Source organism: Aegilops tauschii, chromosome 5 (genome assembly GCF_002575655.3).
Source record: "Aegilops tauschii subsp. strangulata cultivar AL8/78 chromosome 5, Aet v6.0, whole genome shotgun sequence".
Lineage (NCBI taxonomy): Eukaryota > Viridiplantae > Streptophyta > Magnoliopsida > Poales > Poaceae > Aegilops > Aegilops tauschii.
The window spans coordinates 409,337,927-409,410,015 of record NC_053039.3 but is presented as its reverse complement, the minus strand read 5'-3'; the positions used below and the strand labels follow the sequence as shown (position 1 = coordinate 409,410,015).

The window sequence follows — 72,089 nt, the reverse complement described above, 5'->3', positions numbered from 1 at the left end:
AGTGCGTATAATCCATGGGCTCAACATTAGTCATAAAGAACTCACATACTTATTGCAAAAATCTATTAGTCATTGAAACAAAGTACTACGCGCATGCTCCTAGGGGGATAGATTGGTAGGAAAATACCATCGCTCGTCCCTGAACGCCACTCATAAGGAAGGCAAACAATAAATACCTCATGCTCCAACTTCGTTATATAATGGTTCACCATACGTGCATGCTACGGGAATCACAAACTTCAACACAAGTATTTCTACAATCCACAACTACCCACTAGCATGACTCTAATATCACCATCCTTATATCGCAAAACTATTGCAAGGAATCAAACATATCATATTCAGTGATCTACAAGTTTTATGTAGGATTTTATGACTAACCATGTGAATGACCAGTTCCTGTCATCTCTCTAAATAGATATAAGTGAAGCAAGAGAGTTTAATTCTTTCTACAAAAGATATGCCCCCGCTCTAACAAATATAAGTGAAGCAAAAGATCATTCTACAAATGGCGGTTTTCTATGTGAAGAGAAACAGGCAATCCAAACTTCAAATAATATAAGTGAAGCACATGAAGCATTCTATAAAGCTATACTCCAAAAATATAAGTGAAGTGCAATGAGCATTCTATAAATCAACCAAGGACTATCTCATACCAGCATGGTGCATAAAAGAAAAGTAAAAAACTAAATGCAAAATACACTCCAAGATTTGCACATATCGCATGATCGAAACGAATCCGAAAACATACCGATACTTGTTGAAGAAAGGTGGGATGCCTTCCGGGGCATCCCCAAGCTTAGACCCTTGAGTCTCCTTGAATATTTACTTGGGATGCCTTGGGCGTCCCCAAGCTTGAGCTCTTGCATCTCCTCCTTCTCCTCATATCGAGACCTCCTCGATCTTCGAACACTTCATCCACACAAAACTCAACAGAAAGCTCGGTAAGATCCGTTAGTATAATAAAGCAAATCACTACTCTAAGTACTGTTGCAAACCAATTCATATTTTGTTTTTGCATTGTAGCTACAGTAATATAACGTTTCCATGGCTTAATCCACTGATAGAAATTGATAGTTTCATCAAAACAAGCAAACTATGCATCAAAAATAGAATCTTTCTTAAACAGGACAGTCTGTAGTAATATGAACATTAACCATACCTATGGTACTCCAAAAATTCTGAAATAATTAGGAAAAATAAAAAATTGTATATAAAGACAGTGCAAAAAATTTCAGAACCGTTCGACGTTCCAGTAAAAAATGTAAAATCGCGCTCTACAGCCAAAGTTTCTGTTTTGCACCGCACAAACCAACAAGCAATGTAAACATCCTAAAGGCAAACCTTGGCACATTATTTTTATAATACAGTGGAATTGTACAAGGGGATAATTGTTTTTGTTGAAAAGTTTCTGTAATCAAGATTCACAAAGTTTCCGTGAGCATGAACAAAGTTCAAGGAGCTCCCCCACTTCAACAATGCTTGTCTCTCTCACTTTCACTTTCCTTTTTGAAAAGTTTTGGGTTCCCCTCTTTATTTTTTTGTTTTTAAACTATATAAAAGCACTCAACAGAAATAAATGACTCTCTAAAACTTCCGGTTTGTCTCCCTGGCAGCGCTTTCTTTAAAGCCATTAAGCTAGGCAAATAGTGCTCAAGTAATGAATCCACCCGGATCCCAAGGTATATCAAATCCAATTTTAATTAACAATGATTTGTGATTTAGCAGTGAGCACAAAGTAACATATATCATGCAACAACGAAGTCTAACTCTCTTCCTATGCATCGACATGTCATAAAAGAACAATTCATGCACACGTAGTAAAGGCCAATGCATAGTATAAACAGTTTCTTGCAATTTTATCATATTGGAAACATAGAGAGGTGGGGATATAGTTCCTCTCTCATAATAATTGCAAGTAGGAGCAGCAAGCACATGCATATTGTATCTATCAAAATCATCATGTGTAGTAGTAAAACGCAACCCATCAATATAATCCTTAATAAGGGCAAACTTCTCCGATATAGTGTAGTCGGGAGAATTCAAAAGGATAATAGGACTATCATGCGTGGGTGCAATAGCAACAATTTCATGTTTAACATAAGGAACTATAGCAAGTTCATCTCCATAAGCATAATTCATATTGGCATCTTGGCCACAAGCATAGCAAGCATCATCAAAAAGGGATATTTCAAAAGAATCAACGGGATCAAAACAATCATCGTAGCATTCATCCTTCGGTAAGCACGAGGGAAATTAAACAATGTATGAGTTGAAGAGTTACTCTCATTATAAGGTGGGAACGGGTGATCAATCCGCTCTTCCTCCTTTTGTTCTTCGCTCTCCTCCTCATCTTTTTCATCCAATGAGCTCACAATGTCATTAATTTCTTCTTCCATAGACTCCTGCAAAATATTAGTCTCTTCTTGGACAGCGGGGACTCTCTCAATAAAATCATCAATATCGGAATTGAATTCATAATTCTCATAGCAATATTTAAGTATAGCAAAATTTTCAAGCCTATAAACTGAATCATCAAAATCTTCAAACTCTTTAAACAAAGATTCAATTTCATAAGCACCCATAAAAGCAACGAACTCTTCTATTTGTTCCACATCATAGTAATCATACCATTAGCATAAGAAGCTAAGGTTTCATTATCATTAAATTCACATGAAAAGGGAAGGTGTGGAGCCTTCATCCTAGAGCAACAAGTAAAATCATATCTCAAGCATAGTTGCCGAGCATACCAATGTAACATATAAATTTGATCCCATAATAGTTTCCCTTTTTGAGTCAAGCGATAATCCCTAAAGTATTCACATTGATCCAACATGTCTCCCATAACATAATAGAATGGGGTTTTCTCAGGATTATTAAAGTAGTACATAATATCTTTCACATAATGAGCATCGAGGGTTTTACGAGGTTCCCCATCTCCATGAGTAGCAAGTAAACCTAATTTTTTTGGTATTTCGTGTTCCATATCCATAACTAAAGATAGATAACAACTTAGAACAGCAAATAAAAATTACTTAGTGACAACGCAAACAAGCACACACGAGAATATTCACACCACGCTATCTCTCCCCGGCAACGGCGCCAGAAAAAGGTCTTGATAACCCATAAGAAAGGGGATCAATTGTGGCCTCTTTCGATAAGTAAGAGTGTCGAACCCAACAAGGAGCTAAAGGTAGAACAAATATTCCCTCAAGTTCTATCGACTACCGATACAACTGTCACGACCGGTTTTTCAATAAAATAATTATTGAGAGACCAATCCCTTTTACGGACCAGCGAGGAAGAATTCCTTCTCACTGGTAGACAATATCTTGGTCACAGAAAAAAATACCAGGAGTACTAAATATAATACAAGGTTGAGCAGAGACTGCCCAACAATTTATTACATGTACGCCGCTAAAACAAGGCGGCGGATAGGGTGGCAAACTACTAACTCACGATAATAACGGTGGTGGAAATATCACCGCGAAGCGAGTGATATGATTCCAGAAGACTACAACTCTTCGAGCGTCGGAGTGAGGCTCGAAAAGACTTATTGCGGGTGGCGGAAGCGTATACAAAACAAGTGACCAATATCCGGGATCGCGCAGGACTGACTGGGACTCCTCTAGGCATCGGACGCGCTATCAAACTCTTCATCCAAGAGATCGCCTTCGTCAACATCTAGCCAAATCAACAAGCCAGGTGAGTACTATGAAAGTACTCGCAAGACAGTTCGGACATAAGGTATAACAAATGTAAACATGAAGCACATGAACAAGTTAACCAGTGCGATCAGACATAGAGATAATAAATACTGGGTGCCAAGCGAGGGTCTGAATGACGCCTCGAGCGGAAACTGCAGAATAGTAATACTGGTGCCAAACGAGTGTCTGAAAGACTCCTCGAGCGGAAAATGCGGAATAATAATACTGGTGCCAAACGAGTGTCTGAAAGACTCCTCGAGCGGAAAATGCGGAATAATAATACTGGTGCCAAACGAGTGTCTGAAAGACTCCTCGAGCGGAAAATGCGGAATGATAATGCCACAGTCGGGCGTCGGGGCGACACCACATAAAGGGCTTATAACAGAAAATAAAGACAGTGCATGCCCCAGTCGGACGTCTGAGCGACATCACATAAAGGGCTTATATCACAGCTCAATAATACAATCGTTCGGGAACATAAATTATCACAAGCATGCGACAAATATAAGGTTAGTCCATCCACAGAAATAACAATAAAACTGGATTTACCACTTGAGCTTGTTCACCGGGGACAAGTTTTTTTTTCACACGGATAGATATGGATATAATGTTCACACTACTTGATCATGGATACGATGATTTGGAGAGAATTGACTCTGCAGAGTTTGTACTTAACCACAGCCAACGGATTCCAGTAGTCACGGGGACTAGTTCCGTCTACGGTGTTTTGGAAGAAACACGTCTAACCAGTACACACCCAATTCAATCGTCCGAAGCCAGGGATCACCCTCGGCAACATTCAAGAAAAACCTTGAGACGGGGAGGCTACAACCTCGCGCAGCATGGGATCAAATTTTTATACGCGCGCTCTAAGGGGGTGCCCCCCCCCTCTCGGTCCCAACCGGAAACACCCATGCCCCCTGACCGGATGACTGGCTTTAATCCTGGGCCAAGGTACCATCATCCTGGCCTCTCTGTTTGGTGTGTACACGGAAAGAGGTTACCAACTTACTAAACCGCATACTGGCAATGAGACATGTGGTAGCACGGAAAGGGGAAAGAACGGTAACGTGGCTCCAACCACGTTAACTTCGGAGAAAGTCGGATGACGCAAGGCTGGTATGCTACAACAGTACCACCTTGCTGCCCTTCATGTCACCACATGATTAGGCCATCTCTCATCAGAGATCATCGCAACTTTGGAACATGCGGGAAAGGAACGATAACGTGGCTCCAACCACGTTAACTTCGGAGAAAGTCGGATGACGCAAGGCTGGTATGCTACAACAGTACCATCTTGCTGCCCTTCATGTCACCACATGATTAGGCCATCTCTCATCAGAGATCATCGCGACTTTGGAACAACCGGGTTGTTGCCTTACAAGCAACGAGGTATTTACCAATACTCATATGCCACGCACAAACTTTCACGCGAACATGCAAAACACCTGTCATATCAAATGTTCAAAACATGCTTGCCTGGTTCGGAGAAGTCGGAGTCTAGCTCGGCGAAGTTCGCGGCTCCTTCACCTCTTCCGGAACCTACGGCAATCACGAAACGGGTACTAACGTGAAAACCAACACTTGCACAGAAACTTTTCCAAATATTTTTCAAATAAATCCCATAAAAAACTAGGCAAAATTTGAAGATTGTCAGAAAAAGAATCACTCAAAAACACCTTTTTATTAAAAAGTTATAAAGGTTTCTGTCCAGGGACTTATTTGTAATGAAACAGAAAAGTTCCAGGGTTTTAACTAAGAAAACAGAAAACGCTTCGGTTGGGAATGCGCAAGCGCAAAGGAGAAAACGTATTTGCCCGAAGGCGCCAACAGAAAACGGTTCGAAGGAGAATAGGATAGAGGCTGACAGGCGGGGTCCACCTGTCAGGTTTAAAAAGCTCGCCGGCGCCCGAAGACTGCGGTGGACGCCGGCGTCGAACCACGGCGAGTTAGCAGAAACGGAGGGTACCAAGAGCTTGCGTCTTCTTCCGCGTCGGTGGGTGGTGGACTCGTCCAACGGGGAGCACCACGTCGACGGCGACACTATCTCCGGCGGACGGCGGCTCGGGTGAGGATGGGGAACTCCGGTGGAGGGCTGCAAGCTACAAATTGAGGCGCGGGTCAGAACGAGGGATGCAAGGTGAAGCTACTGGCAAGAGAATGGAGGCGGAGGAGCACACACGGGGGCGAATCGGGCTGGATCCCGTGGCGGGTCGCGGCGGCCGGAGTCGAGGAAGGAGACCTCCTCGGGGCTCTACCAGTGGCTAGGCTTGCTCTAGGGGGAGTGCAGGGATGGTGGGTGCTCGGGTTGAAGCTCGGGGCCTCTATTTATAGGCAGATCGACGGGGTGGCCGTGAACGGAGAATCTCCGGCGAGCGATTACGGCGGAGCAGTGGATTGGCAGGAGGTTTGAGTGGCCAGGCAGCATCAGTGGAGGTTACTGGAGTCGTTTCACAGCTAAACGGGGTCAGTCTTGGCGTAATGGCGTCGGTCCACGGTGAGGTGACCGCACGGGCTCAACGGCGGCAGAGAGCGCGCTCCGCGCCCTGCGGTTCACGACGAGAGCGGCAGCGCGTTCGGGGGAGTGGAAGGCCACGCGGCGAGCTCCGGTGGTTTGGGCGGCGCTGGGTGGCGTCGTCGGCGCCGTGTCTCCCGCTGGCGTCCGCAAAGCCGCCGCCGGCGTCGGTCACGGGGCGGCGCACCTTCTGCTGCTCGTCGCCGACGCCCGCAAGGCGCCAGGCGTTCGTGCGGTGCAGGAACAAGAGGGCGGGGACGAGGAGCAAGGCGACGCGGTGGCACTGGCGAGATCGACGTCCTTCTCTGAAGAAAACGACAGTAGGCCACTGCAGTGTTCTCTGAACTTTCTGAACTTGACATAGACAGTGCACTGCAGGTGTTCGACAGAAGGATTTTGCAATGAGATAAATTTTTCTGGAGCTGTAACTTGGTGAGATGACCACTCAATGCACCCAGAGGCTGCCTGATTTTACTTGGAATTTTTGGAGAAGGTTTTAAATGAATTTCACCAAATTTGGCAAATCTGGTCCAAACTTGCAGCAGATGTAGTTTGAAAATTTTGAACTGAAGACCAGTGGATCTTCATGGTTCTAGGTTGAGGGTTCAAAGGACTAGGAGGAGAAAAAGGTTTGGGGGCAAAAATCAAGACAGAAAATGGAGTTCCTTTGCAAATCTCCAAGTGCTAGAAGAGAAGGCAGAAATTTATTTGAATAGAATATAAATGGAAAATAATCACATGGGGAGGTTCAACTTGCTGGATTTGGTGCAATTCATGATCCAAAGGTGAGGGAGGAGTTAGGAGAGAGCATTTGCACTAAGGCCAAGGTAAGAGAGAAAAGTTGAAAGTGGCAAAGGAGTTTTCCAAAAGCCATTGTGCATTTCCAAAAAGATTTTCAAAAGTTATCTTCCCCAAATGAAAAACATTTTGTCTTGAGTCCAAATGAAAAGCAAGAACCTCCAAGACCAAAGACAGATCTTGGGTGGGTCCAAATAAAACTTTTGCCATAAAGAAAAATATTTTGAGAGGGAGAGTTCTCTTGAAGAAAAATTTAAATCACTCCCCTCAAGTCAAATAAAATCATTTGAAAAATCCAAATAAAAACTTGGGTGTCACAACACCTACCCCCTTAGAAAAAATCTCGTCCTCGAGATTTCTGCTGATCCTCAAATAGATATGGATACTCTGCCCGGAGGAAATCTTCCCTTTCCCATGTGGCTTCATCCTCAGTGTGGTTGCTCCACTGAACCCTGAAAAACTTTGTCGTTTTCTGACGGGTCCTCCGTTCAGACTCTTCTAAAATCTTTACTGGCCTTTCTCTGTAGGTGAGATCTGGTTGCATATCAACGTCCTCATGAGGTATGTGTTTTTCTGGGTTGCTCACACATTTTCTTAACTGTGAGACGTGGAACACGTCATGGACGTCTGACAGCTCCTTGGGGAGGTCTAGTTGGTAGGCTACCGTGCCTCTTCGTGCCTTTACACAAAATGGTCCAATGAATCTTGGGGCTAGCTTCCCCTTAATTTTGAACCGTTGTAGACCCCTCATAGGCGATACTCGGAGGTATACGGAATCACCGGGTTCAAAGCTGACCTCACGGTGCTTCTGATCATAGTAGCTCTTTTGGCGGCTTTGTGCTGTCTTGAGTCTGTCCCTGATCTGCTTAACTTTCTCCTCGGCCTCTTTAAGCATGTCTGGGCCGAAGATATGGCTGTCACCTATTTCTGACCAATTCAGTGGGGTACGACACCTCCGTCCGTACAATGCTTCAAAGGGTGCCATTTGCAAGCTGGCTTGGTAACTGTTGTTGTAAGCAAATTCGGCATACGTCAAACTCTCTTCCCAACTGGATCCATAGGTGAGCACACAGGCCCTTAGCATATCCTCTAGGATCTGGTTCACATGTTCCGTCTGTCCATCAGTCTGAGGGTGGTATGCTGTACTGAAAGCTAGTTGCGTGCCCAGAGCTTGTTGTAGGTGATCCCAAAATTTGGAGACAAATTGGGTGCCTCGGTCTGATATTATAGTCTTTGGGACTCCATGCAAGCAAACTATACGAGAGAGATAAAGCTTTGCCAGTCTTTGTGTGGAGTAGGTAGTCTTCACGGGAATGAAATGAGCAACCTTGGTTAGTCGGTCTGTGATAACCCATATGGCATCATTCCCTCGTTGTGATCGGGGTAATCCGACGATGAAATCCATTCCTATTTCATCCCACTTCCACTCAGGTATCCTGTTTGGCTGGATTAGCCCTGCTGGCTTTTGATGCTCGGCCTTGATGTGCTGACATGAATCGCAACAAGCAATGAATGTGGCTATATCTCTTTTCATATCGTGCCACCAAAATCTTTCCTGAATGTCCTTGTACATTTTGGTTCCTCCAGGATGGATCGAGTATGGAGCGGTGCCAGGTGCTAGTTCAATGCTGAATTCTATCTCTCGGTCTGGTGGCATGCCTGGCAGTTCTTCCGGAAACACATCAGGAAACTCGCATACCACTGGAACTTTTCTCAGTTCTGCAATGTCCATTTTGTTCAGTTTTGGTTGCTGTGATCGTGGCCTTTCTTGAGCGGAAACTCTTATAGTCTTGCCGTGATGGTGAGTGAGAATCACTGTCCGATTGAAACAGTCAATGAATCCTTTGTTGGTGGTCAACCAGTCCATCCCTAAAATGACATCCAGTCCTTTACTTTCCAACACGATGAGATTCGCGTGGAATTGTAGTCCTTCGAACTCAATGACCACTCCTTGGCAGTAACCTTGAGCGATTTGCTTATTTCCGGGGGACTTGATGATCATAGATTTCTCCAAGGGAAGTATCGGAAAACCATGTTGCGAAACAAAACTCTTCGAAACGAACGAATGGGAAGCTCCAGAATCAAACAAAACCGTGGCAGGTACTGTGTCAACAGGGAACGTACCGAGCACGATGTCTGGGGCATTCTACGCTTCTTCCCTGGTCACATGGTTCAGGTGACCCTTCCTGTGGTTGTTGCTGGGGTTGAAGTTGTTGCGCTTGGGGGCTGGATTGTTTCCACCATTGTTCGGCTTGGGTGCCGAGTCTCTTGGCTTCGGGCACTGTTTAGCATAATGCCCTTGCTGACCACAAGCATAGCAGGTGACCCCTGGACGGTATGTGAACTCCTTGTCCCTGGCATGAAACTGTCCGACGGGCCTTGGCTCAGTAGTCGTGGATCTCCTTGCGTCTGTCCTTGGGACCTCAGTCTTGCCTCGGTTGCTGCGGGCAAGAGTCGTCTTGTCCCTCGTCCGCTTACGGATATCTTCCAGACTACGGCGCTCATTCTCCAAGGTGATGGCCTTGTCCACCAGCGTCTTAAAATCCGGGAAGGTGTGCACAATCAGTTGGCATCTCAGTGCTGGTGCCAGGCCGTCCAGGAATTTTTCCATCTTCTTGCTTTCTGTCATGTGCTCGTCGTAGGCATAACGAGACAGCTGGGTGAACTGACCGTTGTATTCTGTGACGGACATGCCTCTCTGCTTCAGGTCATCGAACTCTCTCTTCTTGATCTTTTGGATGCTTCTGGGGATGTGTGCCCCACGGAAGCCTTCCTTGAACTCTTCCCAGGTGATGTTGTGTTCCCTGGGATGCATGTGTAGGAAGTTTTCCCACCATGCTGCGGCTGCTCCAGTAAGATAGTGTGGTGCATAAAGCACCTTCTCATGATCTGAGCACTAAGCAATAATCAGTTTCCTTTCAATCTCACGAAGCCAATCATCGGCTTCCAGCGGCCTATCGGTGTGAGCAAAAGTTGAGGGGCGAGTCTTCTGTAACTCGGATAACTTGGAATGTGGTTGATAGTGTTCACGGTGGTTTCCCATGTTGATGACATGATTCATCATCTCTTGGTGTTGTTGCTGACTTTGCTCGAAGAGACGGCATACTTGAGACAGTGCTGCTTCGCTGTCTTGTTGGCTGGACTGACCTTGAGTGAAATTGTTGCTGGTCTGTGTCCCGTAAACCTCTTCTGGCTGATTGGGCATGGAGCGAGTCCATGGGCGAGACATTTTTCCAGTCTGGGGTATTATTTGTAAAACCCATGAGAAAAACTGTGTAGCACAAGAAAAATCTCGCAAAGGCAATAATCAAAGGCTTCAAGGCTTTCAAAGAAACACAAATGATTTTTCATGGAGAAGAAGTGCTTAACATAAAACTTACATGCGAAAGGCAAACACATGATACAGCACTCAGGATGCGCGTACACATCCTGACATGTTATTTAAAACTAGCGTACTACTCCGGAAGGCAGCAAACACAACAATACAAACTAGCGTACAGATAAAACAACACATCATACAGGCAGACATAACACGCGGCTACTCGGTGCTCTCAGTCGGAGATGGTGAAGATCTCCTTCCCCTTGCCGATGGCAAGGCTCAGCGGTCCAGGAGAGTCAACCTCCACCTCCTCTCTAGCTGGCTCCTGGCGCGTAACGCTGCGCTGCGGTGATGGTGCGGGGGCGACTGGTGGTAGAGCGCGTGCGGCAGGCGGTGCGGCTCTGACTGGAGTAGGAGCGATGACTCGGTCGAACTCCTCAGTGGTAGGCAGACGGCGAGCAGTGGCCAAAACGGCCGGTGCATACGAGGCTGAAGACGAGACGAATGTCAGGGGCGGCGCCGTGTGGAGAAGCTCCTTCCTGCTGGCAGGACCGCCCCGGACTAAGTCCATGCGGGCAGCCACAAGATCATCTACGAGGTTGTCGAAAGACTCCTCCAGAGCCTTGAGATACTCCACAACCATATCGATGGCTTCATCTCTTTCTCCCCGATGACAGGCGAACGCATAGTGGCTGGTGTAAGGCACATGGCATGGGAGGTAGCGGTAGCGACGAGTCTTCATCGTAGGAAGGATGTCCCGAAGGCGAGCTATCGCCTCACGGGCAGCCATCTGCATGGCATGCCTCTCCGTAGGCATGGCCCTTCCCACAAAACAGAAGTGGCGAGCAGCAGAACGTCCTCCCTTGAACTGCACCACAGCTTGGTGCATAGACACGTCGTCACTGAGCTTGTGCTGGTAGAGTGTGAACTCCGGGCGAGCTGCTGGCCCGATCGCGAGCTTGGTGATGGAGACGAGGAGCTTGACAAACCCCTCGGGCACGTTGGTGAATACTCGGTTCTCACAGCTGCTGCCAGCCATCTACAAAAGTAGGCAAAAATTCTGAGTAGTCATGTCATAAGTTTATGATGACCAACAGAAAATAGCTACAATTGCAAAATGCTGAAAAAGCACAAAAGACGCTAATAACCGATTAGCGATCGCACCTAGTGGCTTCCTACAGTCAGCCTGGCTCTGATACCAAGCTTGTCATGACCGGTTTTTCAATAAAATAATTATTGAGAGACCAATCCCTTTTACGGACCAGCGAGGAAGAATTCCTTCTCACTGGTAGACAATATCTTGGTCACAGAAAAAATACCAGGAGTACTAAATATAATACAAGGTTGAGCAGAGACTGCCCAACAATTTATTACATGTACGCCGCTAAAACAAGGCGGCGGATAGGGTGGCAAACTACTAACTCACGATAATAACGGTGGTGGAAATATCACCGCGAAGCGAGTGATATGATTCCAGAAGACTACAACTCTTCGAGCGTCGGAGTGAGGCTCGAAAAGACTTATTGCGGGTGGCGGAAGCGTATACAAAACAAGTGACCAATATCCGGGATCGCGCAGGACTGACTGGGACTCCTCTAGGCATCGGACGCGCTATCAAACTCTTCATCCAAGAGATCGCCTTCGTCAACATCTGGCCAAATCAACAAGCCAGGTGAGTACTATGAAAGTACTCGCAAGACAGTTCGGACATAAGGTATAACAAATGTAAACATGAAGCACATGAACAAGTTAACCAGTGCGATCAGACATAGAGATAATAAATACTGGGTGCCAAGCGAGGGTCTGAATGACGCCTCGAGCGGAAACTGCAGAATAGTAATACTGGTGCCAAACGAGTGTCTGAAAGACTCCTCGAGCGGAAAATGCGGAATAATAATACTGGTGCCAAACGAGTGTCTGAAAGACTCCTCGAGCGGAAAATGCGGAATAATAATACTGGTGCCAAACGAGTGTCTGAAAGACTCCTCGAGCGGAAAATGCGGAATGATAATGCCACAGTCGGGCGTCGGGGCGACACCACATAAAGGGCTTATAACAGAAAATAAAGACAGTGCATGCCCCAGTCGGACGTCTGAGCGACATCACATAAAGGGCTTATATCACAGCTCAATAATACAATCGTTCGGGAACATAAATTATCACAAGCATGCGACAAATATAAGGTTAGTCCATCCACAGAAATAACAATAAAACTGGATTTACCACTTGAGCTTGTTCACCGGGGACAAGTTTTTTTTTCACACGGATAGATATGGATATAATGTTCACACTACTTGATCATGGATACGATGATTTGGAGAGAATTGACTCTGCAGAGTTTGTACTTAACCACAGCCAACGGATTCCAGTAGTCACGGGGACTAGTTCCGTCTACGGTGTTTTGGAAGAAACACGTCTAACCAGTACACACCCAATTCAACCGTCCGAAGCCAGGGATCACCCTCGGCAACATTCAAGAAAAACCTTGAGACGGGGAGGCTACAACCTCGCGTAGCATGGGATCAAATTTTTATACGCGCGCTCTAAGGGGGTGCCCCCCCCCCTCTCGGTCCCAACCGGAAACACCCATGCCCCCTGACCGGATGACTGGCTTTAATCCTGGGCCAAGGTACCATCGTCCCGGCCTCTCTGTTTGGTGTGTACAAGGAAAGAGGTTACCAACTTACTAAACCGCATCCTGGGAATGAGACATGTGGTAGCACGGAAAGGGGAAAGAACGGTAACGTGGCTCCAACCACGTTAATGTCGGAGAAAGTCGGATGACGCAAGGCTGGTATGCTACAACAGTACCACCTTGCTGCCCTTCATGTCACCACATGATTAGGCCATCTCTCATCAGAGATCATCGCAACTTTGGAACATGCGGGAAAGGAACGATAACGTGGCTCCAACCACGTTAACGTCGGAGAAAGTCGGATGATGCAAGGCTGGTATGCTACAACAGTACCATCTTGCTGCCCTTCATGTCACCACATGATTAGGCCATCTCTCATCAGAGATCATCGCGACTTTGGAACAACCGGGTTGTTGCCTTACAAGCAACGAGGTATTTACCAATACTCATATGCCACGCACAAACTTTCACGCGAACATGCAAAACACCTGTCATATCAAATGTTCAAAACATGCTTGCCTGGTTCGGAGAAGTCGGAGTCTAGCTCGGCGAAGTTCGCGGCTCCTTCACCTCTTCCGGAACCTACGGCAATCACGAAACGGGTACTAACGTGAAAACCAACACTTGCACAGAAACTTTTCCAAATATTTTTCAAATAAATCCCATAAAAAACTAGGCAAAATTTGAAGATTGTCAGAAAAAGAATCACTCAAAAACACCTTTTTATTAAAAAGTTATAAAGGTTTCTGTCCAGGGACTTATTTGTAATGAAACAGAAAAGTTCCAGGGTTTTAACTAAGAAAACAGAAAACGCTTCGGTTGGGAATGCGCAAGCGCAAAGGAGAAAACGTATTTGCCCGAAGGCGCCAACAGAAAACGGTTCGAAGGAGAATAGGATAGAGGCTGACAGGCGGGGTCCACCTGTCAGGTTTAAAAAGCTCGCCGGCGCCCGAAGACTGCGGTGGACGCCGGCGTCGAACCACGGCGAGTTAGCAGAAACGGAGGGTACCAAGAGCTTGCGTCTTCTTCCGCGTCGGTGGGTGGTGGACTCGTCCAACGGGGAGCACCACGTCGACGGCGACACTATCTCCGGCGGACGGCGGCTCGGGTGAGGATGGGGAACTCCGGTGGAGGGCTGCAAGCTACAAATTGAGGCGCGGGTCAGAACGAGGGATGCAAGGTGAAGCTACTGGCAAGAGAATGGAGGCGGAGGAGCACACACGGGGGCGAATCGGGCTGGATCCCGTGGCGGGTCGCGGCGGCCGGAGTCGAGGAAGGAGACCTCCTCGGGGCTCTACCAGTGGCTAGGCTTGCTCTAGGGGGAGTGCAGGGATGGTGGGTGCTCGGGTTGAAGCTCGGGGCCTCTATTTATAGGCAGATCGACGGGGTGGCCGTGAACGGAGAATCTCCGGCGAGCGATTACGGCGGAGCAGTGGATTGGCAGGAGGTTTGAGTGGCCAGGCAGCATCAGTGGAGGTTACTGGAGTCGTTTCACAGCTAAACGGGGTCAGTCTTGGCGTAATGGCGTCGGTCCACGGTGAGGTGACCGCACGGGCTCAACGGCGGCAGAGAGCGCGCTCCGCGCCCTGCGGTTCACGACGAGAGCGGCAGCGCGTTCGGGGGAGTGGAAGGCCACGCGGCGAGCTCCGGTGGTTTGGGCGGCGCTGGGTGGCGTCGTCGGCGCCGTGTCTCCCGCTGGCGTCCGCAAAGCCGCCGCCGGCGTCGGTCACGGGGCGGCGCACCTTCTGCTGCTCGTCGCCGACGCCCGCAAGGCGCCAGGCGTTCGTGCGGTGCAGGAACAAGAGGGCGGGGACGAGGAGCAAGGCGACGCGGTGGCACTGGCGAGATCGACGTCCTTCTCTGAAGAAAACGACAGTAGGCCACTGCAGTGTTCTCTGAACTTTCTGAACTTGACATAGACAGTGCACTGCAGGTGTTCGACAGAAGGATTTTGCAATGAGATAAATTTTTCTGGAGCTGTAACTTGGTGAGATGACCACTCAATGCACCCAGAGGCTGCCTGATTTTACTTGGAATTTTTGGAGAAGGTTTTAAATGAATTTCACCAAATTTGGCAAATCTGGTCCAAACTTGCAGCAGATGTAGTTTGAAAATTTTGAACTGAAGACCAGTGGATCTTCATGGTTCTAGGTTGAGGGTTCAAAGGACTAGGAGGAGAAAAAGGTTTGGGGGCAAAAATCAAGACAGAAAATGGAGTTCCTTTGCAAATCTCCAAGTGCTAGAAGAGAAGGCAGAAATTTATTTGAATAGAATATAAATGGAAAATAATCACATGGGGAGGTTCAACTTGCTGGATTTGGTGCAATTCATGATCCAAAGGTGAGGGAGGAGTTAGGAGAGAGCATTTGCACTAAGGCCAAGGTAAGAGAGAAAATTTGAAAGTGGCAAAGGAGTTTTCCAAAAGCCATTGTGCATTTCCAAAAAGATTTTCAAAAGTTATCTTCCCCAAATGAAAAACATTTTGTCTTGAGTCCAAATGAAAAGCAAGAACCTCCAAGACCAAAGACAGATCTTGGGTGGGTCCAAATAAAACTTTTGCCATAAAGAAAAATATTTTGAGAGGGAGAGTTCTCTTGAAGAAAAATTTAAATCACTCCCCTCAAGTCAAATAAAATCATTTGAAAAATCCAAATAAAAACTTGGGTGTCACAACACCTACCCCCTTAGAAAAAATCTCGTCCTCGAGATTTCTGCTGATCCTCAAATAGATATGGATACTCTGCCCGGAGGAAATCTTCCCTTTCCCATGTGGCTTCATCCTCAGTGTGGTTGCTCCACTGAACCCTGAAAAACTTTGTCGTTTTCTGACGGGTCCTCCGTTCAGACTCTTCTAAAATCTTTACTGGCCTTTCTCTGTAGGTGAGATCTGGTTGCATATCAATGTCCTCATGAGGTATGTGTTTTTCTGGGTTGCTCACACATTTTCTTAACTGTGAGACGTGGAACACGTCATGGACGTCTGACAGCTCCTTGGGGAGGTCTAGTTGGTAGGCTACCGTGCCTCTTCGTGCCTTTACACAAAATGGTCCAATGAATCTTGGGGCTAGCTTCCCCTTAATTTTGAACCGTTGTAGACCCCTCATAGGCGATACTCGGAGGTATACGGAATCACCGGGTTCAAAGCTGACCTCACGGTGCTTCTGATCATAGTAGCTCTTTTGGCGGCTTTGTGCTGTCTTGAGTCTGTCCCTGATCTGCTTAACTTTCTCCTCGGCCTCTTTAAGCATGTCTGGGCCGAAGATACGGCTGTCACCTGTTTCTGACCAATTCAGTGGGGTACGACACCTCCGTCCGTACAATGCTTCAAAGGGTGCCATTTGCAAGCTGGCTTGGTAACTGTTGTTGTAAGCAAATTCGGCATACGGCAAACTCTCTTCCCAACTGGATCCATAGGTGAGCACACAGGCCCTTACCATATCCTCTAGGATCTGGTTCACACTTTCCGTCTGTCCATCAGTCTGAGGGTGGTATGCTGTACTGAAAGCTAGTTGCGTGCCCAGAGCTTGTTGTAGGTGATCCCAAAATTTGGAGACAAATTGGGTGCCTCGGTCTGATATTATAGTCTTTGGGACTCCATGCAAGCAAACTATACGAGAGAGATAAAGCTTTGCCAGTCTTTGTGTGGAGTAGGTAGTCTTCACGGGAATGAAATGAGCAACCTTGGTTAGTCGATCTGTGATAACCCATATGGCGTCATTCCCTCGTTGTGATCGGGGTAATCCGACGATGAAATCCATTCCTATTTCATCCCACTTCCACTCCGGTATCCTATTTGGCTGGAGTAGCCCTGCTGGCTTTTGATGCTCGGCCTTGATGCGCTGACATGAATCGCAACAAGTAATGAATGTGGCTATATCTCTTTTCATATCGTGCCACCAAAATCTTTCCTGAATGTCCTTGTACATTTTGGTTCCTCCAGGATGGATCGAGTATGGAGCGGTGCCAGGTGCTAGTTCAATGCTGAATTCTATCTCTCGGTCTGGTGGCATGCCTGGCAGTTCTTCCGGAAACACATCAGGAAACTCGCATACCACTGGAACTTTTCTCAGTTCTGCAATGTCCATTTTGTTCAGTTTTGGTTGCTGTGATCGTGGCCTTTCTTGAGCGGAAACTCTTATAGTCTTGCCGTGATGGTGAGTGAGAATCACTGTCCAATTGAAACAGTCGATGAATCCTTTGTTGGTGGTCAACCAGTCCATCCCTAAAATGACATCCAGTCCTTTACTTTCCAACACGATGAGATTCACGTGGAATTGTAGTCCTTCGAACTCAATGACCACTCCTTGGCAGTAAGCTTGAGCGATTTGCTTATTTCCGGGGGACTTGATGATCATAGATTTTTCCAAGGGAAGTATCGGAAAACCATGTTGCGAAAAAAAACTCTTCGAAACGAACGAATGGGAAGCTCCAGAATCAAACAAAACCGTGGCAGGCACTGTGTCGACAGGGAACGTACCGAGCACGATGTCTGGGGCATTCTACGCTTCTTCCCTGGTCACATGGTTCAGGTGACCCTTCCTGTGGTTGTTGCTGGGGTTGAAGTTGTTGCGCTTGGGGGCTGGATTGTTTCCACCATTGTTCGGCTTGGGTGCCGAGTCTCTTGGCTTCGGGCACTGTTTAGCATAATGCCCTTGCTGACCACAAGCATAGCAGGTGACCCCTGGACGGTATGTGAACTCCTTGTCCCTGGCATGAAACTGTCCGACGGGCCTTGGCTCAGTAGTCGTGGATCTCCTTGCGTCTGTCCTTAGGACCTCAGTCTTGCCTCGGTTGCTGCGGGCAAGAGTCGTCTTGTCCCTCTTCCGCTTACGGATATCTTCCAGACTATGGCGCTCATTCTCCAAGGTGATGGCCTTGTCCACCAGCGTCTTAAAATCCGGGAAGGTGTGCACAATCAGTTGGCATCTCAGTGCTGGTGCCAGGCCGTCCAGGAATTTTTCCATCTTCTTGCTTTCTGTCATGTGCTCGTCGTAGGCATAACGAGACAGCTGGGTGAACTGACCGTTGTATTCTGTGACGGACATGCCTCTCTGCTTCAGGTCATCGAACTCTCTCTTCTTGATCTTTAGGATGCTTCTAGGGATGTGTGCCCCACGGAAGCCTTCCTTGAACTCTTCCCAGGTGATGTTGTGTTCCCTGGGATGCATGTGTAGGAAGTTTTCCCACCATGCTGCGGCTGCTCCAGTAAGATAGTGTGGTGCATAAAGCACCTTCTCATGATCTGAGCACTGAGCAATAATCAGTTTCCTTTCAATCTCACGAAGCCAATCATCGGCTTCCAGCGGCCTATCGGTGTGAGCAAAAGTTGAGGGGCGAGTCTTCTGTAACTCGGATAACTTGGAATGTGGTTGATAGTGTTCACGGTGGTTTCCCATGTTGATGACATGATTCATCATCTCTTGGTGCTGTTGCTGACTTTGCTCGAAGAGACGGCATACTTGAGACAGTGCTGCTTCGCTGTCTTGTTGGCTGGACTGACCTTGAGTGAAATTGTTGCTGGTCTGTGTCCCGTAAACCTGTTCTGGCTGATTGGGGATGGAGCGAGTCCATGGGCGAGACATTTTTCCAGTCTGGGGTATTATTTGTAAAACCCATGAGAAAAACTGTGTAGCACAAGAAAAATCTCGCAAAGGCAATAATCAAAGGCTTCAAGTCTTTCAAAGAAACACAAATGATTTTTCATGGAGAAGAAGTGCTTAACATAAAACTTACATGCGAAAGGCAAACACATGATACAGCACTCAGGATGCGCGTACACATCCTGACATGTTATTTAAAACTAGCGTACTACTCCGGAAGGCAGCAAACACAACAATACAAACTAGCGTACAGATAAAACAGCACATCATACAGGCAGACATAACACGCGGCTACTCGGTGCTCTCAGTCGGAGATGGTGAAGATCTCCTTCCCCTTGCCGATGGCAAGGCTCAGCGGTCCAGGAGAGTCAACCTCCACCTCCTCTCTAGCTGGCTCCTGGCGCGTAACGCTGCGCTGCGGTGATGGTGCAGGGGCGACTGGTGGTAGAGCGCGTGCGGCAGGCGGTGCGGCTCTGACTGGAGTAGGAGCGATGACTCGGTCGAACTCCTCAGTGGTAGGCAGACGGCGAGCAGTGGCCAAAACGGCCGGTGCATACGAGGCTGAAGATGAGACGAATGTCAGGGGCGGCGCCGTGTGGAGAAGCTCCTTCCTGCTGGCAGGACCGCCCCGGACTAAGTCCATGCGGGCAGCCACAAGATCATCTACGAGGTTGTCGAAAGACTCCTCCAGAGCCTTGAGATACTCCACAACCATCTCGATGGCTTCATCTCTTTCTCCCCGATGGCAGGCGAACGCATAGTGGCTGGTGTAAGGCACATGGCATGGGAGGTAGCGGTAGCGACGAGTCTTCATCGTAGGAAGGATGTCCCGAAGGCGAGCTATCGCCTCACGGGCAGCCATCTGCATGGCATGCCTCTCCGTAGGCATGGCCCTTCCCACAAAACGGAAGTGGCGAGCAGCAGAACGTCCTCCCTTGAACTGCACCACAGCTTGGTGCATAGACATGTCGTCACTGAGCTTGTGCTGGTAGAGTGTGAACTCCGGGCGAGCTGCTGGCCCGATCGCGAGCTTGGTGATGGAGACGAGGAGCTTGACAAACCCCTCGGGCACGTTGGTGAATACTCGGTTCTCACAGCTGCTGCCAGCCATCTACAAAAGTAGGCAAAAATTCTGAGTAGTCATGTCATAAGTTTATGATGACCAACAGAAAATAGCTACAATTGCAAAATGCTGAAAAAGCCAAAAGACGCTAATAACCGATTAGCGATCGCACCTAGTGGCTTCCTACAGTCAGCCTGGCTCTGATACCAAGCTTGTCACGACCGGTTTTTCAATAAAATAATTATTGAGAGACCAATCCCTTTTACGGACCAGCGAGGAAGAATTCCTTCTCACTGGTAGACAATATCTTGGTCACAGAAAAAAATACCAGGAGTACTAAATATAATACAAGGTTGAGCAGAGACTGCCCAACAATTTATTACATGTACGCCGCTAAAACAAGGCGGCGGATAGGGTGGCAAACTACTAACTCACGATAATAACGGTGGTGGAAATATCACCGCGAAGCGAGTGATATGATTCCAGAAGACTACAACTCTTCGAGCGTCGGAGTGAGGCTTGAAAAGACTTATTGCGGGTGGCGGAAGCGTATACAAAACAAGTGACCAATATCCGGGATCGCGCAGGACTGACTGGGACTCCTCTAGGCATCGGACGTGCTATCAAACTCTTCATCCAAGAGATCGCCTTCGTCAACATCTGGCCAAATCAACAAGCCAGGTGAGTACTATGAAAGTACTCGCAAGACAGTTCAGACATAAGGTTTAACAAATGTAAACATGAAGCACATGAACAAGTTAACCAGTGCGATCAGACATAGAGATAATAAATACTGGGTGCCAAGCGAGGGTCTGAATGACGCCTCGAGCGGAAACTGCAGAATAGTAATACTGGTGCCAAACGAGTGTCTGAAAGACTCCTCGAGCGGAAAATGCGGAATAACAATACTGGTGCCAAACGAGTGTCTGAAAGACTCCTCGAGCGGAAAATGCGGAATAATAATACTGGTGCCAAACGAGTGTCTGAAAGACTCCTCGAGCGGAAAATGCGGAATGATAATGCCACAGTCGGGCGTCGGGGCGACACCACATAAAGGGCTTATAACAGAAAATAAAGACAGTGCATGCCCCAGTCGGACGTCTGAGCGACATCACATAAAGGGCTTATATCACAGCTCAATAATACAATCGTTCGGGAACATAAATTATCACAAGCATGCGACAAATATAAGGTTAGTCCATCCACAGAAATAACAATAAAACTGGATTTACCACTTGAGCTTGTTCACCGGGGACAAGTTTTTTTTTCACACGGATAGATATGGATATAATGTTCACACTACTTGATCATGGATACGATGATTTGGAGAGAATTGACTCTGCAGAGTTTGTACTTAACCACAGCCAACGGATTCCAGTAGTCACGGGGACTAGTTCCGTCTACGGTGTTTTGGAAGAAACACGTCTAACCATTACACACCCAATTCAACCGTCCGAAGCCAGGGATCACCCTCGGCAACATTCAAGAAAAACCTTGAGACGGGGAGGCTACAACCTCGCGTAGCATGGGATCAAATTTTTATACGCGCGCTCTAAGGGGGTGCCCCCCCCCCTCTCGGTCCCAACCGGAAACACCCATGCCCCCTGACCGGATGACTGGCTTTAATCCTGGGCCAAGTTACCATCGTCCCGGCCTCTCTGTTTGGTGTGTACACGGAAAGAGGTTACCAACTTACTAAACCGCATCCTGGGAATGAGACATGTGGTAGCACGGAAAGGGGAAAGAACGGTAACGTGGCTCCAACCACGTTAACGTCGGAGAAAGTCGGATGACGCAAGGCTGGTATGCTACAACAGTACCACCTTGCTGCCCTTCATGTCACCACATGATTAGGCCATCTCTCATCAGAGATCATCGCAACTTTGGAACATGCGGGAAAGGAACGATAACGTGGCTCCAACCACGTTAACGTCGGAGAAAGTCGGATGACGCAAGGCTGGTATGCTACAACAGTACCATCTTGCTGCCCTTCATGTCACCACATGATTAGGCCATCTCTCATCAGAGATCATCGCGACTTTGGAACAACCGGGTTGTTGCCTTACAAGCAACGAGGTATTTACCAATACTCATATGCCACACACAAACTTTCACGCGAACATGCAAAACACCTGCCATATCAAATGTTCAAAACATGCTTGCCTGGTTCGGAGAAGTCGGAGTCTAGCTCGGCGAAGTTCGCGGCTCCTTCACCTCTTCCGGAACCTACGGCAATCACGAAACGGGTACTAACGTGAAAACCAACACTTGCACAGAAACTTTTCCAAATATTTTTCAAATAAATCCCATAAAAAACTAGGCAAAATTTGAAGATTGTCAGAAAAAGAATCACTCAAAAACACCTTTTTATTAAAAAGTTATAAAGGTTTCTGTCCAGGGACTTATTTGTAATGAAACAGAAAAGTTCCAGGGTTTTAACTAAGAAAACAGAAAACGCTTCGGTTGGGAATGCGCAAGCGCAAAGGAGAAAACGTATTTGCCCGAAGGCGCCAACAGAAAACGGTTCGAAGGAGAATAGGATAGAGGCTGACAGGCGGGGTCCACCTGTCAGGTTTAAAAAGCTCGCCGGCGCCCGAAGACTGCGGTGGACGCCGGCGTCGAACCACGGCGAGTTAGCAGAAACGGAGGGTACCAAGAGCTTCAGCGTCTTCTTCCGCGTCGGTGGGTGGTGGACTCGTCCAACGGGGAGCACCACGTCGACGGCGACACTATCTCCGGCGGACGGCGGCTCGGGTGAGGATGGGGAACTCCGGTGGAGGGCTGCAAGCTACAAATTGAGGCGCGGGTCAGAACGAGGGATGCAAGGTGAAGCTACTGGCAAGAGAATGGAGGCGGAGGAGCACACACGGGGGCGAATCGGGCTGGATCCCGTGGCGGGTCGCGGCGGCCGGAGTCGAGGAAGGAGACCTCCTCGGGGCTCTACCAGTGGCTAGGCTTGCTCTAGGGGGAGTGCAGGGATGGTGGGTGCTCGGGTTGAAGCTCGGGGCCTCTATTTATAGGCAGATCGACGGGGTGGCCGTGAACGGAGAATCTCCGGCGAGCGATTACGGCGGAGCAGTGGATTGGCAGGAGGTTTGAGTGGCCAGGCAGCATCAGTGGAGGTTACTGGAGTCGTTTCACAGCTAAACGGGGTCAGTCTTGGCGTAATGGCGTCGGTCCACGGTGAGGTGACCGCACGGGCTCAACGGCGGCAGAGAGCGCGCTCCGCGCCCTGCGGTTCACGACGAGAGCGGCAGCGCGTTCGGGGGAGTGGAAGGCCACGCGGCGAGCTCCGGTGGTTTGGGCGGCGCTGGGTGGCGTCGTCGGCGCCGTGTCTCCCGCTGGCGTCCGCAAAGCCGCCGCCGGCGTCGGTCACGGGGCGGCGCACCTTCTGCTGCTCGTCGCCGACGCCCGCAAGGCGCCAGGCGTTCGTGCGGTGCAGGAACAAGAGGGCGGGGACGAGGAGCAAGGCGACGCGGTGGCACTGGCGAGATCGACGTCCTTCTCTGAAGAAAACGACAGTAGGCCACTGCAGTGTTCTCTGAACTTTCTGAACTTGACATAGACAGTGCACTGCAGGTGTTCGACAGAAGGATTTTGCAATGAGATAAATTTTTCTGGAGCTGTAACTTGGTGAGATGACCACTCAATGCACCCAGAGGCTGCCTGATTTTACTTGGAATTTTTGGAGAAGGTTTTAAATGAATTTCACCAAATTTGGCAAATCTGGTCCAAACTTGCAGCAGATGTAGTTTGAAAATTTTGAACTGAAGACCAGTGGATCTTCATGGTTCTAGGTTGAGGGTTCAAAGGACTAGGAGGAGAAAAAGGTTTGGGGGCAAAAATCAAGACAGAAAATGGAGTTCCTTTGCAAATCTCCAAGTGCTAGAAGAGAAGGCAGAAATTTATTTGAATAGAATATAAATGGAAAATAATCACATGGGGAGGTTCAACTTGCTGGATTTGGTGCAATTCATGATCCAAAGGTGAGGGAGGAGTTAGGAGAGAGCATTTGCACTAAGGCCAAGGTAAGAGAGAAAAGTTGAAAGTGGCAAAGGAGTTTTCCAAAAGCCATTGTGCATTTCCAAAAAGATTTTCAAAAGTTATCTTCCCCAAATGAAAAACATTTTGTCTTGAGTCCAAATGAAAAGCAAGAACCTCCAAGACCAAAGACAGATCTTGGGTGGGTCCAAATAAAACTTTTGCCATAAAGAAAAATATTTTGAGAGGGAGAGTTCTCTTGAAGAAAAATTTAAATCACTCCCCTCAAGTCAAATAAAATCATTTGAAAAATCCAAATAAAAACTTGGGTGTCACAACAACTCTACGCACGCTTAACGTTCGCTTTACCTAGAACAAGTATGAAACTAGAAGTACTTTGTAGGTGTTGTTGGATAAGTTTGCAAGATAATAAAGAGCGCGTAAATAAAAACTAGGGGCTGTTTAGAAGAAGACACAACTAAGTTAGTTTTAGTAGAGAGCTTTTTGTCACGAGAAAGTTATTTGTCCCTAGGCAATCGATAACTAGACCGGTAATCATTATTGCAATTTTATTTGAGGGAGAGGCATAAGCTAACATAATTTCTCTTCTTGGATCATATGCACTTATGATTGGAACTCTAGCAAGCATCCGCAACTACTAAAGATCATTAAGGTAAAACCCAACCATAGCATTAAAGCATCAAGTCCTCTTTATCCCATACGCAACAACCCCCTTACTCGGGTTTATGCTTCTGTCACTCAAGCAACCCACTATAAGCGAATCATGAACGTATTGCAACACCCTACAGCAGGAATCCCTCACGCTTGCGCGACACGGAGAGCACCATAGGACAACACCAATAATAAAACATGCAACTCAAACCAATCACGATCACCAATTAACCCATAGGACAAAACGGATCTACTCAAACATCATAGGATAGCCATACATCATTGGGAAATAATATATAGCGTTGAGCACCATGTTTAAGTAGAGATTACAGCGGGTAAAAGACGGGTTACACCGCTGCATAGAGGGGGGAAGAGTTGGTGATGACGGCGGTGAAGTTGTTGGTGTAGATTGCGGTGATGATGATGGCCCCGGCGGCACTCCGGTGCCACCGGAAGCGAGGGGGAGAGAGCCCCCTCCTTCTTCTTCTTCCATGACCTTCTCCCTAGATGGGAGAAGGGTTTCCCCTTTGGTCCATGGTCTCCATGGAGTGGGAGGGGCGAGAGACCCTCCTAGATTGGATCTGTCTCTCTGTCTCTCTCTGTTTCTGCGCTCCTTGATTCTGGCCTTTCACCATTTCTTATATTCCCGGAGATCCGTAACTTCGATTGGATTGAAATTTGAACACGATTTTTATCCGGATATTAGCTTTCTTGCGGCGAAAGAAGGGCAACAACCGCCTTACGGGGTGTCCACGAGGGTCAGGGGCGCGCCCCTGCCTCGTGGCCCCCTCGGGCATCGTCTCGCGTTGATTCCACTTCCCAAAATTCACATATATTCCAAAAAAATATCCGTCAGTTTTTATCCCGTTTGGACTCCGTTTGATATAGATTTTCTGCGAAACAAAAAACATGCAACAAACACGAACTGGCACTGGGCACTGGATCAATATGTTAGTCCCAAAAAAAGTATAAAAAGTTGCCAAAAGTATATGAAAGTTGTATAATATTGGCATGGAACAATGAAAAATTATAGATACGACGGAGACGTATCACACCACGTGATGATCGGGTGTGATAAGCTCTACGTTCACATACAACGGGTAAGCCAGTTTTGCACACGCAGAATACTCATGTTAAACTTGACGAGCCTAGCATATGCAGATATGGCCTCGGAACACTGAGACCGAAAGGTCGAGCGTGAATCATATAGTAGATATGATCAACATAGTGATGTTCACCATTGAAAACTACTCCATCTCACGTGATGATCGGACATGGTTTAGTTGATTTGGATCACATGATCACTTAGATGATTAGAGGGATGTCTATCTAAGTGTGAGTTCTTAAGTAATATGATTAATTGAACTTTAATTTACCATGAAATTAGTACCTGATAGTATTTTGCATGTCTATGATGTTGTAGATAAATGGCCCGTGCTACTATTCCGTTGAATTTTAATGCGTTCCTAGAGAAAGCTAAGTTGAAAGATGATGGTAGCAACTACACGGACTGGGTCCGTAACTTGAGGATTATCCTCATTGCTGCACAAAAGAATTACGTCCTGGAAGCACCGCTAGGTGCTAGGCCTGCTGCAGATGCTACTAATGATGTTAAGAACGCTGGAAGAGCAGAGCTGATGACTACTCGATAGTTCAGTGTGCCATGCTTTACGTCTTAGAACCGGGACTTCAACAACGTTTTGAACGTCATGGAGCATATGAGATGTTCCAGGAGTTGAATTTAATATTTCAAGCAAATGCCCGGATTGAGAGATATGAAGTCTCCAATAAGTTCTATAGCTGCAAGATGGAGGAGAATAGTTCTGTCAGTGAACATATACTCAGAATGTCTGGGTACCATAACCACTTGACTCAACTGGGAGTTAATCTTCCTGATGATAGTGTCATTGACAAAGTTCTTCAATCACTGCCACCAAGCTACAAAAGCTTCGTGATAAACTATAATATGCAAGGGATGGATAAGACAATTCCTGAGCTCTTCGCGATACTGAAAGCTGCGGAGGTAGAAATCAAGAAGGAGCATCAAGTGTTGATGGTCAACAAGACCACCAGTTTCAAGAAGAAGGGCAAAGGGAAGAAGGGGAACTTCAAGAAGAATGGCAAGCAAGTTGCTGCTCAAGTGAAGAAGCCCAAGTCTGGACCTAAGCCTGAGACTGAGTGCTTCTACTGCAAAGGGACTGGTCACTGGAAGCGGAACTGCCCCAAGTATTTGGCGGATAAGAAGGATGGCAAAGTGAAAGGTATATTTGATATACATGTTATTGATGTGTACTTAAATAATGCTCACAGTAGTGCCTGGGTATTTGATGCTGGTTCTGTTTCTCATATTTGCAACTCGAAACAAGGGCTGCGGATTAAGCAAAGATTGGCTAAGGACGAGGTGACGATGCGGTGGGAAATGGTTCCAAAGTCGATGTGATCGCAGTCGGCACGCTACCTCTACATCTACCTTCGGGATTAGTTTTAGACCTGAATAATTGTTATTTGGTGCCAGCGTTGAGCATGAACATTATATCTCGATCTTGTTTGATGCGAGACGGCTATTCATTTAAATCAGAGAATAATGGTTGTTCTATTTATATGAGTAATATCTTTTATGGTCATGCACCCTTGATGAGTGGTCTATTTTTGTTGAATCTCGATAGTAGTGATACACATATTCATAGTATTGAAGCCGAAAGATATAAGTTCAATAATGATAGTGCAACTTATTTGTGGCACTGCCGTTTAGGTCATATTGGTGTAAAGCGCATGAAGAAACTCCATGCTGATGGGCTTTTGGAATCACTTGATTATGAATCACTTGATACTTGCGAACCATTCCTCATGGGCAAGATGACTAAGACTCCGTTCTCCGGAACAATGGAGCGAGCAACAGACTTGTTGGAAATAATACATACTGATGTATGCGGTCCGATGAGTGTTGATGCTCGCAGCGGGTATTGTTATTTCTGACCTTCACAGATGATTTGAGCAGATATGGGTATATCTATTTGATGAAACATAAGTCTGAAACATTTGAAAAGTTCAAAGAATTTCAGAGTGAAGTGGAAATCATCGTAACAAGAAAATAAAGTTTCTACGATCTGATTGTGGAGGAGAATATTTGAGTTACGAGTTTGGTCTTCATTTGAAACAATGTGGAATAGTTTCGCAACTCACACCACCTGGAACACCACAGCGTAATGGTGTGTCCGAATGTCGTAACCGCACTTTATTAGATATGGTGCGATCTATGATGTCTCTTACTAATTTACCGCTGCCATTTTGGGGTTATGCTTTAGAGACGGCTACATTCACGTTAAATAGGGCACCATCTAAATCCGTTGAGACGACACCTTATGAACTGTGGTTTGGCAAGAAACCCAAGTTGTCGTTTCTGAAAGTTTGGGGCTGCGATGCTTATGTGAAAAAGCTTCAACCTGATAAGCTCGAACCCAAATCGGAGAAATGTGTCTTCATAGGATACCCAAAGGAGACTGTTGGGTACACCTTCTATCACAAATCCGAAGGCAAGATATTCGTTGCCAAGAATGGATCCTTTCTAGAGAAGGAGTTTCTCTCGAAAGAAGTGAGTGGGAGAAAAGTGGAACTTGATGAGGTAATTGTACCTCCTCCCGAATTGGAAAGTATTTCATCACAGAAATCAGTTCCAGTGATTCCTACACCAATTAGTGAGGAAGCTAATGATAGTGATCATGAAACTTTAGATCAAGTTACTACTGAACCTCGTAGGTCAACCAGAGTAAGATCCGCACCAGAGTGGTACGGTAATCCTGTTTTGGACGTCATGTTACTAGACCATAACGAACCTACGAACTATGAGGAAGCGATGATGAGCCCAGATTCCGCAAAATGGCTTGAGGCCATGAAATGTGAGATGGGATCCATGTATGAGAACAAAGTGTGGACTTTGGTTGGCTTGCCCATGATCGGCAAGCCATCGAGAATAAATGGATCTTCAAGAAGAAGACTGACGCTGACGGTAATGTTACTGTCTACAAAGCTCGACTTGTTGCGAAAGGTTTTCGACAAGTTCAAGGAGTTGACTACAATGAGACTTTCTCACCCGTAGCAATGCTTAAGTCTGTCCGAATCATGTTAGCAATTGCCGCATTTTATGATTATGAAATTTGGCAAATGGATGTCAAAACTGCATTTCTGAATGGATTTCTGGAAGAAGAGTTGTATATGATGCAACCAGAAGGTTTTGTCGATCCAAAGGATGCTAACAAAGTGTGCAAGCTCTAGCGATCCATTTATGGACTGGTGCAAGCCTCTCGGAGTTGGAATAAACGTTTTGATAGTGTGATCAAAGCATATGGTTTTATACAGACTTTTGGAGAAGCATGTATTTACAAGAAAGTGAGTGGGAGCTCTATAGCATTTCTAATATTATATGTGGATGACATATTGTTGATTGGAAATGATATAGAATTTCTGGATAGCATAAAAGGATACTTGAATAAAAGTTTTTCAATGAAAGACCTCGGTGAAGCTGCTTATATATTGGGCATCAAGATCTATAGAGATAGATCAAGATGCTTAATTGGACTTTCACAAAGCACATACCTTGATAAGATTTTGAAGAAGTTCAAAATGGACTAGTCAAAGAAAGGGTTCTTGCCTGTGTTACAAGGTGTGAAGTTGAGTGAGACTCAATGCCCGATCACTGCAGAAGATAGAGAGAAAATGAAAGTCATTCCCTATACTTTAGCCATAGGTTCTATCATGTATGGAATGCTGTGTACCAGACCTGATGTGTGCCTTGCTATAAGTATAGTAGGGAGGTACCAAAGTAATCCAGGAGTGGATCACTGGACAGGGGTCAAGAACATCCTGAAATACCTGAAAAGGACTAAGGACATGTTTCTCGTTTATGGAGGTGACAAAGAGCTCGTCGTAAAAGGTTACGTCGATGCAAGCTTTGACACTGATCCGGATGACTCTAAGTCGCAAACCGGATACGTGTTTATATTGAACGGTGGAGCTGTCAGTTGGTGCAGTTCTAAACAGAGCGTCGTGGCGGGATCTACGTGTGAAGCGGAATACATAGCTGCTTCGGAAGCAGCAAATGAAGGAGTATGGATGAAGGAGTTCATATCCGATCTAGGTGTCATACCTAGTGCATCGGGTCCAATGAAAATCTTTTGTGACAATACTGGAGCAATTGCCTTGGTGAAGGAATCCAGATTTCACAAGAGAACCAAGCACATCAAGAGACGCTTCAATTCCATCCGTCATCAAGTGTCGGAAGGAGACATAGAGATTTGCAAGATACATACGGATCTGAATGTTGCAGACCCGTTGACTAAGCCTCTCTCACGAGCAAAACATGATCAGCACCAAGACTCCATGGGTGTTAGAATCATTACAATGTAATCTAGATTATTGACTCTAGTGCAAGTGGGAGACTGAAGGAAATATGCCCTAGAGGCAATAATAAAGTTGTTATTTATATTTCCTTATACCATGATAAATGTTTATTATTCATGCTTGAATTGTATTAACCGGAAACTTAGTACATGTGCGAATACATAGACAAACAGAGTGTCACTAATATGCCTCTACTTGACTAGCTCGTTAATCAAAGATGGTTAAGTTTCCTAGCCATAGACATGAGTTGTCATTTGATTAAAGGGATCACATCATTAGAGAATGATGTGATTGACTTGACACATCTGTTAGCTTAGCACTATGATCGTTTAGTTTATTGCTATTGCTTTCTTCATGACTTATACATGTTCCTATGACTATGAGATTATGCAACTCCCGAATACCGGAGGAACACTTAGTGTGCTATCAAACGTCACAACGTAACTGGGTGATTATAAAGATGCTCTACAGGTGTCTTTGATGGTGTTTGTTGGGTTGGCATAGATCGAGATTAGGATTTGTCACTCCGTGTTTCGGAGAGGTATCTCTGGGCCCTCTCGGTAATGCACATCACTATAAGCCTCGCAAGCAATGTGACTAATGAGTTAGTTATGGGATGATGCATTATGGAACGAGTAAAGAGACTTGCCGGTAACGAGATTGAACTAGGTATTGAGATACCGACGATCGAATCTCGGGCAAGTAACATACCGATGACAAAGGGAACAACGTATGTTGGTATGCGGTTTGACCGATAAAGATCTTCGTAGAATATGTAGGAACCAATATGAGCATCCAGGTTTCGCTATTGGTTATGGACCGGAAGTGAGTCTCGGTCATGTCTACATAGTTCTCGAACCCGTAGGGTCCGCATGCTTAACGTTCGATGATGATCGGTATTATGAGTTTATGTGTTTTGATGTACCGAAGTTTGTTCAGAGTCCCGGATGTGATCACGGACATGACGAGGAGTCTCAAAATGGTCGAGACATAAAGATTGATATATTGGATGACTATATTCGGACACCGAAAATGTTCCGGAGAAGTTTCGGATAAAACCGGAGTGCCGGAGGGTTACCGGAACCCCCCGGGGGAACTAATGGGCCACATGGGCCTTAGTGGAGAGAGAGAGGGGCGGCTAGGGCAAGCTGTCCACCCCCTCCCCCTTGGGTCCGAATTGGACTAGGGAAGGGGGGCGGCGCCCCCCTTTCCTTCTCCCTCTCTCCCTCTCCTTCCTTCCCCCTCTCTTCCCTTGTTGGAAACCTACTAGGAATAGGATTCCTAGTAAGAATCCTACTTGGGGCGCGCCCCAGGAGGGCCAGCTGGCCTCCCCCTTGCTCCTTTATATACAGGGCAGGGGGCACCCTAGAACACACAAGTTGACAGTTGTCTTAGCCGTGTGCAGTGCCCCCCTCCACAGATATCCACCTCGGTCATATCGTTGTAGTGCTTAGACGAAGCCCTGCGTTGGTAACTTCATCATCACCGTCATCACGATGTCGTGCTGATGAAACTCTCCCTCGACCTCAGCTGGATCTAGAGTTCGTGGGACGTCACCGAGCTGAACATGTGCAAATCGCGGAGGTGCCATACCTTCGGTGCTAGGATCGGTCGGGTCGTGAAGACGTACGACTACATCAACCGCGTTGTCATAACGCTTCCGCTTTCGGTCTACGAGGGTACGTAGACAACACTCTCCCCTCTTGTTGCTATGCATCACCTAGATAGATCTTGTGTGATCGTAGGAATTTTTTTGAAATTACTGCGTTCCCCAACAAGTTCTGCCCCGTAGCGGCGGTACCGCTGGGTAGGGCGGTAGTACTGCTTAGTGTCCATCAGCGGTAGTACCGCGCGCCACTAGCGGTAGTACCACTCAGCCAAGTACTCAAGGACTAGACAAAAAATGTCTTAGCTCAAGCAAGAAAAAGAACCGATGAGAAGAGGGAGCAAACACAAAGCAAGAAAAACACCCACGAGGGGACAAGAAACACACACCTCTCAAGAGAGGGCGGTGGCCAAGGCCACCTATGTTTGAGTCAAGTGGTATGGCACCGCGAATATTTTAACCTTGGGCCCATGACCAAAACTCATCTTTGAAGCACAAGTACCATAAAAAATGGCTAATGTGAAAGACTTGATCAATTTATGCATAATGGGGGGAGGAAGAGTTCATTGAGAGAACAATGCTCCCCCTATGTCCATGCCTACACCTAGAACAAGACAACACGATGAGTATGGTGGGGTGTGCAAAGGTTCAAGCCACATTGCTCGAATCAATGATATTTAGCTCATGCCTTAACTCGCGAAATCTTGCTTCATCCAAGGGCTTCGTGAAGATATCTGCAAGGTTATCATGAGTGTTGACATAGTTGAGCTCGATCTCCCCTCGCCTAATGTGATCCCGGATGAAGTGATACCGAATCTCAATATGATTCGTCTTGAAGTGTTGCACCGGGTTGAGGGAAATCTTGATGGCACTTTCATTGTCACACCAAAGAGGCACTTTGTCACAAATGACACCATAATCCTTTAAAGTTTGCCTCATCCATAGAAGTTGTGCAGAACAACTACCGGCATACTCCGCTTCGATGGACGAGAGAGACACACAACTTTGCTTCTTAGAAGACCAACTCACCAAAGAGCAACCAAGAAATTGGCACCCTCCGGAAGTTGACTTCCTATCCACTTTGTCTCCCGCCCAATCCGAGTCTGAGAAGCCCACAAGGTTGAAGTTTGCTCCTCTTGGGTACCATAAGCCAAAGTTTGGGGTATGAGCCAAATATCGAAAGATTCGCTTGACCGCCACAAAGTGGCTTTCCTTAGGTGCGGCTTGAAACCGTGCACAAATTCCCACACTCAACATGATATCCGGTCTAGATGCACAAAGGTAAAGCAAGGAGCCAATCATGGAGCGATATACCTTTTGATCCACCACTTTACCATTGGGATCTATGTCAAGTTGGCATTTGATGGGCATTGGAGTGGAAGCCGGCTTGACATCACTTAGCTTGAATCTCTTGAGCATGTCTTGAGTGTATTTGGCTTGGTCGAACCTGAGAAAGAACTTCAACTCTCCCACCATGGACATCTTGAACTTTGAGGTCATGAGAGCGGCAAATTTCTCATTGAAAGCTTTGTTAGCGGAACCAAAGATAATATCATCAACATATAGTTGGCATACAAACAACTCCCCTTTGACCTTCGTAGTAAAAAGAGTGGGGTCGATTTTCCCAATTTCAAACCCACGATCTTGCAACAACTCGGTAAGGTGCTCATACCACGCACGTGGGGCTTTTTTAAGGCCATATAGTGCCTTATCGAGTTGGTACACATGATCGGGAAAATAGGGATCCTCGAACCCCAGGGGTTGTTTGACATACACCAACTCGTTAATAGGACCATTAAGAAAATCACTCTTCACATCCATTTGTTGCAACTTGAAGTTATGATGTGAAGCATAAGAAATCAACAAACAAATAGATTCAAGGCGAGCAACGGGAGCAAAGGTTTCACCGTAGTCGATACCCTCGACTTGGGAGTAGCCTTTTCTACCAAACGAGCCTTGTTGTGAACGATAATTCCATGACCATCTTGCTTGTTCTTGAATATCCACTTAGTTCCAATGACATTATGGTTCCCCGATGGCTTGGCACCAATCTCCACACCTTGTTGTGCTCAAAGTTGTTGAGTTCTTCATGCATGGCATTAAGCCAATCCGGATCTTCGAGCGCCTCATGGACCTTTTGGGGTTCAACACAAGAAACAAACGCGTGATGTTCACAATAGTTTGCTAATTGTCTACGAGTGCTTACCCCCTTTATTAAGCTTCCAAGCACATTCGTCATGAGATGATCTTTGGTAGTGAGCTTGGATGCAATCTTGGCGGCACGATGCTCCAATTCCTCCTCAGGAGTGAGTTGAGGAGCGGAAACTTGATAATCTTGAGCGTCGTCTTGAGCTTGTTCTTGATCTTGAGCTTGCTCTTGATCTTGAACTTGCTCGGAGGTGAGAACTTGATCTTGGGCATCACTTGGTGGTTCACCACCATCTTGAGGTTGATCTTGCCCTTAATCTTGTTCATTTGGTTGAGGGCCTTCACTTTGCTCTTCGGAAGCGTGTGGGTCTTTGGGTTGGTGATGGTTCCACTTGACTGGAACATTGTCCTTCTCCTTCGTCCACAAGGGGTTCCTCAATGGGTAGGATATGACCAACACCCATTCTTATTATGGCTTGGGGAGGAATTTCATCACCTACATCACAAGTACCACTTTGCTCCACTTGGGAGCCGTTATTCTCATCAAACTCCACGTTACACGTCTCCTCAATAAGTCCCGTGGACTTATTGAGGACACGGTAAGCATGAGTGTTTGCAGCATAACCAACAAATATGCCCTCATGAGCTCTAGCCTCAAATTTAGACAAGCGAACACCTTTCTTGAGAATGAAACACTTACACCCGAACACCCGGAAGTACTTGAGGTTGGGCTTGTTACTGGTGAGTATCTCATATAGAGTCTTGTTCAAGCCTTTGCGGAGATAGAGCCGATTGGATGCAGACAAGCGGTGTTGATGGCTTCGGCCCAAAAGTTGTATGGAGACATGAACTCTGCCATCATGGTCCTTGCCGCATCCATCAACGTTCGGTTCTTCCTCTCCGCTACACCATTTTGTTGAGGGGTGTAAGGTGCGGAATATTGATGCTTGATCCCCTCATCACTAAGAAACTCATCCAAGGTGTAGTTCTTGAACTCGGTGCCGTTGTCACTTCTTATCATCAAGATCTTTGCATTGTGTTGGCGTTGAGCTTCATTTGCAAAGTCGATGACGGTTTGTTGGGTCTCACTCTTCCTCTTGTAGAAATATACCCAAGTGTATCTTGAATAATCATCCAAAATTACCAAGCAATACTTTCTACCCCCAAGACTATCAAAGGATGGAGGTCCAAAGAGATCCAAGTGAAGGAGCTCCAAGGGCCTCTTCGAGTAGATGATAGTCGTGGGAGGGTGAGCCTTCTCATGTAGCTTTCCTTCGATACAAGCACTACAAGCACGATCTTTGGCAAAACTAACGTTTGTTAGTCCACAGACATGGTCCCCCTTGAGAAGACTTTGCAAAGATATCATATTGACATGGGCTAAACGGCGATGCCAAAGCCATCCCACGTCAACTTTAGCCATCAGGCATGTCGCGGTCTTAGTGGGTTGCTCCAAAAATTTAATCACATAAATACCGTTCTCAACATGCCCAACAAAGGCTACTTTAAGAGTCTTGCTCCACAAGAGGGCCACGGTATCAATATCAAAGAAAGTGGCAAAGCCCATGAGTGCAAGTTGACGAACGGAAAGTAAATTGTATGCAAGGGACTCAACAAGCATGACTTTCTCGATCGTGAGATCATGAGAAATGACAACCTTGCCAAGAACCAATACCTTAGAAGACGAGGCATCACCCCACTCGACACTGGTGGGCATAGATGAAATCTTGTGCACGTCCACCACCAAGTCCTTGCTTCCGGTCATATGATTTGTGGCTCCACTATCGAGCAACCATGATCCCCACCGGAAGCAAACACCTACAAGAGATCAATGCTTGGTTTTAGGTACCCATTTTGTAATGGGTCCTTTGATGTTAGTAACAAGGGTCAGGAACCCAAATAGACCATTCAGTGTACTCATAAGGAGAACCAACAAATGTGGCATAAACATGCCCATCACTAGCACAACATAACACATAAGAAGGGTTAAAGTCGTCGACTTTGTTGGAAGGAGTGGCATTGCCCTTCTTGACACCACCACCCTTCACATTGTTCTTCTTCTCCTTAGAAGCACCCTCGCCCTCCTTCACAAAAGTTTGCTTGAGAGGAGGAGGACGTTTGGCCTTGTCATTCTTCTTCTTGTTCTTGGACTTGGGTGCAAACCTAATTCCCTCCTTGGCCACAACTTCCTTTTGATTTCTCAAAAGGTCGTTGAGGTTCTTCTCACCTTGTATGCAAGACACAAGGCCTTTCTCAAGTTGCTCCTTCAACTTAGCATTTTCCTCCACAAGATGCACATGCTCACAACACGGGTTAGTGGCATTTGCATTATCATTAAAACCATATGGGGAAATGTGGCTTTCTCCTTGGTTAGCTTCACTTGGAGTTGATCATGAGACTCTTTAAGGCTAGCATGAGTACCCTTCAAGGCCTTGTGAGCCTTGTCAAGTATATCAAACTCCTCCTTGAGTCTAGCAAGATCAACCCCAAGTTTGGCCTTCTCGGAATTGAGCACACGAGATACAACAAGAGCATGATCAAGATCTTTCTTTAATTTAGCATGATCATCGTTGTGTGACTCCTCAAGAGCCAAACGATGACCACGCTCTTCCTCAAGCACATTAGAGAGATCCGATATCTCATTGGCATAGTCACGACTATGCCCCTCCATCTTAGAGATGGTTTCTTCGTGAGCCTTGATAATGTCATTGGCTTCACCAAGTTGTTCCAAGAGAGCAACAAAGTGCTTCTTGGATTTACCCTTGAGCTTACTCATAAAAGACTCAAATTCATTTTCCTCCTCATTAGAACCCTTTCTTTTATCAATGCAATCCGTCAAAGAGGGATTAGTAGTGATGGTAGTTTTGACGTTGGGGGTTACCTTGTTGGTGGCTTTGGCCATGAGGCACTTGGCAGTGATGTTCTCGTTGGGTGAGTCGAAGAGGGACACCCGTGGAGTTGTTGCAATGGCAACGGAGGCCATGGCAACCGTCTCACCGTCTTCATCATCGTCATCGTCCTCATTGTACTCTTCTTGTGCCACCAACCCCTTGGGAGGAGTCTTCTTGATGAAGTTGTTCTTGTTGGGGAAGGACTTGGCCTTGTCTTTTCGGTTGAGCTTGCCACCATTGTCTTGCCTTTTCTCATAAGGGCACTCTGCAACAAAGTGGCTCACATTGCCACAATTATAGCATGTCCTCACACGTTGCTTACCCTTGGCGCCACTTGAGTTGTTCTTGTTGAAGTTGGGCCTTGAGTTCTTCTTGCTCCAAAATTGCCTTGACGCGAGAGCCATGTGCTCATGATGAGAATATTTTGTATCTTCGGGGTTACTCTCCTCTTCTTCCTCTTCATCCTCTTCTTCCACACTAGCCTTGGCCTTCAAGGCAAGGTTGGGCTTCTTTGCTCGTTGAGAATGCAACACCGCATTGTCGGCGGTCTTGTCCAAGATCCTCATCACCACAAACTCATCCAACACTTCACTTGAGGACAAGGTGTGGAAGTCCGGCCTTTGACGGATGACGGAGGACATGGCCTTATGGTACGGCATCATGGCCTTGAGAAACTTGCGCTTGATCCAATTTTCATCCGTATCCTTGCTCCCTTGATCTCGGAGTGAGACCGCGAGAGTGGTTAATCTCTGGTAAAGCTCACGAGGTTCTTCATCTTCATTCATTGCAAACTCATCGGCTTCATCTTGCACCACTTCATAGTTTGAGCATTGAATGCTTGCGCTTCCTTTGTATATGGAGACAACATGTTGCCATGCTTCCTTGGCCACGGTGAAAGGTCGGAGATGCGCAATATCTTCGGATGGAATTGCATCTTGGATGATGAAGAGAGCGGACTCGTTGAATTGATTATCCGTGGCTTCTCGAGGGGTGAAGTTGCTTGGGTCATGAGGGTAGAAACCTTGCTCAATGATTCTCCAAAGATTAGTATTACTATGATTTAAATGACGTTTAAAGCGATAGACCCAAGAGGCAAAATCCTCATTCTTCACAAACTTAGGAGGAGGACCAACATGATTCAAATGGGTGGAGGGAACCGGTCCCCCATAAGTAAGTGGAGGTTCAACATGGGCAAAGATGCCATTTCCACTTCTACCACTAGATAAAGGAACTTTGTCACTAGTAGCTTCCCCTTGTTGGAGTTAGCATCCGGCACCTTGTTAGCGGGATCACCCACTTTCATTGGTGCGGTGGATAATTTAAGGCCTTCTAAGAACTTGTTGAACATGCTTTCAACCTCGGTCGTCATGAAGGTTTTCAATGTGTCCAAAGCCGCATTGAACTCCTCACGAGAGACCGAGGTTCCCTCATCGGCCGTAGACGAGAACGGATTCACACTGGAGTGCTCCTCCCCACCGTCTACGGTGTCAACCATACTCTTCAGACGGCAAAGTCCTTAATAAAGAGACGAGGCTCTGATACCAATTGAAAGGATCGATATAGTTGACTAGAGGGGGGGTGAATAGGCAACTAATAATTTTTAGCTTTTCTTTACCAAATTAAACTTTGCATCAAAGTAGGTTGTCTAGAAATGTAACTAGGTGAGCAACCTATACGATGCAACAACAACAAGCACACGAGCAAGCAATGGATAAAACACAATATGAGCTTGCACAAGTAAAGGTGAGAGATAACCAATAGCGGAGCCAGTGGAGACGAGGATGTGCTACCGCAGTTCCTTCCCTTTAAGGGGAAGTACATCTCCGTTGGAGCGGTGTGGAGGCACAATGCTCCCCAAGAAGCCACTAGGGCCACCGTATTCTCCTCACGCCCTCACACAATGCGAGATGCCGTGATTCCACTATTGGTGCCCTTGAAGGCGACGACCAAACCTTTACAAACAAGGTTGGGGCTATCTCCACAACTCAATTGGAGGCTCCCAACGATACCACGGAGCTTCACCATAATGGAATGTGGCTCCGAGGTGACCTCAACCGTCTAGGGTGCTCAAACACCCAAGAGTAACAAGATCCGCAAGGGATTAGTGGGGGGAATCAAATTTCTTTTGGTGGAAGTGTAGATCCGGGACTTCTCAACCAATCCCTAAAGAATCAACAAGTTGGATTGGCTAGGGAGAGAGATCGGGCGAAAATGAGCTTTGGAGCAACAATGGAGCTTGGGGGAAAAGAGGTAGGTCAACTTGGAGAAGAAGACCTCCTTTTATAAGGGGGAAGCAATCCAACCATTACCCCCCATTCAGCCCGCTCAGAGCGGTACTATCGCTGGGGGTAGCGGTACTACTGCTGGGTGTCGCGGTACTACCGCTCCCCCTTGCGGTACTACCGTGTAGACTGAGGGAGACATGAGGCGGAGCGAGATCTAGACCCAGGGCGGTACTAGCAGCGGTGATAGGGGCGGTACTACCGCTCATGAGCGGTACTACCGCCTCTATTGCCGCTGCCAGTGCCGCACAACCCGACACGAGAGGCGACACTTTCGAGTCGAGGCGGTAATAGCATAGCACTTCAGCGGTACTACGGCTGAGAGCCCCCTGGCGGTACTAACTGGACGGTACTACCGCTGCCGAGCGGTACGCCCGCTTGTGGCTCTTGAGCGGTACTTCCGCTGGGAGCTGCAGTACTACCGCTGGGACCATACCAAGCTCACAGTATAAGCAACGAAAGATCCTCCATTGATGCGGGAAGGATCAATGGGTGCAAAGGAGATGTGTACGTGTTGATTCCACCCTAGCCTTTCCAATGTGGACCCCCTCTTGATAGTACGGTGACTCCTACGAATCAAGTCCACCAAAACCGAAACGAAGGAAATTACACCGTCGTCACTTAAAACTTCGAGGGGAAGGAATCGTCTCGTGCCAATGAATGAATCTCTGAAATACTCAACGCACACGATTAGTCCGCAAAAGCAGTTTCATCAATCACCAAAACTACTTAGAGAGAGACATGCGTTAACACCCTCCCCTAGTAGGATTCGGCCCCCCACAAGGGAAGGAGGGGGCGCCACCTCCACTTGCATATCGATGACCAGATGCGTAGAAATGGAAAACTACGCCAGTATCAGCCTTCAAAATTTTTTATGTATCCCACATTCGGGACACATGCGTTCTTCGATCGCGTGGCAGCGGAAGTCGCTGTAGCCGAAGCCTCCCCCGTCTGCAAGATCGTGAAGAGCATGTAGTTAAATTAGGTTAAATCTATCTTGTTATCCTTCTTGAAATCTAGTATGTAATTGAAATCTGAGTTGAAAAGCTTCCATTGTTGAGGTGGGGAAGGAAAACGTCTTCTAGCCACTGTAAACAGGTCCCACATTAAAAAAATAGAGTGCGCTATTATGACAATTATGTGTTTGCACGTCTCACTAATCCTCTACTACTCTCTTCGTTTCAGTTTACAAGTCCTACGTGTATACCTAGGTTGCCAACTTTATCACTATAATATAAACTATATAACACAAAAATTATACCGTTTGAAAATAGAACATTTAAAATTTATATTGGTATATTTTTTGTAATATATGACTTGTATTTGGTTGGTCAAATTGATGACCTAGAGGTACGCGCATGCCCTGTAAACTGAGAGAGAGTGAGTACTAAACATCCATTTCTGCGAACCAACCTGTGGTTGGATGGTTAGAGGGATAGTGGTAAGCCCACCAGGGTTCAAGTCCTGGTGCTTGCATTATTCCTGAATTTATTTTAGAATTTCCGGCGACGCGCTTTCAGTGGGAGGAGACGTTTCCGTCGACGACGAGGCGCCTACGGTGACTTCATAAATTTCAAGATGACATGTCAGCTCAGTCCCTCGGAGGTGCTCACATGGGTATGCGTGTGTGCGTCCATAGGGGTGAGTGTATGCGTGTATGTATGAGCGCTTGCGTCTGTACTGATGTTAAAAAAAAGACTCCCGTTTTTTTTCACCATTGTACCTAACACGCTATAGATATTATTATTTTTTGAGGACCTAACACGCTATAGATTGGAATGTAACGCTGCCTTCGTACTCCAAGGCGAGGCCCTAACGGTATGGGCTTGAGTAGGTTGAAAAAAGACATACAACCTTTCATCAAACGTAAACAGATAAACATGGAAGAAGAACACCGGTTGTTGTCTTTATGTTCCATATTAATAAAGATATAAACTCACTGGAACTCTCCGCAAAGTTTGTTTAATGAGGCTAGATCAAATGTAAGGATTCCATTAGACATCTACCTATCCTACAGAAAACAAGTTTCTTTACAGCAATCCTACAACAATTCATGAAAATCACTTCATCGAGACAAAATTCCGGAATCCCTTGACAATCATGATGACGAAAATGATGCCTGAGAACAGGCCGTGGCACAACACAGACAAATCTTGCATAAAATTATCAGAGCGAAAAATGGAGAATTTTATTCAACAAACTCGTTATTTGCACAACTACACTCAACCATAAGGGACACCAGCCACCACCAGCTACTTTGCAGTATGGGTTTAGTTCTCATACTAGTATGTACATTGTTTTTCCACGAAAAAGTAGCCAAGCCTCTCGATTAGCATGACATATTATATATCATATAAAATCCCACCTGAACACCAAATATCCTGCACAGGAAAAGAATAGGGAGTAAGATTAGTTTCTTGAATAGAGCTTTCAACATTTCTGACTTAAAAGTAGTTAAGAAACCACATGGAATAATGCAAAGCTGCACTTTTAACTATGCAGGATGAGTATATCATATGAAAATACGAAAGCAACTGTGGAACTAAAACTTGCAAGCTTTATGTACATGCACATTATGAATCATGATCCAGCATCTAGTTCCCCCTTCACAAGTAGTTTATGTGGATACAAACAACAAAGCCAATGGAGAAGAGTAGTCATGAAATCTCTAGTCCCCTTTCACATGGGGCAGTCTTCATTAGTATATTTAAGAGTAGTCATTCAAGGGCTAATTCAATATTGGTTGTGTTTCTCTGTTTCTAGTTAAGAGTAATGAACAAGAATAATTTGATCCTGCAAGGGCTAATTCAATATTGGTTGTGTTTCTCTGTTTCTAGTTAAGAGTAATGAACAAGAAGAATAATTTGATCCTGCAAGGTAACACAGTTCAAAAACAGACTGCAGCACTACACAGAATGAATACTCACCCTATGTTCTGCTAACTGACTCGGCAGCTGCTGGCAAAGGTTGACGATCCTCCAAGAATGTTTGTGTTGAAGGAAGAGAAGAGAGGCTCATTCTAGCGGCCCCTTTATCTTGATTATCTTCTGTTTCTTTGCCATCTGAAATACCTGTTCTAATGCCCCTAGAAGGTATAGAAAAACTACGGGATATAGGCCCAGGCGGTGTTGGTAGAGGCGATGCAGTTTGTGGAGCACTTGGTGGTGTTTGCCTGGCCCTAAAATTAAAATGGTCCTGCCCTGCGTGGCCTCTGGATGCCAACGGGGCAGAATTTGGTACCAACGGCGCAGAGTGAGCGACTAAACTAGAAAATGCTGTATTTCTTGATGCACCAGTGGGCGGTCGCGGTAGCTCGTGAAGCTCCTTAATTCTGGGTGAGGATATGGGTGGCGGGGAGGAACTGGGTGACACTCTCACATGAATTGTTGGCTGATGTGCAGAGCTGTGCCTTGCGGCGGCAGCATCAATATTCTCTGTTGACCTTGATCGGAGAGGAATCGGACCAGAAAAGGACCCCCTCTTCACTTTTTTGTTGTCAGAAGAAGTCTTCAAATTGTTATAGCCTGGTAAAGCAGGATCAACAGCTGGGAGCATTGTCCTTATTTCTGCTGTATTGGTATTGCTTTCTTTCAGCACAGACTGTGCATTAGATAATCTGGCAGGACTTGGTAGCTTATTGTCTCTCAAATCTCCCATATGTGTGCTTGGGTTGAGCGGAGATGAATGGAAAACACTTTTGCTCTCAATAGGAGATCCACTTGTAGGATTTCCTGTGACTGTCTGAGAGGTGGCTTGAACATCATTTGGAGTAGGCAAAACATAAGTATGTATCTTCCTCGTTGCAGAACGCCGCAACTCTTTTACTCTTTCCGCTGTCTCAAGCTTTTTTTCAGGAAAAAGTGGAGCTGACTGGCTTACAGGTCTTTGTCTTTCACCAGGAAAAGAGGAATAATCTCCTTTGCTTCTATCAAAAAATTCCTGCGAAAATAAGAAAGTCAGATGGCGGACTCTCAAGATAGTGAACACGGGGGAGGAACAGTCGACGAAACAAACTGGAATATGTTGGACAAGACAAGACAAAATTAAATGAAAATTTTAAGATGTACACAAACCAAATCCAGTTTACAGACAGTGACATGAGTTAAGAGCACCGACCACACTCTTACAAGCGCAATAAGCTGTATGTGAGGAAATTTAGATATGTGGTGGCATTTACCTATTTAGATCTTTTCGACACATTCGACACATGGAGTGACATACCAATTTTCAGTTCATAACAAAATTTATTGCTTTTTGAGAGATAGCAAATACGTGTCAAAAAAGTCTTAGATTTTGAGACGGAGGGAGTAACTACCAAGATACTTGAAGCGGCACAGTTTCACAAGTTCAGTGAAACAGTTGTAAAAATGCCACATCAAGCAACATAACAGCAAATTCTTCAGTTTGACATTTAGCTATGCTTAAATTACAAAGCTATATTAGTACCTCTGTAGGACTACGGGAAGCATGACCAGCTTCTGCAGTTTCCTTACTTTCTCCATAATCAAAAGAGAGTTCTCCATCATGACTGTCATTGTAATCGTCATCATTTTCATCTTCAACAGAGTAATCCTCATCTTCAAGTGCACTGAACTGATGATCGATGTGTTGTTGCTCGGCAGCAAGCCTAACATGTGGCTCCACAGCCTCAAGAGACTTGACACCCTTTCTGAATAAATTTAACTGGTCCACACAAAATATATAGAAGATTGTACAATATGAGTTTCTGAAGAATGTGATAAATAAAATAAAAGAGGAACCTCTCCGAGTGATAAAATGTGCACCTGGGCGGCATGGTGCCGAGCAGCTTGTGTGAAAAGACTTCGAAACTGTCCTTGCTTCAATGACTTTAACCGGAACAGAAAAAGAGTTGCTTCCTCTTGATAATCTTCCTGAGCTTGTTTCAATTGCTGTGATGCAGCAGGATCACCTTTGGAATTCTTAGATCTTCCCTTTTCTTTCTGCGCATTTAGCAAGACTTCGAACAATTCTCTGAAAGGAGTATGGAGTAATTAAAAATCATCTCAGCAGGGTACGAGTGTAAGCCACAATTTGTATAAGCATCATACCTTTTTTCATCACACTGTCGCTTCATTTCCTGCAATGAAACAATCTCTGCTAGGTAAGTGTTTTTCCTCCTGGAACAGAGACATAGCTCTCTAATGGGTTCAAACTATGAATATTAAAATTCTTTAAATAAATGATTATTACATTAATGGTGTGTTTGGTTTATGCCCAAGGTTGTCCCACCAAAACATTGGCTGGCCAAACTTTTGGTTGAAGTTTTAGTTGGCCAACATTGGCAAGAACAATGAACTAGAGTTGGCAAAGTGCATTGGCATGCCAAATAATTGGCAAACATCGAAACAAAGACCATTTTTTGGGTCATCAACAAAATTTGGTAGGGTACGACGCTTTAGCCAGGATAGACATACCCTAAGTTACATAAGGGTGCATCATAAGAACATAAGAAGAAAAAGAACTGAACTGTCAACAAATTTGACAATGCATGTGTGGCACCATGTTTTTCGTACGATGCATGTGTAGCACTGTGTTTTTCGTACGATGCATGTGTAGCGCCATGTTTTTCATACGATGCATGTGTAGCACCATGTTTGTATGCTTAATAACACCTTCTAATGAAGGTCTCATATGATATGCAGTCACCCCTTCAGGTATGATATGCAGTCATCCTTTGAGGCAACCTCATGCTACCAACTTTATTTCTTTTTTTCCGAGCAACCAGCAGGAGCAAAGCATGCTAACAACTTTCTATTTTTGAGTATCAAGACAGTGTCCAGACTCCACAGTGTTCTAGTACCCTTTAAGATTTTATTGACATAGTGTCCAGAGTGTTCTAGTACTCTTTAAGATTTTATTTCAAAATTAAAATGTATTAGAGAAGAATGTTTGTGACTGAAAGGCTTTGTGACTTATGGGCCAAAGAAGATCTACTGAGCTCAAGGACCATAAAGAAAAGGGCATGAGTGCTATAGAGAGATGCACATAAACAACACCATACCTCTACAGTTTGAAGCTCATTAAGTAGGGACTGTGATGGAGTGGTAATGGTAGTAAGAACATGAACACGCTGGGGAAAAGATGACGAAACAAATCAGCACTAGAAGATCATAGTAATTCTGCAGCTTTAATAAATATGAGCAACTAGAAACTTACATAACTATCTACAAGTTTCCGAAGCTCAAACTGCGATTTCCCGAGCAACAGCAAAACCTTATCTGGGGGCATACTGTTAAATGTAAGCATCAAGCGGCAAAGTGTGAAACAACCAAAAGTTATATTGCATGTTCAATAACATTAAGGTGATAGTGAGTACTTCCTTGCAAAAGAGAGAGGGCGAGAAGGTGTACTACTGACTAGCAAGAGAAGATGGTTAGTGTAAAGAATCTGCATTACTTCACTTCCACATTTTCCTTGAAGAACTTAATCGATGTAGCTAAAAGAGATATTTTAGAGCTGGGAGTGCAGAGTAAGGCTAGTTTAGAATCCTAAATGCTATCATCATAACTGATCCTAAGCATGTAACTGAACATAAACAAACAAGTTCACATGGGAAAAGAATACACAGCATGATTACCATTAATTCCATCTTTAGTTGGTGTAACTCTCTTCAGTAAACAAGTCCCCATTTCTTGTAGTGCTTCAGAGAATTCTGCACACATATATCAAGTCATCAACTAATTATTGGCATTCAATACATAGTCAGATATACATATAACTGTAGCTGCTATAACCACACATGAAGTCATATACTCCCTCCGTTCCTAAATATAAGTCCTTTTAGAGATTTCAATATGGACTGCATACGGAGCAAAATGAGTGAATCTACACCCTAAATATGTCTATATAGATCCGTATGTAGTCCGTATTGAATCTCTAAAAAGACTTATATTTAGAAACGGAAGGAGTAGATGATAACACTTGACGAATGCAAATGAACTGAGGTTGCACAATTTCAATATGGTGAACAACCCAGGAATTTTAAAAATAGTGTACTCTGTGCTGATGAATAAATAACCATGATATCTCTTTTCATACAAACTCTCGTAGTCAACCAAAAAAATAGATAAACTTCAACACAAGATTTTCCATACATTTGAAGAAGGGCGGCTACTATTCATATACCAACCTAATTACTCGCAGGAAACGATCAACAAAATATTTGCACCAAGTACAATAGAATCTGTAAAGTGGGATAAACAAGACACTAAAATGTAAAGACTGAGGGAAAAGGTAGACAAGAAAAATACCATATGAACTGTTTGCTATTGCTGCTGCAACAGCAAGCAAGTTATCATAGCAGTTCCTCATATCTGCCATATCCTGTTAAAAGTAAAGTAGCAGTGTGAAACAAAGTTGGAAATATGTTGCTACAGAAGCTGCTCTTAACACGACGACAAGTTCAGAGTTTTAGCAGAAGCAACTTGTTTGGAATGTAAACTAGGTTTTACTGCTGGTAAATTTGGCCAAATACAATCCACTGTTTTCATTATTCAGAATAGTCGGCAGTTTCATTTTGAAAAGAACGACACTTGGGAATGGGGAAGTCTCTTCTCATAGCCAACAGGATTTTTGACAACCAAATGATATAAAACGACAACCCTAGTTTAATCATGGGCCTTAATCATGAGGGCCTGTTAGCCACCAGACTAGAGCAGCTAAGTTCTCAGATGCTAGTTTTTTTTTCTAACTCAAGGGTAATACTGCACATATAGTCACTCAATTGAATTCACATATGCTTGAACAAAGTAAGCAAAGGTTTGCTTATCAACCAAACAAGAGGCGCCAAAACCCAACCGCACATCACCCCTCCGTATGAAGCACTAAAATTCAGTTGGAACAAGCCCAAATTACCACACCGACAGCGGACCAAAGGAAAATCTCAATACGCTACAATTAAACGTTGTTGACGACAAAGCAAATGAGAGCATGCGATGATCTAGAACTCACAACAGATTCCGACCCAGTAACCAACCAATTCACGCATTCCACACTAGGACTGGACTAGAAAACAACACCGGACTCGTCAGTCAGTATCGTTCGACCAACGCTTCGACAGTCTCCCAGAACCGTTCCCACTGAACTGTAGCGCAGATCCGAACGGTGGCATCCCATGGCAGTTCACCAGGAAGCGAAAATCCCGAGGCAATTCACATGGCACTAGAGGGGCAGTCCATGGCGCCACACCACGCCTACTACCCCGACAGACGCACCGCGAAGCAACCGCCCGGACACCCGAACGCGCTAAACAGCTTCAGGAGCCCGCGGACGCGCCCTGCAACGCAGAACCAGGCGCGCAGCCGCTCCTGCCGTCGCGAGATCTTCCCCCGCACCGTCCGCCCCCACGCGCCGCTCGCACGCACGCACACTCCACGCAGAAGCGAAACGAAAGGGGACGGGCAGCGGAAGGCGCACGCACCTGGGCGGCGGCGAGGAGCTCGTCCGCGGCCTTGGCGGCGGTGGAGTGGTCGCGGTGGCGGTCCACCCGCTGCTCGTGGCGCTGCAGCGCGAACCCGCGCAGCTTCCGCAGCGACGACTTCATCCCGCGCCCGCCGGATCAGCCGCCGCCGAGCCCCGAAGCAGCAGCAGCAGCAGATCCCGGCAGGCAGCACCACGGCGACGGATTCGCGGAGCGGAACCCTAGCTGTAGCGCCCCCACACACCCACAGCACTAGGAGAGCGTCTGCCACTGAGAGGGGGGAGGGGAGGGGAGGCGGAGAGTGGAGAGGAATGGGGAATTGTTTTTCCGCCGAGCCGAGGCCGAGGCCGAGGCGCGAGCGGTTCCTTTATTATTAGTATTTTTATTTTTTTACCACGACTAGTGGTACTACGATACTGGTCCTCCGTATTCTTCTCCGCGAACTGAACTGTTTCAAGGGGCCCTTAATGGCGGTACTGTTAGGGTACCTTTTTTTTCTACTCTATATCTTTCTTTCTTTGTGGGTTGCTTTGAAGCTTTCGATTTCGTGCTGGGCGCCTCAGGTCCGGTCTTTGTTTGGTCAAAGGGAGCCATCAATCAGCAGCTATACTTGCGTGTCTTTATCTTATTTTTAGCCCTGGGTTTATCCCTGGGTCTGGGTGCTGCCGCTTTCCTCTGCCTGTCCAATTGGACCGACTGGACTAGTACTGCTTGCTTGCTTTGTTTACCTGTTGCTTGCTTGCTGCCTGCAGTGTCGTACGAGTACTATAGCTCGGTCCTCGCTCCGGTCAAACATGGCGTTTTCCGAAAGCAAGATTGCAACAAGGCAGGCTGAGAGACACTGCTATGCTATGCAGATGCAGGCGGGATCTGCGTGAGCTGCCTCTGTGCGTCTCGTGTGAGTGAGCGTCACGCCGCTCGAGTGACCGGCCTTTTGGTCCAAGCCAGAGAGAGAGAGAGAGATTCCGGGGACGCAATGGCCCCTTTTAGCATATGTATCTTTCAAGGATTGCTGTTCAAAGATATTTTATCAACAAGAATAGACCGGTTTAGTATTAGTATTAAAGTGATGCTCACGGGCGCCGGATCGGTGCTCAATTATGACGCTACGCTACATTTGACCGGATCTGTTAGTTAGCAACCAAAGCTTGTCGTGGCTGTTGCACCGGCTATGTAGTTGAGTGTACCTCGTAATTGTGGTCATGACCGATTATTATTAGTAGCTGAAACGACGAGCGACGGATAGTCTCCCTTTTATGACGGCGACTGAATCTAACGGAATCACATGTTCCCGTGCGTGTGCACCCAGGTTCCAGGGTGAAGATGTTCAAATCCACGAGCAATGACTTGTGGAAAAATGGTTTTTCAAAGATACACGAGGCGATAAGCTTTGACGAGAGAAAGAACTTTTTTTTTTTTGAGAATACGAAAGAAAGAATATGGCACATGCATGAGAACACCTCAATTTTCCATTTATGTAACCACCGTGATTAGGCCGTAGTAATAATCAATCAACGAAAGCTGCATGCGTAATAATTCACAAGACAGTGGAGGGAGGCACCAGCGAGTGCGGTGAGATCCGACTGCAGCTAAAAGAATAACATGGCAAAGGCACACCTACAAAAATTTAACTCGCTTTGAGTTTGGGCAATTGTGGATACCATTATGGAACACACACGTTTCTTTCTGGCCGGGCAGGCGATGGGAAAAAGCATGGGCAGAGTAAAGTGAAATTTCGATCACGCAGTTGCCGTCATGGGCAACGCTCTGTAGCAGGCTCGCCTGGCCGCTCGGACGATATCCTCGATCTGCAAGGTCAAGAACGAGAGTAAGTTTGGTCACATTAATAAGATGATCATCAGCTAATAAAAAAATGATCGACGGATCGTCAAATGTACACAGGACAGCATGTTTTATTGCTTCATTCTGATTGCTCACACCAATAACATCAAAACATTTTACGGTCCTATGTTTGCAGTACAGAAAGCCAGAAAGAATTTGGTGGCAGACAGAATATTTAGGCTTCCCTTTTCAATGGAGCCCCAGGCCAAATACACCCTCGGCAATAATGCGAGTCCAGAGATGCAATGCAACTTTGGACCACTAAATGCCGCCCAAGTCATGCAAAACCCAGTTTCACACGCTAAACATCAAGCATTACAAACAAAGCAAATAAATACTGATGCTGTGACCACCTTGACCAGAAAGGCCACCACCTGGTGTCCACAGCTAGACAACAGGGCGGAGAATCACCAACTTAGAATTATGAAGGGACACCTCCAGGCATAACAGGGTGGCAGACAAAATTCCGCACAAGTGATTTAGGATGTGGAAAAATGCTGGGGCTGACAATGTACTGTTGTCTCCCATTATATATTTGTGGCATATGCTTTCAAAATTATGGTCAAATGACCATGCACATCTGATAGTTCCAGTGAAAAGGATATATGCAAATTGAGCAACCTGAGTGTAGATACACTACAATTTCAGATAACATCTGCATGGATCCAATTTGCAGGTCATTTTCCGACAACTGACAGGGAACCAAAACAAAGATGACAGAATAAGTTGAATATTCCCCAATAATTAGCATCCCTCAAATGCAACCAAAGCCTCCATGTACAGTGTACCCTTACTATGAAGGAGTATGAACTAAAGCAGTCACTTTCCCTGATCCCTGCTGGTTCTGGATTTTCTATGGCACTTCCTCAGGATAGTGCAATCCATTCAGATGATACTAAAAAAAATCCAACTTGTACAATAATAGCTTCAGCTGGTCTATTGCCATTTAAGTCAGCAAGAATGCATGCATGTGGCCCAAACACAAAAATTAAAGGATTGAACAAACATCTATGGTAATCAGTTGTGTAAAAGAAAATAAATGGATGCAACTAGAAAAGCTAGCAGCCATGCAAAACAACAGTACTTGAAAGTTAAGCCATAAAATGGATCAAAGAGGACCTGTGGAACAGCCAATCTCTCAAGGTTGGCAGCATAGGGCATGGGTACATCAGCTCCAGCAATCCTCTCAATTGGAGCATCAAGATACTCAAAGCTTTCTTCTACAACAGACATGCTGCAAAATAGGGCATGTATGTGTTAAAATAATTCTTACTACACAAGTTTGTTTATGTGTGTGTGGTGGGGAGAGAAAGAGAACCATATCTCAGCACCAACACCATGCTGGGGGAAGCCTTCTTCAAGAGTCACCAATCTATTTGTTTTCCTAACGGATGCATTTATGGCGGCTCTATCCAGTGGCCTAATTGATCGAAGGTTGATCACCTATTGAAACATATCAGTACAGAAAATAAGAAGCATTCATGGCATGTACTCCCTCCGTCCGGAATTACTTGTCGCATAAATGGATGTATCTAGAATTAAAATACATCTAGATACATTATTTCTCTGACAAGTATTTTCGGACGGAGGGAGTATCATGTACAGTAAAATCATATCGATAGTTACACTGAAAATATATTTTACAAAAGAAATTACCTCAGCACTGATTCCTTCCTTGGACAGTATCTCAGCAGCCTGTAAACAAACTGAGCGTTATCATATGTCAACATAAAAATGCTGGGAGAGTAATTCAACCCATCAACAGAACATACCTATGTTAGAACAAAATATAAAAGAAAACCGCAATTCCCAAAAGGGCTCTTTGCATATCAACTTAACAAATAGGAAAAGCATATCAATGTAGCACATTGAACTCCTTTCAGAAAAGAAGACGTGCCAATGTGACGTCCTTGAGAAATGAAAGCTAATGGTGTGTCAAATCCTATAAGGTTGACAACACAGCAAATTCATCTTCCTCCCACGTTGTTTTACCAACTATAGCATGACGCACCTGAAGAGCATAGCCGACCATCTTGGAGAATGCAGTAATCGTAACATCTTTACCCTCGCGTTCTATCTACAGAAAGAAGAGATCCACAGGTAAGTACATACTGCAGAGAATTTCAGTAATTATATCCCAAAAATAACTATCTAAGAGCATGCATCTGATCTCTGAAAGCAGTGCATACTGCATAGAGGTCAATTTTCTGTTGTTGCTTTCAATCCTATTCATTGAAACCAACAACAGAAAATCGTCAAAGACTTCAAAGCAGGGAATGCATCAGAAATTTCTTTCAAAACACATGCACATAACAGCATACCTTAGCTTTGCCAATCGGCAGAGCAAAACTAGAATCAAGCACTTCATCAGAAACAGGGAACGACTCTCCATAGCTGCAGAAAAAAACATAACATCTCAATGAAATGATAACAGGCCGCTATAAAGTATAAATACCTCAACAAGGTCAGATGTTGCATACAGTAATTCATTTTCCAGAAAAACAACGGGATCAGGATCCCTAATTGCAGCTTTTAGCAAGCCTCTGGCATCTTCTGAAGAATATGGAGCCAGAACCTTAAGTCCTGGAACATGCGCAAACCAAGCTGCATAACACTGTATACCAGTTCAATTAGTACAGTGCAAACACCAAAATCATTCAGTGTTTACAAAAAGATGCCACCACAATGTATTGAACATATCCTAGGAGCTGGTAGTAAACTAACTTTGCATACATTGCTAATGATAAAGAACTCACAAAATGATAATTTAGGTCTGTTGGCTTAAAATCAAAGAAACTCTACACAACCATCTGAGCTCTCTCACACACACACACACACACCCCTCCCTGAACCTTGCATAACCATTTTGGCAAGGGAGTTATATAGACTTCTAAAAAGAAAGTCATCATTTAGTATATTTGGTGTTACTATTCTAGTATAGCAAAGTGGTCTGCATGTCTACTGTATCTTCTCGAAACAAGCACAAGTAGGTGGCAACAACATAACAAAGAAATAAAGCTACTTGTTTCAAAATTATTTGAGTACTAAGAAGAACTGACACATGAGCGATTCCCTCTTACAAACCTGTGAGTGTTGAGCACCAACTCCAGCAGCAGCACCATTTGGTCCTCTGAAAACAATTGGGACATTTATCTGACCAGCTGACATGTAGTTTGACTTAGCAGCTGAGTTGATGATATGATCGATTGCCTGAATGTTACAAATTATTAATTATTTTTCTTACAGCATAAACAATTGAAATGTGCAGTTGTTATAATGGAAAAGTACATTCTAAATCACATGAGAGAAAAAGGAACGCCTGATACAGAGGTAGACCTGTGTTACAGACTTGCAGTGAAAAAACTAGTGACAAACTGCCTGTCAGCCACACGAGTAAAGCATGCATAATGATCACCTTTATTTTTATAGTACATGGAAATAACCATTAATGGTTAATACTCCATCCGTTCCTAAATATAGGTCTTTCTAATGATTTCAATAAGTGACTACATACGAAGCAAAATGAGTGAATCTACACTCTAAAATATGTCTATATACATCCGTATGTGATAGTCCATTTGAAATCTCTAAAAAGACTTATTTAGGAACGGAGGTTGTACTACATTATACATTGACAACATTGTATTTCAGACTACCAGAGATTCAAACTACATCCACTGTATTCTTCCAAAAAGTTAACTGGCACGAAAAGCAGATATGTGAATGTCAACCATAAAAGCTACATCTAATGTAAATTATTCCAGAGAAAACCTCTAATTAACATCAACTTCAGAAGATTCACTATTACACTAGGATCTTGGCAACACCATTGGCAAGACATATAACTACACGACTGTAAACACATAGCAAATACTAATCAGAAGGTATACAGCAAAGAGATCCTTTAGAAAACTAGCAAGAAAAAAGGGTAGTAACTAATAAGAGCTTGCATTTACATCGAGGATCGAGCTACTAAGTGTGGTAATGTACAATAACATATGTTTCTTGCGAAGTGATTACATGCATTAAGTTGACTATCCTAAACCATGCAATGCTTTAAGGCATGAACCATTCTCACACTGGGAAAACACAGAAGTGCAGCATGTGTTAAGTAGGTTCAAGATGCAAAAGCATGAAGCATGAGTGCTTCTTGCATCTTGAACCAACAGGTATTGCAGCATAAAAATTACGTGCATAAGGACTTTAAACCAAGCACATAAAACAAACTTGTTTGGCCCTTATAACTGACCTGCATTGAGAAATTAAATGTCATGAACTCTATAACTGGCCGAAGACCTTGATAGGCTGCACCAACACCAATGCCTGTAAAACCAGCCTGGACAAACATAACAATAACACATAAACGCTTGACCAGAATTGTTTCGGTCTGAAAATGTACGGATGGACAGCAGCAATTGGATTGTTTGAAGAATGTAAGAGTGAAACCTCAGTGATTGGGGTATCAAGAACCCTATCAGGACCATACTTGTCAAGCAAGCCCTTCGTAATCTGCAGAAACCCAATTGAAGATCAATAACCATAAAATTCAGAATTCGATATCAGCTGACAAGGGACCTACAAAAAAACAATTATTCTTTGCACACCTTGTATGCACCTTGATATTCTCCAACCTATCACAAACGAAGAGGCGTTAGAAAAGAGAAGCTAATAAAAGAACGAAAAAATGTATTCATTCAAAATGCTACCTCTTCACCCATCAAAAAGACAGAAGGATCAGCAGACATTTCTTCATCTAGGGCAGAGTTCAACGCGTCACGTACGGTGATCTGAACAGGTAAAACAATATTGTATGTCACTAACCTTGTAAGTTGTAAAACAGAGCTACTGAATGCAGCTTTCCCTTTTTCCCAATCAGCAAACAATTCTCAAGGATAACTCTCGATATAACCCTAGATACTTTCAGCATAAAACAAGCATATCTAACCACACAGAACTGGGAACAAATATGTGCTGGTTAATCCAGGAACCATCCTTTGTTCCCCGCATCGCCCAAAGGAAAAAAGGAGCAATAACATACACAATCAAGCACACCAATGACCACTGTTACCCAGTTTCACTGATACTCATTCTGATGTACTCAAGTAATAGTGAAGAATGGCAATTAAAGGTGAAGAACAATGCAAGGAATATATTATGTAAAATGCATTTGCATAATGTTAATCAGTAGGAGGTTATTCTCTGAAGTAGAGCCAATACGTTGACATAGGTATGGACGCATGGTCACTAGGTAATATCACATCTTAAGAAACTAACAAGAAAAAGGAGAGGTGTATGGACAGGACAGTGCTTCATAAGCAAAGTAAATAACTAAATCTCATCTTGCAAATAGGAGAATTTTTCGCCAAATGAAGTCACATGATAGATATATGAACCCCAAGCAGAACTACTAAAGTCAAATAAGCGGTTTCCAATCTATGAGGAAGTCTACCATGTTGAAGGTAAAGAAAATATCACTTCAATGCAAGCCAAACCACAAAGGCAATTCATCTTTCCTTGCAATAACAAACACACTTCATCTTCTAAGCTCTGCAACAATAAATTGTCAAACACACAAACCCTAAGGATAAAGCAACCGGCCGATGCTTCGACTCTACAGCCCATACAACTGCCATCAGCAGGTAGTCACAGGCCCACAGCAATCTATACGTAGGAAACGATGGTGACTTCAATTCTAAGATAGCCACTAACCACCGAAACATTACAACAGCCATTATTTTTTGCCAACCAAAGAAATAGAGTAGAGATACGTAATACAATTACGGTACGAAACCAAAACTACATAATAAAATAACGAATTAATATCATAACCAACCACCCGCCTCGACACCAAACCAGAACAATCGCTGTGCGTCACCGCCACTATTATAATAACAACAGCAAAAGTCGTAATCGCCAACGCCATCTATAAAACTAAGCAGCAGCCGATCTCCGGTCAAAACAGCCCGTCAAATAACGAAACGACACAATCGAGCGAAAGCGGACCACGTCATTACAGGCCAATGCGGCGCGCGCGATTAAAAAAACTAGGGTTCTGCCACGCGCTCACCTCCTTGGCCGCGGAGGAGTACCCCCTTGCCGCCTCCGTGGACGCCGCCGCCGCCGGGCGGAGCCTCCGCAGCAACTGCCCCAGCATCTGCACGCAACAAACGGAACAGCGAATCCATCATCAGCAGCCGCATCGTAGATCGAACCCGAACCGAACGTGGGGAAATGATCGGAGGGAGATGCGATGCGGGGGAAGGGAATCGGCGCTCACGGGGCCGGATCCGAGCTGCCTCCTCGCGGCGCCCAGCATCTTCGTCCACGCGATCGGAGCGGCGGGCGGGGGGGGGGGGGGGGGGGGGGCGAATCCGACGGTGGCGCGGCGGTGGATGTGTCGCCGGGCTGGAGGCAGCGAGAGGGACGGGGCGTGGGGAGGAGACGCAGACGCCGCCTCGGAACGGTGGAATTGGAGGGCGTAGTAGGTGGAGGGTGGAGGAGGGCGTGGATACGTCTCTGCGCGAGATTCTTATTTAGCCAGCGTTTTTGCAGGAAAGCCCCTCGCTTATTGTGTAGTTTACCTGCTTAATGATGCTTTGCAGGTCCCACGGCTCGGCCCAAATTAGCTACTTTTATAGAGACAGAGTGGCCCAAATTAGTTGGGTAATAGTAGACGACTGGGGTCGGTTGAAAATGAGCCCACCAAGATGATGGGCTCAGAGCTAGAAACATGGTGTTAGAGGCCTATTTAGACTAAATATTTTTTCCTTTTAAAAATCCCTTTTCTTCATGTTTATAATCATTTTAGTTACCTAAATTCGAATTGATGTGCTTGGGCAAATCTCTGCATCTTCTCTCCTTTCGGATTGAATAATGTCTTCACAAGAGTTCACCGCTGAGGATAGATATGATCAGCTAGATAGTATCCCTTCTTGTACTGTTAGTCATTGATCTCAAAGTTGACCTCGGGGCAGTGGCCTTCCGCAGGCCGTGCCAACATTGGAGAACGCTGAAGCACGTTGTTGTCATTGTGAGAACCAGCCATGGCAAAAAAAGGAGTGCCAAATCCAAAGATCTCGTGAAGCCACTGCTTCTACTATGACAATGTAACCTTTCACATGCCCCCTGTACTGCCCCTGCCAAACAAATAAACAGTTCTTCTACTTCCAGTGCATACAATCTATGCTACTAAGCATTCCCCGAAAGCCTCTATCTGCATTGATCGCCGACAACCGGGTTGTATCTGCGGCATTTGACTCTCTCATGTACTCAAGGCCAAACACTGCCACCACGGTCTTGCAAAACCTCTACATTGATATGTGATACATCTCTGTCGTATCTATAATTTTTGATTGTTTCACGCCAATATTATACAAGTTTTACATACTTTTGGCAAAATTTTATATGATTTATTGGACTAACCTATTGATCCAGTGTCAGTTCCTGTTTTCTGCATGTTTTTTGTATCGCAGAGTATCCATATCAAACGAAGTCCAAATGCAATAAAATTTCACGGAGAATTATTTTGGAATATTTGTGATTTTTGGGAGTTGGAATCACCGCAAACGGAGGCCCACACGCACCACAAGACACCAGGGCGCGCCCCAGGCCCCTGACGCGCGGTGGTGGGTTGTGCACACCTCGTACATTGGTTGGGCTCTACTTCGGGCGCAAGGAAGCTTATATCCGGGAAAAAAATCGTGTTCAAATCTCAGCTCAATCGGAGTTACGGATCTCCGGGAATATAAGAAACGGTTTTCGGTCACATCTGGGAACGCAAAACAGAAAAAAACAGAGAGGGAGATCCAATCTCGGAGGGGCTCCCGCCCCTCCGCCGCCATGGAGACCATGGACCAGAGGAGGAATTCTCCTCCCATCTAGGGGGGAGGCCAAGGAAGAAGAAGAAGGAGGGGGCTCTCTCCCCCTCTCTCTCAGTGGCGCCGGAGTGCCGCCGGGGCAAGGATCGTGACGGCGATCTACATCAATAATCTTGCTACCGTCAACACCAACTCTCTCCCCCTCTTTGCAGTGGTGTAACACCCCTTCTCCCCGTTGTAATCTCTACTTAAACATGGTGCTCAACTCTATATATTATTTCCCATTGATCTATGGTTATCCTATGATGTTTGAGTAGATCTGTTGTGTCTTGTGGGTTAATCGTGATCTTGGTTGGTCTGATTGTATATTTTATTTATGGTGCTGTCCTACGGTGCCCTCCGTTCTCGCGCAAACGTGAGGGGCCCTCGCTGTAGGGTGTTGCAATATGTTCATGGTTTGCTTACGGTGGGTTGCGAGAGTGACAGAAACTTAAACCCGAGTAGGTGGGCTATGATGTATGGGAGTAAAGAGGACTTGATACTTAATGCTATGGTTGGGTTTCACGACCTTAATGATCTTTAGTAGTTGCGGATCCTTGCTAGAGTTCCAATCATAAGTGCATATGATCCAAGTAGAGAAAGTATGTTAGCTCATGCCTCTCCTGAAGGAAATATGCCCTAGAGGCAATAATAAAGTTGTTATTTATATTTCCTTATACCATGATAAATGTTTATTATTCATGCTAGAATTGTATTAACCGGAAACTTAGTACATGTGTGAATACATAGACAAACAGAGTGTCACTAGTATGCCTCTACTTGACTAGCTCATTAAATCAAAGATGGTTAAGTTTCATAGCCATAGACATGAGTTGTCATTTGATTAACGGGATCACATCATTAGAGAATGATGTGATTGACTTGACCCATTCCGTTAGCTTAGCACTTGATCGTTTAGTTTGTTGCTATTGCTTTCTTCATGACTTATACATGTTCCTATGACTATGAGATTATGCAACACCCGAATACCGGAGGAACACTTAGTGTGCTATCAAATGTCACAACGTAACTGGATGATTATAAAGATGCTCTACAGGTGTCTCCGGTGGTGTTTGTTGGGTTGTCATAGATCGAGATTAGGATTTGTCACTCCGTGTTCCGGAGAGGTATCTCTAGGCCCTCTCGGTAATGCACATCACTATAAGCCTTGCAAGCAATGTGACTAATGAGTTAGTTGCGGGATGATGCATTACAGAACGAGTAAAGAGACTTGCCGGTGACGAGATTGAACTAGGTATTGAGATACCGACGATCGAATCTCGGGCAAGTAACATACCGATGACAAAGGGAACAACGTATGTTGTTATGCGGTTTGACCGATAAAGATCTTCGTAGAATATGTTGGAACCAATATGAGCATCCAGGTTCCGCTATTGGTTATTGACCGGAGATGAGTCTCGGTCATGTCTACATAGTTCTCGAACCCGTAGGGTCCGCACGCTTAACGTTCGGTGACAATCGGTATTATGAGTTTATGTGTTTTGATGTACCGAAGGTTGTTCGGAGTCCCAGATGTGATCACGGACATGACGAGGAGTCTCGAAATGGTCGAGACATAAAGATTGATATATTGGACGACTATGTTTGGACTTCGGAATGGTTCCGGGTGAGTTCGGGCAATTACCGGAGTACCGCGGGTTACCGGAACCCCCCGGGGAGTCTAATGGGCCATATGGGCCTTAGTGGAGAGAGAGGGGGGCGGCCAGGGCAGGCCGCGTGCCCCTCCCCCTTGGGTCCGAATTAGACTAGGGAAGGGGGGGCGGTGCCCCCCTTTCCTTCTCCCTCTCTCCTCCTTCCTTCCTCTCCTACTCCAAGTAGGGAAAGGGGGAATCCTACTCCCGGTGGGAGTAGGACTCCCCTTGGGGCGCGCCATGAGAGGGTCGGCCCTCCCCCTCCTCCACTCCTTTATATACGGGGGAGGGGGCACCCCATAGACACACAAGTTGACAGTTGTCTTAGCCGTGTGCGGTGCCCCCCTCCACAGATTCCACCTCGGTCATATCGTTGTAGTGCTTAGGCGAAGCCCTGCATCGTTAACTTCATCATCACCGTCATCACACCGTCGTGCTGACGAAGCTCTCCCTCGACACTCAGCTGGATCGAGAGTTCGTGGGACGTCACCGAGCCGAACATGTGCAGATCGCGGAGGTGCCGTACTTTCGGTACTAGGATCGGTCGAATCGTGAAGACGTACGACTACATCAACCGCGTTGTCATAACGCTTCCTCTTTTGGTCTACGAGGGTACGTGGACAACACTCTCCCCTCTCGTTGCTATGCATCACCTAGATGGATCTTGCGTGTGCGTAGGAATTTTTTTAAAATTAATGCGTTCCCCAACAGTGGCATCCGAGCCAGGTCTATGCGTAGATGTTATATGCACGAGTAGAACACAAAGAGTTGTGGGCGATAATAGTCATGCTGCTTACCAGCATGTCATACTTTGATGCGGCGGTATTGTTGGATGAAGCGGCCCGGACAGACATTACGCGTACGCTTACGCGAGACTGGTTCTACCGACGTGCTTTGCACACAGGTGGCTGGCGGGTGTCAGTTTCTCCAACTTTAGTTGAATCGAGTGTGACTACGCCCGGTCCTTGTTGAAGGTTAAAACAGCATACTTGACGAAAAATCGTTGTGGTTTTGATGCGTAGGTAAGAACGGTTCTTGCTCAGCCCGTAGCAGCCATGTAAAACTTGCAACAACAAAGTAGAGGACGTCTAACTTGTTTTTGCAGGGCATGTTGTGATGTGATATGGTCAAGACATGATGCTAAATTTTATTGTATGAGATGATCATGTTTTGTAACACAGTTATCGGCAACTGGCAGGAGCCATATGGTTGTCGCTTTATTGTATGAAATGCAATCGCCATGTAATTGCTTTACTTTATCACTAAGCGGTAGCGATAGTCGTAGAAGTAATAGTTGGCGAGACGACAACGATGCTACGATGGAGATCAAGGTGTCGCGCCGGTGACGATGGTGATCATGACGGTGCTTTAGAGACGGAGATCAAAGGCACAAGATGATGATGGCCATATCTCATATCACTTATATTGATTGCATGTGATGTTTATCTTTTATGCATCTTATTTTGCTTAGTTCGGCGGTAGCATTATAAGATGATATCTCACTAAATTTCAAGGTACAAGTGTTCTCCCTGAGTATGCACCATTGCGAAAGTTTGTCATGCCGAGACACCACGTGATGATCGGGTGTGATAAGCTCTACGTTCACATACAACGGGTGCAAGCCAGTTTTGCACACGCAGAATACTCGGGTTAAACCTGACGAGCCTAGCATATGCAGATATGGCCTCGGAACACTGAGACCGAAAGGTCGAGCGTGAATCATATAGTAGATATGATCAACATAGTGATGTTCACCATTGAAAACTACTCCATCTCACGTGATGATCGGACATGGTTTAGTTGATTTGGATCACGTGATCACTTAGATGATTAGAGGGATGTCTATCTAAGTAGGAGTTCTTAAGTAATATGATTAATTGAACTTTAATTTATCATGAACTTAGTACCTAATAGTATTTTGCATGACTATGTTGTTGTAGATCAATGGCCCGTGCTACTGTTCCTTTGAATTTTAATGCGTTCCTAGAGAAAGCTAAGTTGAAAGTGATGGTAGCAACTACACGGACTGGGTCCGTAACTTGAGGATTATCATCATTGCTGCACAGAAGAATTACGTCCTGGAAGTACCGCTAGGTGCAAGACCCACTGCAGGAGCAACGCCGGACGTTGTGAACGCCTGGCAGAGCAAAGCTGATGACTACTCGATAGTTCAGTGTGCCATGCTTTACGGCTTAGAACCAGGACTTCAATGACGTTTTGAACGTCATGGAGCATATGAGATGTTCCAGGAGTTGAAGTTAATATTTCAAGAAAATGCCCGGATTGAGAGATATGAAAGTCTCCAATAAGTTCTATAGCTACAAAATGGAGGAGAATAGTTATGTCCGTGAGCATATACTCAAAATGTCTGGGTATCATAATCACTTGACTCAGTTGGGAGTTAATCTTCCGGTTGATAGTGTCATTGACAGAGTTCTTCAATCACTGCCACCAAGCTACAAAAGCTTCGTGATGAACTATAACATGCAAGGGATGGATAAGACGATTCTCGAGCTCTTCGCAATGCTAAAGGCTGCGGAGGTAGAAATCAAGAAGGAGCATCAAGTGTTGATGGTCAACAAGACCATCAGTTTCAAGAAAAAGGGTAAAGGGAAGAAGGGGAACTTCAAGAAGAACGGCAAGCAAGTTGCTGCTCAAGTGAAGAAGCCCAAGTCTAGACCTAAGCCTGAGACTGAGTGCTTCTACTCCAAAGGGACTGATCACTAGAAGCGGAACTGCCCCAAGTATTTGGCGGATAAGAAGGATGGCAAGGTGAACAAAGGTATATGTGATATACATGTTATTGATGTGTACGTTACTAATACTCGCAGTAGTACCTGGGTATTTGATACTGGTTCTGTTGCTAATATTTGCAACTCGAAACAGGGACTACGGATTAAGCGAAGATTGGCTAAGGACGAGGTGACGATGCGCGTGGGAAATGGTTCCAAAGTCGATGTGATCACCGTTGGCACGCTACCTCTATATCTACCTTCGGGATTAGTTTTAGACCTGAATAATTGTTATTTGGTGCCAGCGTTAAGCATGAACATTATATCTGGATCTTGTTTGATGCGAGACGGTTATTCATTTAAATTCGAGAATAATGGTTGTTCTATTTATATGAGTAATATCTTTTATGGTCATGCACCCTTGAAGAGTGGTCTATTTTTGTTGAATCTCGATAGTAGTGACACCCATATTCATAATATTGAAGCCAAAAGATGCAGAGTTGATAATGATAGTGCAACTTATTTGTGGCACTGCCGTTTGGGTCATATTGGTGTAAAGCGCAAGAAGAAACTCCATTCTGATGGACTTTTGGAATCACTTGATTATGAATCACTTGGTACTTGCAAACCATGCCTCATGCAAAGATGACTAAAACTCCGTTCTCCGGAACAATGGAGCGAGCAACAGATTTGTTGGAAATCATACATACTGATGTATGTGGTCCGATGAATATTGAGGCTCGCACGGGTATCGTTATTTTCTGACCTTCACAGATGATTTGAGCAGATATGGGTATATCTACTTGATGAAACATAAGTCTGAAACATTTGAAAAGTTCAAAGAATTTCAGAGTGAAGTGGAAAATCATCGTAACAAGAAAATAAAGTTTCTGCGATCTAATCGTGGAGGAGAATATTTGAGTTACGAGTTTGGTCTTTATTTGAAACAATGCGGAATAGTTTCACAACTCACACCACCTGGAACACCACAGCGTAATGGTGTATCCGAATGTCGTAACCGTACTTTATTAGATATGGTGTGATCTATGATGTCTCTTACTGATTTACCGCTATCGTTTTGGGGTTATGCTTTAGAGACGGTTGCATTCACGTTAAATAGGGCACCATCTAAATCCGTTGAGACGACACCTTATGAACTGTGGTTTGGCAAGAAACCCAAATTATCGTTTCTTAAAGTTTGGGGCTGCGATGCTTATGTGAAAAAGCTTCAACCTGATAAGCTCGAACCCAAATCGGAGAAATGTGTCTTCATAGGATACCCAAAGGAGACTGTTGGGTACACCTTCTATCACAGATCCGAAGGCAAGACATTCGTTGCTAAGAATGGATCCTTTCTACAGAAGGAGTTTATCTCGAAAGAAGTGAGTGGGAGGAAAGTAGAACTTGATGAGGTAACTGCACCTGCTCCCTTATTGGGAAAGTAGTTCATCACAGAAATCAGTTCCTGTGACTACTACACCAATTAGTTAGGAAGCTAATGATGATGATCATGTAACTTCAGATCAAGTTACTACCGAACCTCGTAGGTCAACCAGAGTAAGATCCGCACCAGAGTGGTACGGTAATCCGGTTCTGGAGGTCATGTTACTTGACCATGACGAACCTACGAACTATGAGGAAGCGATGATGATCCCAGATTCCGCGAAATGGCTTGAGGCCATGAAATCTGAGACGGGATCCATGTATGAGAACAAAGTGTGGACTTTGGTTGACTTGCCTGATGATCGGCAAGCCATAGAGAATAAATGGATCTTCAAGAAGAAGACTGACGCTGACGGTAATGTTACTGTCTACAAAGCTCGACTTGTTGCGAAAGGTTTTCGACAAGTTCAAGGAGTTGACTACGATGAGACCTTCTCACCCATAGCGATGCTTAATTCCGTCCGAATCATGTTAGCAATTGCTGCATTTTATGATTATGAAATTTGGCAAATGGATGTAAAGACTGCATTCCTGAATGGATTTCTGGAAGAAGAGTTGTATATGATGCAACACGAAGGTTTTGTCAATCCAAAGGATGCTAACAAAGTGTGTAAGCTCCAGCGATCCTTTTATAGACTGGTGCAAGCATCTCGGAGTTGGAATAAACGTTTTGATAGTGTGATCAAAGCATATGGTTTTATACAGACTTTTGGAGAAGCCTGTATTTACAAGAAAGTGAGTGGGAGCTCTGTAGCATTTCTAATATTATATGTGGATGACATATTGTTGATTGGAAATGATATAGAATTTCTGGATAGCATAAAAGGATATTTGAATAAGCGTTTTTCAATGAAAGACCTCGATGAAGCTGCTTATATATTGGGCATCAAGATCTATAGAGATAGATCAAGACGCTTAATTGGACTTTCACAAAGCACATACCTTGATAAAGTTTTGAAGAAGTTCAAAATGGATTAAGCAAAGAAAGGGTTCTTGCCTGTGTTACAAGGTGTGAAATTGAGTCAAACTCAATGCCCGACCACTGCAGAAGATAGAGAGAAAATGAAAGTCATTCCCTATGCTTCAGCCATAGGTTCTATCATGTATGCAATGTTGTGTACCAGACCTGATGTGTGCCTTGCTATTAGTTTAGCGGGGAGGTACCAAAGTAATCCAGGAGTGGATCACTGGACAACGGTCAAGAACATCCTGAAATACCTGAAAAGGACTAAGGATATGTTTCTCGTTTATGGAGGTGACAAAGAGCTCATCGTAAATGGTTACGTCGATGCAAGCGTTGACACTGATCCGGATGACTCTAAGTCACAAACTGGATACGTATTTATATTGAACGGTGGAGCTGTCAGTTGGTGCAGTTCTAAGCAAAGCGTCGTGGCGGGATCTACATGTGAAGCGGAGTACATAGCTGCTTCGGAAGCAACTAATGAAGGAGTTTGGATGAAGGAGTTCATATCCGATCTAGGTGTCATACCTAGTGCATCGGGTCCAATGAAATTTTTTTGTGACAATACTGGTGCAATTGCCTTGGCGAAGGAATCCAGATTTCACAAGAGAACCAAACACATCAAGAGACGCTTCAATTCCATCCGCGATCAAGTCAAGGAGGGAGACATAAAGATTTCCAAGATACATACGGATCTGAATGTTGCAGACCCATTGACTAAGCCTCTCTCACGAGCAAAACATGATCATCACCAATACTCCATGGGTGTTAGAATCATTACTATGTAATCTAGATTATTGACTCTAGTGCAAGTGGGAGACTGAAGGAAATATGCCCTAGAGGCAATAATAAAGTTGTTATTTATATTTCCTTATATCATGATAAATGTTTATTATTCATGCTAGAATTATATTGACCGAAAACTTAGTACATGTGTGAATACATAGACAAACAGAGTGTCACTAGTATGCCTCTACTTGACTAGCTCGTTAAATCAAAGATGGTTAAGTTTCCTAGCCATAGGCATGAGTTGTCATTTGATTAACGGGATCACATCATTAGAGAATGATGTGATTGACTTGACCCATTCCGTTAGCTTAGCACTTGATCGTTTAGTTTGTTTCTTTTGCTTTCTTCATGACTTATACATGTGCTTATGACTATGAGATTATGCAACTCCCGAATACCGGAGGAACACTTAGTGTGCTATCAAACGTCACAACGTAACTGGGTGATTATAAAGATGCTCTACAGGTGTCTCCGATGGTGTTTGTTGGGTTGTCATAGATCGAGATTAGGATTTCTCACTCCGTGTTCCGGAGAGGTATCTCTGGGCCCTCTCGGTAATGCACATCACTATAAGCCTTGCAAGCAATGTGACTAATGAGTTAGTTGCGGGATGATGCATTACGGAACAAGTAAAGAGACTTGCCGGTAACGAGATTGAACTAGGTATTGTGATACCGACGATCGAATCTCGGGCAAGTAACATATCGATGACAAAGGGAACAACGTATGTTGTTATGCGGTTTGACCGATAAAGATCTTCGTAGAATATGTAGGAACCAATATGAGCATCCAGGTTTCGCTATTGGTTATTTACCGGAGATGAGTCTCGATCATGTCTACATAGTTCTCGAACCCGTATAGGGTCCGCACGCTTAACGTTCGGTGACAATCGGTATTATGAGTTTATGTGTTTTGATGTACCTTAGGTTGTTCGGAGTCCCGGATGTGATCACGGACATGACGAGGAGTCTCAAAATGGTCAAGACATAAAGATTTATTTATTGGACGACTATGTTTGGACTTCGGAATGGTTCCGGGTGAGTTCGGGCAATTACCGGAGTACCGGGGGTTACCGGAACCCCTCGGGGAGTCTAGTGGGCCATATGGGCCTTAGTGGAGAGAGAGGGGCGGCCAGGGCAGGCCGCGCGCCCCCTCCCCCTTGGGTCCGAATTGGACTAGGGAAGGGGGGGCGCCTCCTTTCCTTCTCCCTCTCTCCTCCTTCCTTTCTCTCCTACTCCAACTAGGGAAGGGGGGAATCCTACTCCCGGTGGGAGTAGGACTCCCCTTGGGGCATGCCATGAGAGGGCCGGCCCTCCCCCTCCTCCACTCCTTTATATACGGGGGAGGGGGGCACCCCATGTTGGGGATACACATAACAGGTAGGCCCACGAAGGCTCGAAATATCATAAAACATGGGGTCCACACAACATGTGGGTCCAGATAAATTTCATACAGACATACTATCCACTCGGACAAGCAGCATACTATCCACTCGGATGACAGTTCACCACTCGACCGTACGACTCACTCGGGTATATGAAGACCAGCAGGCAGCAAAGCAATCAAAGCATCATTCTCATAGTGAAGGCTTGGTAGTGAGCTAGCATTATGGCATTCATGCCCCACTTTATAACATAGGAGGTGAGGGGGTGGCGCACTCTATATATGCCACCCCCACCACTAGACTTGGGGCAAGCCCTCTTTCTTCTACCTCTCTCTCCCTCTCTAGTCTCAGGACTTAGCTCAGACATGGGGATCCGTTCTCCTCTCTCGCATACATTGTAATCTCCGGATACATACTCAGATAAAACAAAGCCTCTCCGGAGCACGAGACGTAGGGTTGTTATCTTCACCGTGAGAGGCCCGAACTTGATAAAACCACCGTGTCACCCATTTGCATCTCGATAGATCATGCTCCTTTTACCTTATCCCTTATTATTGTCGGAATCATTCCCACGACAGTTGGCGCCCACCATGGGGCATGGCGTCTATCGAGCCATGATGCCGATGTTTTTTTCATTCATCTCCACATATAGCAACTGAAGCATCGAAAAAAAAGAAGGGGAAAAGATACATCCTCACCCAACGTCGTGGACATGCAGGACGGTTCACGAACAAATTGACCGAAGAATCTGTCCTACTTGATGCATTCCTAATCATCGACGATCTAACAAATCTGTTGGTTTTCTTCCTGTAGGAACAATCACCTGGGATCTTGTTATTGCTATTGTATAGATCAAACAAAAGGAGAAAAAGAAAATGGAGCACGGATGCTGGCCACGAGCCCAACCACGACAGCTCTTTTCTCCAATCGATCTTTCAACAGCGACCTCCGCGGTGAAGGCAACAGCTCGACAATGGCCTTCGTGGAACACGCCTGGACTCAAATGTGCGACGGCGAGCCCCGCAGCGGACGCACGGCCCCGACGCGACGCTGACGCCGGGACAAGCCACGTCCCCGACCACAGCGCTCCCCCGAGCGGTCGACTGCAAGACGTGGCCACTAGGTCGACTCAGCGTCGTCTCAAGCTCTGCCTGCAAAGCCTCGCAGGAGAACGCCGCCCCGTACTCGGATCTGTCGCAGGCCGCCTCACCTCGCGCTGGATCCGTGAGCGCGCCACCGCTGTGGCCGACCAGGGAGCCCTGCCACGCCTTCCTCTTTCTTTCTAATCTTAATTCCATCCCATTCATTTCCTGCATGCAGGGGGTAAATGGCCGCGGGAAAAGGGAAACGTCCCTAGCATGCGTAACGGGATTTTAACTCTTGCTAATTACCATTAATGCCTCTTGCATGCAGATCGGGCGTGCAGATTCTGGGCGTGGGGCAACGCCTTCAACGCGTTGAACGTGGGGGCAAATCCTCCAATGCGTTGGACATGGACTCGGCCACCCACACGCCGTCGCTCAGCTGCACATGCCAACGTCACTCGATCGCCCGCACGCCATCGCTCAGCTGGACACGCCATCATCAACTTGTCTGACTCGACCACACCTGGGTCGTCACTCGGCTGGACATGTTCTCGTCGCTCGTCACTCGACTGGACGCGTCTATATCACTTGGATGCCCCGCGCGTCACCACTCCGCGGGACGCTTCTACTTCACTCGGACGTCCCGCGCATCATCACTTCGCGGGACGCATCTACTTCACTCGGACGCCCCGCGCATCATCACTCCACGGGACGCGTCTACTTCACTCAGATGTCCCGCGCATCGTCACTCCACGGGACGCGTCTACTTCACTCGGACAACCCGCGTGTCGCCACTCTGCGGGACGCGTCTACTTCACTCCGACGCCCCGCGCCTCGCCAGTCCGCGGGACACGTCTACTTCACTCCGACGCCCCGCGCGCCTCGCCACTCCGCGGGACGCGTCTAATTCACTCCGACGCCTCGCGCCTCGCCACTCCGCGGGACGCGTCTACTTCACTCGGACGCCCCGCGCGCCTCGCCACTCCGCGGGACGCGTCTACTTCACTCGGACGCCCCGCGCATCGTCACTCCACGGGACGCGTCTACTTTACTCAGACTCCCCGCGCGTCGCCACTCCACGGGACGCGTCTACTTCACTCCGACGCCCAGCGCGCCTCGCCACTCCGCGGGACGCGTCTACTTCACTCCGACGCCCAGCGCGCCTCGCCACTCCGCGGGACGCGTCTACTTCACTCCGACGCCCAGCGTGCCTCGCCACTCTGCAGGACGCGTCTACTTCACTCTGACGCCCCGCGCCTCGCCACGTCGCGGGACGCGTCTACTTCACTCCGACGCCCCGCGTGCCTCGCCACTCCGCGGGACGCGTCTACTTCACTCGGAACCGTGCGTCGCCACTTGGCCGCCCCGCGCATCGTCATCGGTTGGTCACCTCATCACCACTCGGCCGCCCCGCGCGTCGCCATCGGTTGGTCACCTCATCACCACTCGGCCGCCCCGCGCGTCGCCATCGGTTGGACACCTCATCACCACTCGGCCGCCCCGCACGTCGCCATCGGTTGGTCACCTCATCACCACTCGGCCGACGCGCGCGTCGCCAATCGGTTGGTCACCTCAACACCACTCGGCCGCCCCGGGCGTCGCCATCGGTTGGTCACCTCATCACCACTCGGCCGACCCGCGTCGCCATCGGTTGGTCACCTCATCACCACTCGTCCGCCCCGCGCGTCGCCACTCGGTTGGTCACCTCATCACCACTCGGCCGCCCCGCGCGTCGCCATCGGTTGGTCACCTCATCACCACTCGGCCGCCCCGCGTGTCGCCGTTGGTTGGTCACCTCATCACCACTCGGCCGCCCCGCGCGTCGCCACTCGGTTGGTCACATCATCACCACTCGGCCGCCCCGCGCGTCGCCATCGGTTGGTCACCTCATCACCACTCGTTCGCCCCGCGCCTCGCCATCGGTTGGTCACCTCATCACCACTCGGCCGCCCCGCGCGTCGCCATTGGTTGGTCACCTCATCACCACTCGGCCGCCCTGCGCGTCGCCACTCGGTTGGTCACCTCATCACCACTCGGCCGCCCCGTGCGTCGCCATCGGTTGGTCACCTCATCACCACTCGTTCGCCCCGCGCCTCGCCATCGGTTGGTCACCTCATCACCACTCGGACGCCCCGCGCCTCGCCATCGGTTGGTCACCTCATCACCACTCGACCGCCCCACGCGTCGCCATCGGTTGGTCACCTCATCACCACTCGGCCGTCCCGCGTGTTGCCATCGGTTGGTCACCTCATCACCACTCCGTAGTCCCGCGCGTCGCCACTCGGTTGGTCACCTCATCATCACTCAGCCGCCCCACGCGTCGCCATCGGTTGGTCACCTCATCACCACTCGGCCGCCCCACGCGTCGCCATCGGTTGGTCACCTCATCACCACTCGGCCGCCCCGCGCGTCGCCACTTGGTTGGTCACCTCATCACCACTCGGCCGCCCCGCACGTCGCCAGTCGGTTGGTCACCTCATCACCACTCGGCCGCCCCGCGCGTCGCCATCGGTTGGTCACCTCATCACCTCTCGGCCTCCCTGCGCATCGCCATCGAGTGAACACATCTTCACACTCGGCAACTCGCGTGCCTTCAGACAGCTAAGTCATTCTACATGCACTACATTATGTTATTTCCGCGTTCCCGAGTATCCTGTAATTCACACATCACGTTCACTCGGAGGCCACGCCACCGAGTGTACCTCTACGCTCGGCTGCTTATTTTCACATACTTGCTTAGTACTGGTTATGTGACTCCCGAGTCCAACATCCATTTTTTCGCATACATCATTCACGAACACCATGTGTTCTTCATTTCGAGTTTGCATCGGTCCTCCGGGGCTGCAACTCAGTCGAAACACTACACTTCCGTTTTATTTGAGCCAGTACTCCAACGAGTTCGGTCGGATCCTTCACTTTGACAAGTTCGAACGGATCCTTTGCTCTTTCAGACTCTTGCTGGTTAACCAGCAAGCCCCTTGCACTCCCAGTGGGTGTCTATGGGTGTTATTCGCACAATTTATTTCAGCACACATGAAATTTCCTCGAGAAATTATTACGTTGGCTTGTGGTATTCTTCATACACAAGTTACGCGACCACTCGACGGCCCTATGCGCCAACTTCATCGCTACTCAGACTCGGTCACCATACCGGTCTTAGCGCACCACAACACCGACCTTGTCCCTCTGTTGACTTCAAACACATCTGGCCGACCCCTCTATGGGATCCTCTTCATCGTATCAATGATATAGACCTCGTCAGGCATGAGACATATAAGTGACTTTTGTAATCAAACTGCACACTTCACTCCTTTGCGAGTTTGCCTCTTTCGAGCATCACTCGGAAGCTCCTCCTCACCATTACCCGAGTCTGACTTGATGAATTACAATTTATCCATTCAAAACTATATTAATCGTGTTCCGACAGGACCGCGGTCGAAGCCTATAGTATGCTCTGTTGGGGAACGTAGTAATTTCAAAAAAATTCCTACGCACACGCAAGATCATGGTGATGCATAGCAACGAGAGGGGAGAGTGTGTCCACGTACCCTCGTAGATCGAAAGCGGAAGCGTTAGCGCAACGCGGTTGATGTAGTCGTACGTCTTCACGATCCGACCGATCAAGTACCGAACACACGGCACCTCCGAGTTCAGCACACGTTAAACTCGATGACGTCCCTCGAACTCCGATCCAGCCGAGCTTTGAGGGGGAGTTCCGTCAGCACGACGGCGTGTTGACGATGATGATGTTCTACCGATGCAGGGCTTCGACTAAGCACCGCTACGATATGACCGAGGTGGATTATGGTGGAGGGGGGCACCGCACATGGCTAAGAGATCCAAGGGATCAATTGTTGTGTCTCTAGGGGGTGCCTCCCTCCCCGTATATAAAGGAGTGGAGGAGGGGGAGGGGGCCGGCCACCCTTGGCGCGCCCCATGAGGAGTCCTACTCCCACCGGGAGTAGGACTCCCCCCTTCCATGTTGGAGTAGGAGAGGAGAGGGAAGGAGAGAGAGGGGGAAAGGAAAGGGGGGGCGCCGCCCCCCTCCTTGTCCAATTCTGACTTGGGGGGGAGGGGCGCGCGGCTGCCCCTTGGCCGCCTCTCCTCTTCCACCACTTGGGCCCATGAGGCCCAATAACCTCCGGGGGGTTCCGGTAACCCCCCGGTACTCCGGTATATATCCGATAACCCCCGGAACCATTCCGGTGTCCGAATATAGTCGTCCAATATATCAATCTTCATGTCTCGACCATTTCGAGACTCCTCGTCATGTCCGTGATCACATCTGGGACTCCGAACTACCTTCGGTACATCAAAACACATAAACTCATAATATAACCGTCATCGAACTTTAAGCGTGCGGACCCTACGGGTCCGAGAACTATGTAGACATGACCGAGACACGTCTCCGGTCAATAACCAATAGTGGAACCTGGATGCTCATATTGGCTCCCACATATTCTATGAAGATCTTTACCGGTCAAACCGCATAACAACATACGTTGTTCCTTTTGTCATCGGTATGTTACTTGCCCGAGATTCGATCGTCGGTATCTCAATACCTAGTTCAATCTCGTTACCGGCAAGTCTCTTTACTCGTTCCGTAATACATCATCCCGCAACTAACTCATTAGTTGCAATGCTTGCAAGGCTTATAGTGATGTGCATTACCGAGTGGGCCCAGGATACCTCTCCGACAATCGGAGTGACAAATCCTAATCTCGAAATACGCCAACCCAACAAGTACCTTCGGAGACACCTGTAGAGCACCTTTATAATCACCCAGTTACGTTGTGACGTTTGGTAGCACACAAAGTGTTCCTCCGGTAAACGGGAGTTGCATAATCTCATAGTCATAGGACCATGTATAAGTCATGAAGAAAGCAATAGCAACATACTAAACGATCAAGTGCTAAGCTAACGGAATGGGTCAAGTCAATCACATCATTCTCCTAATGATGTGATCCCGTTAATCAAATGACAACTTATGTCTATGGTTAGGAAACATAACCATCTTCGATTAACGAGCTAGTCAAGTAGAGGCATACTAGTGACACTCTGTTTGTCTATGTATTCACACATGTATTATGTTTCCGGTTAATACAATTCTAGCATGAATAATAAACATTTATCATGATATAAGGAAATAAATAATAACTTTATTATTGCCTCTAGGGCATATTTCCTTCATGCTCGGGGGCTTCGCCACACTCGGGGGCTGCAGCTCATTCAGAATCACACTCTCCTGAGTGGTCGAGTACTTCGACACCAGTCAGATCCTTCACTTC

General features: G+C 46.2%; 2 protein-coding genes across 3 annotated transcripts; both read right to left on the bottom strand.

Annotated features, from left to right (window-relative positions):
- Positions 1–40,698: 40,698 nt before the first annotated feature.
- LOC109736066 (uncharacterized protein At2g33490) lies at positions 40,699–47,446 on the bottom strand. Of its 2 annotated transcripts, none has more exons than XM_020295285.4 (10): positions 47,055–47,446; positions 45,886–45,958; positions 45,213–45,287; positions 44,792–44,853; positions 44,637–44,705; positions 43,684–43,712; positions 43,399–43,606; positions 43,061–43,297; positions 41,542–42,553; positions 40,699–40,995 (listed from the first exon to the last, which is right to left on the bottom strand). In XM_020295285.4, exons 1-9 carry the CDS (start codon positions 47,175–47,177, stop codon positions 41,543–41,545), a joined length of 1,887 nt encoding a protein of 628 aa, XP_020150874.1. In that variant the 5' UTR covers positions 47,178–47,446; the 3' UTR covers positions 40,699–40,995; position 41,542. The 2 variants fall into 2 exon arrangements, with proteins under 2 accessions (XP_020150874.1, XP_020150875.1); XM_020295286.4 differs by having other exon boundaries at positions 44,792–44,864; positions 47,055–47,438.
- A 1,055-nt stretch (positions 47,447–48,501) lies between these two features.
- On the bottom strand, positions 48,502–55,457 carry LOC109736067 (pyruvate dehydrogenase E1 component subunit beta-2, mitochondrial). Its single transcript, XM_020295287.4, has 14 exons — positions 55,174–55,457; positions 54,964–55,050; positions 53,603–53,683; positions 53,501–53,527; positions 53,343–53,405; positions 53,146–53,232; positions 51,981–52,106; positions 51,377–51,510; positions 51,218–51,290; positions 50,908–50,973; positions 50,553–50,591; positions 50,215–50,339; positions 50,016–50,130; positions 48,502–48,862 (listed from the first exon to the last, which is right to left on the bottom strand). The coding sequence occupies exons 1-14, from the start codon at positions 55,210–55,212 to the stop codon at positions 48,794–48,796; spliced, it is 1,131 nt and encodes a 376-aa protein (XP_020150876.1). The 5' UTR covers positions 55,213–55,457; the 3' UTR covers positions 48,502–48,793.
- Positions 55,458–72,089: the final 16,632 nt, after the last annotated feature.

Coding starts and splice junctions, on each gene's coding strand:
- LOC109736067 (XM_020295287.4), bottom strand. CDS start 55,212: ATGCTGGGCGCCGCGAGGAGGCAGCTCGGATCCGGCCCC. Junction 50,974..51,217: donor TGCCGATTGGCAAAGCTAAG/GTATGCTGTTAT, acceptor TTCTTTCTGTAG/ATAGAACGCGAGGGTAAAGA. Junction 50,340..50,552: donor AGGAAGGAATCAGTGCTGAG/GTAATTTCTTTT, acceptor ATGTTTCAATAG/GTGATCAACCTTCGATCAAT.
- LOC109736066 (XM_020295285.4), bottom strand. CDS start 47,177: ATGAAGTCGTCGCTGCGGAAGCTGCGCGGGTTCGCGCTGCAGCGCCAC. Junction 43,607..43,683: donor CGACAGTGTGATGAAAAAAG/GTATGATGCTTA, acceptor TACTCCTTTCAG/AGAATTGTTCGAAGTCTTGC. Junction 42,554..43,060: donor CTTCCCGTAGTCCTACAGAG/GTACTAATATAG, acceptor TTATTTTCGCAG/GAATTTTTTGATAGAAGCAA.